Raw genomic sequence first — 53,119 nt, 5'->3', positions numbered from 1 at the left:
CAATACTATCCAGGATCTCCAGGTACAGAAGGAGTAGGCTATTTATTCATTTATTCACTCAGTGAATGAGGTACTAAGGGTTCGATCTGGTGGGAAGATAAAAAAGTAATTTCAAAGTGTAATAAATACTATACTATAATAAAAATAAAACATGGTGGTATAGAGTAAGGTGAGGAGAACTAATTTAGGACAGATATCTGAGATAAGGAGCCAGACATGCAACAAACTGGAGAAAAACCTTCCATACAGAGGAAACAGCAAATGCAAAGATCTTAAGGTGAAAAGGGGCTTGGCTCATTTCTTGGAACAGAAAGAAGGCCAATGAGCCCGGAAGGGGGCGGGTTGTAGAGACAAGGGGCACAAGATAAAGATGCCTTCTTTCTGTGCTTTTGGACAAATTAATCTCTCAAAATCTCTGTAGAATGAGCATAATATTTGTACCTATCTCATAGAGATGTCATGAGTATTAACATAGTGTGCCTGTAAGCTATCAACACAACATCTGGCACATAGTAAGCATTCAGTAGTGTTATTTTAAATTATTTATTTTAAGGGTAGTAATGACCTCAGTTTTTGCGGGACAGGTCCACATTGCTGTACCTCTTCCCAGCACTACTCCTAGGGAGAATTTATTGCTGTTCCAAAAGAATCAGTCACATTCCCCAGACTCCATTTGATCTCATCTTATCCAGTGGCCCTGGATGTTTGAGTTTAAATAGGTATATCTTATATATACATATAAATTGCAAATTTAAGTGAATTAAATTACAAAAAAAATTATTAGGAAATTAAAAGATGCCTTCAAATTTATTAGGAAAAAATCTTATGGATATTGTGTGAATATTCTATTGTTTTTTCTAAATATAACTGGTAATTGCAGTTAGACAATAAACAAGGAAGGTGGATTGAGCAGGGTTAGTCCTTTCTCCCACTCAGCTGCAACTATTCTGGTCAAACTATACCAAGAGTATATCACCTCTGACATCAAGAAGTAAAGAAGAGAGGATGGGGCAAAGAAAAAAATATATATATATATAGCTCAGTTTGATTCAATTCAATAAATATTTGTAAGCACATACTAGTGTGTTATTTCAACATAACACACCAATATTTTAAACTCCCTTGACTCTTATTTGTCTTCTCTCACCCATCTGGCAAAATTCCAACTTCAGTTGACCCTCCTGTCTGTCTTCAGTATGCCTGCAACAGAACAGTTCTGTTCCTTTTTATATGCACCTCTAAGACTGTATCCCTGTCCATCAGAAAATGTAGCTTTTTTATTTTTATTTTTATTTATGGCTGTGTTTGGGTCTTCGTTTCTGTGCGAGGGCTTTCTCCAGTTGTGGCAAGTGGGGGCCACTCTTCATCGCAGTGGGCGGGCCTCTCAGTATCGTGGCCTCTCTTGTTGCGGAGCACAGGCTCCAGACGCGCAGGCTCAGTAATTGTGGCTCACGGGCCCAGCTGCTCCGCGGCATGTGGGATCTTCCGGGACCAGGGCTTGAACCCGTGTCCCCTGTATTGGCAGGCGGATTCTTAACCACTGCGCCACCAGGGAAGCCCAGAAAATGTAGCTTAATTTGTAATTATACATTCATAAGTGTTCTTAAATGTTTAAATGCAATTAAATGTGTCTTTTCCCCCAGTAGACTCTAAGCTCCAGGAAAACAAGGACTATGACTATTTCTTTCTCATTATTGTATCCCTAGAACATGGATATATATATATACTATTGGATGAATTTGTGAATATGTTAGACCCTATGATAGGTAAGCAGAGATACAAAAAGACTAAGAAATGTCATCAGTTCTCAAGGAACTTAAAATATTGTAGAATAGAGAAGAAGTGAGGTGACAAGCTAGGGTATATCTTAGTTTTGGAAGGAGGGGTCATTAAAAGTGATGTCATAACAAACAGTGATGAGATGTATTTAGATCTTCAAAAAATCATTTTTAAGTATAGTCTCCTAACCTACTAACGTATAATGTAGCATTGATGGGTGTTGTGGTTTTAAAATATGTACACAAATTCTTTGATACTTCCCATTTCAAGAAGTGGAGCCTAATTTCCCTCCCCTGGATCTAGCAACTTGTTCTAGACAAATAGAATAAAGTGGAAGTGACAGTAGACGACCATTGAGCCTAGGTCGTGAAAGGCATTGGGGTTTCCTCCTTACTCTCCCTTGGATCACTCCCTCTGGGGGAAGCCAGTTGTCATGCCAAGAGGACACATCGACAGATCTGTGGAGAGACCCACACGGAAAGGAACAGCCAGCAAGGAACTGAGGCCTCCTGCCAACAGCCACGTGAGTGAGCCATTTTCGAAGCAGAGCCTCCAACCCTAGGCAAGCCTTCAGATGACTGAAGCTCTAGTCTTAATTGCAACATCATGAGAGACTGAGTCACGCAACCCAGTTCAGCTGTTCCTGAACTGCTGGCCCACAAAAACTTGAGATAATAAATGTTTGTTGGGCTTCCCTGGTGGCACAGTGGTTGAGAATCTGCCTGCCAATGCAGGGGACACGGGTTCGAGCCCTGCTCTGGGAAGATCCCACATGCGGCGGAGCAGCTAGGCCCGTGAGCCACAACTACTGAGCCTGTGCGTCTGGAGCCTGTGCTCCGCAACAAGAGAGGCCGCGACAGTGAGAGGCCCACGCACCGCAATGAAGAGTGGCCCCCACTCGCCACTAGAGAAAGCCCTCACACAGAAACGAAGACCCAACACAGCCAAAAATAAATAAAATAAATAAATTAAAAAAAAAAGCATATTGAACAAGTTTAAGAAAAGGAGATAGATTTAAAAAAAAAAATGTTTGTTGTTTTAAGCCACTAAGTTTGTGGTCATTTGTTACATGGTGATGGATAACTAATACAACAGGAACTGATATTTTTCTAGAGAGAATTGGGAAACAGTACCAGATAGGCAAGTAGCAACTACTTTTGCTTACACATCAGCTATAACACTCGACTTTTTAGAAATTTGTCATTCCAGATATCTACCCCCAAATACTTATCAGAATGCACTTAATTGAATGTGTCTATGGCTGAGCAGCAAGATGTTGATGTAGGAATAGAAGTTAGAATTCCTAGCTTCTGGGAAATACTCTTCTTTAATCAAAGTAATACATAAAGTTTTTTTTTTAGTACTACAAGGCTTAGATTGAAAAAGAGGAGTCTACTGCCCCACCCTATTCTATCCCTGAGACCCACTATCCAATTTTTTTTTTTATTAATTTTTTTTTTAAATTTTAATGTTTGGCTGCGTTGGGTCTTCGTTGCTGTGCACGGGCTTTCTCTAGTTGTGGTGAGTGGGGGCTACTCTTTGTTGCGGTGAGTGGGGGCTACTCTTTGTTGCGGTGCGCGGGCCTCTCATTGCGGTGGCTTCTCTTGTTGCGGTGCACGGGTTCTAGGTGCGTGGGCTTCAGTAATTGTGGCACACGGGCTCAGTAGTTGTGGCTCGCGGGCTCTAGAGCACAGGCTCAGTAGTTGTGGTGCACGGGCTTAGTTGCTCTGCAGCATGTGGGATCATCCCTGGCCAGGGTTCGAACCTGTGTCCCCTGCATTGGCAGGTGGATTCTTAACCACTGTGCCACCAGGGAAGCCCCTCCAATTCTTTAACTCATTTTTTTTTTTTATTTACCTCCACATTTCTAACTAACATGCTTATGCTGCTATTTCTTGTTAGATCAATTTTAGGCTTTATCTTTTGACTTCCTAATAAGAAAGATAAAGATTCAGCACCTTTATATTATTCCAGATTCCCACTTTCCCTACCTCCACCACCCCATATACAATATATACAAGTTTTGGTTAAATCACTTTCCAGCATTTGTCTTATTGTGCGGCTATGCAAGTCAAGCAATATACTATAGTTACATTTGCTTTATTGTAAAGCTGTTTTGAACTTCCTATAATTAAAAGCTGCCTCATTTTAAAAATATGCTTAGCTATTTTTTAAAATCACTTTTTCTTCCCAAATTTACAACACAATTGTAAAATTCCTCTGAATAGTGTTTTTCAGAAAGTCACATCAGGTATCCCTCCAGTCCCAATTTTAACTAGAGACACCCCTACTGGAGGCCTCCATCTTCTTCCTCTAATCTGGGTTCTGTAGGGATGCTGCGTAACTCCCTTCTAGAACTTCCCTAGCTCCTCTCTTGTGTACTATCTTCTCTTTCCTGATACCCAGGTCTCCTCTTTTTTGTTTTACTCCTTTGTTTGGTTGGATCATATCCTTTCAGTGACTTTTCCTAGAAAGGATTTAAAGATGTGCATTATTCTTTGTATCTAACAATATCTTAATTCTACTGTCATACTTGATTAATAGTTTGGCTGGCTATAGAATTCTCAGAATTTTGAAGGCCTTGCTCCATTGTCCTGTAGCTTCCAGTGCTTCTGTAGTGCCCTTCTGATTCTCAATTCTTTGTCAGCAGCCAAGATTTCTTTCTTCTTTTTGAAATTTTTATCTCTGTTAGGGGCATTTTCCATCCACTGACGGGGCATTTAGTATGCCCAGTGAATCTGGATAGCCATCCCTCCATTTTGGCTATTTTCTTGAATTACTTCTAAGATTATTTCCTATGTTTGCATGTCCTCTCTAAGTGGTACTCTTATTAGTCAGACTGTTCTCCTTGAATTAATCCTCTATTTTTTTTTCTATCTCTTCTCATCTGTTTCTGCCTTTTTTTTTTTTTTCACTATCTAGAAGATTTCATCAGTACTTCTAACAGTGGAAGCTGGAAACAAGGTCTCTATGGAGGAATAGTTAGCAGTTCACTAACTATAAGGAAGAGAGGTGTTGGAAGTGAAGTTGGAGAAATAGATGGGGACCTTGAATGTCGTGCTGAGAATCTTGAATTTAATTATTCAGAAGCATCAGATCAGGAGCATCACAGATTTTAGACAGAAGTGTGATTTACATTTTTGAGAAACCAGGCTAGCAGGGAAGACTGTTTTTTGAGGGGTACAAGCCTAGAAGTTGGGTAATCAGTTAAGGAAATATGGTAATAAATCAGGTGAGCAACAATCAGGGCTGAAACTAGTCCTTGGTCATAAAGATGGAGAGGAGGAAATAAATTGATGACAGAACTGGCAGGACAGAATAGGTTATGGAAGGTGAAAGAGAGGGGGAAACTGAGGATGGTTTTCTGATTTCTAGCTGTCTAGATATGTATGGTAATGTGATCAAACATTTCTGAGACAACCAGATGGCTGTGTCCAATAGGCAGTTGGATTTTGAAGCTCAAGGGAGAGATCTGAACTGGAAAAATAGATTTGGGAGTCATTAGCATAAAGGAAATATTTTAAATCATGAGATTGGGCACGTTTCTCCAGGGGAGAGTATAGATGGATGAGGAAAAGCACTGAAGAAAGGATAGAATACTGGGGAACACTCACATCTTAGAGGAGGGCTCAGGGAAAGCCCATGAAGGAGACAGTTAAATAATATCAGAGAACTATGAGGAGGATCTGGAATGTTCAGTGCATAAGAAATTGAATCAAAGAAAGAAGGAATCTGCTTTGTCAAAATGCAGCAGAGATGTTATGATTTCAATGAAAAATGGCAATTAGATTTGGCAATAAGAAGGTCAGGTAAAGAAGAGTAAGAGAGTGGAGTTGGCAACCAGATTGCACATTGGGCTAAGGTATGAACCCAAAGTTAGGAAGTGAAGTCAGTTACTATTTATAGTTCATTCTTTCAGGAACCTGAGGTAAAGAAGGTGATGACAGAACTTAGGTGGCAGGTCTCCCCAACTCAGATGATCTCAAGCAGCTCAACAGAAAAGTCTAGCAATACAGCATGTGCACACTTACATTCAGTAAATATTACATAGATCTAATCAAATATCAGAACCAGACCTTTAGGTTTTTACTTAGCCTTTCTTCCTCTTGTGTGTCATAATAATCCTTTTCCTTGATCACATTTTTTCCTTAATCATTTCCTTCTAGTCAATTCAACGTCAGAAAATGTTCATGTACTGAGAAGTTTCCCACAGAAATCCCATTTTGAGAAATTGGACTCAAGCCATTTCCTGCTTTGGTCATTAAAAAAATAATAATAGCTGTTATTTGCAGAGTAAACAGAATTCCATCAAGAAATGCTGTGTACATTAAATCTAAGTCATGTTATTGTTATGATCACTAGTATTAGAATAACAAGACGGTGGCCTTGTTCATCTCTAAAAAATTTACTATTGTTTAGCAAAGTTACAATATATGGGAGGCTGTAGTTTCAGAAATCCAAGGTTGAACTATGTACCCTGTGGATGCTCCTTAAATAGTTATTTGATAACTAATCAGTTACTTCATGGCCTTAACATAGGCAAGATGGTGCCAGAGGAGGCAGAGTTGAAGAAATGAACTCACACAAAGGACCAACTCAAAGGGTTCTCAGGGAAATGTCAGTAATATTTATACAATATGTATAAAACTGTATTTTACACATTCTAAAATCACTTACAAATCTAATAGGAAAAATTATAATTTTCAAGACAATAAAGTAAGATCCAGCAATCTCACTTCTGGGTATATACCCGGATATCTGTACTTCCACATCCATCCAGCATTATTCGCAATTGCCAAAGCATAGAAACAACTTAAGTGTCTGTCAGCAGATAAATGGATAATGAAGATGTCGTATACATATACAATAGACTATTATTCAGCATGAGAAAGGAAATCCTGCCATTTGCTACAACATGGATGGGGCTTGAGGGCACTATGCTAAGTGAACGTAAGTCAGACAAGACAAATACTGCATGGCATCACTTATATGTGGAATAATAATTAAAAAAATCAAACTCATAGAAACAGAGAGTAGATAAATGGTTGCCAGGGGCAAGGGGGTCGGGAAAGCAGGGAGAGGTTGGTAAAAGGGTACAGACTTTCAGCTATAAGATGAATAAGTTCTGAGAATCTAGTGAGTAACATGGTGACCATAGTTGATAACACTGTATTGTATCATTGATATTTTCTGAGAGAGTTGAACTTAAATGTTCTCACCAAGGGAGGGGAAAAGGGTAAATATGTAAGATGATAGATGGGTTAACTTGATGGGGAGAATCCTTTCACAATGTATACGTCTGTCAAATCAGTTAGATATACACTTTAAATATCTGACAATTTTATTTCTCAGTTATACTTCAATAAGGCTGGGGAAAAAAAGACAATAAATTTTAAAAAAATTGTCTTATATGTTGATTGTTTCTGATTTTAAGTTTGCTAGAAATTTGTTCTGGGCAAGAATTTGAATCTTATAGACTAGAGCCTTCATCCTGGGAATACTGATGTTTTTAAATTCTCCCAAATTACGGGCTATTGCATCAGAGTGAAATCCAGAGCTGATGATGTTCAGATTGCTTCTTTCTGCAATTTTAGGCTTTATTCATTTAGTTTCCCCCTTTTCATACTGTGTTTCTCATTTTTGATAGCTTAATCTTCAGATATCAATACTGTGGCCATATGGAATATATTCATTCATTTTACAAACGTGTGCAAAGATTTCTGGGAGTCACAGGCATGTTTGAGACATAATTCCTGCTTAAGAAGTTAAAAGAGATTACAATTCAGTGGTAGAAACATAAAGTAGAACTGTCATAAAAGATTACATACTAAATTCCATGGGGTGTCCATCCACATGCAGGGACTGGGTTTTATACGTCTTTATATCTCTAATGTCAAGCTCAATCTGGCAGAGTGTAAGTTCCACCCAGTGGAACTGGGTGAAGAGGAAACCAGGAAGACTCATGATGAGGGACTGAGTGAGCTGGGTCTGGCCCTAGAAGGATAAGTAGAACCCATACACAGTATAGTGAAAAAGTAATTTTCGGGGTAAAGCGAGAGATTGTATTAATATGCATACATTGCATTTTGTAGATATTAAGATCAGAGCTTCCCCGGCCCACCAGGATGTCAGATGATTGGTGACTTTTTAATTACATGTCAATTCACTTGGCAGTGATGGACAGAGCATAGGGTTTGAGTCTCGCCCCTACCATACCAAGTGATTTTAAATAACGTATATAAATTCTATGCCTATTCTTCTCAGCTAGAAAATAGGAGTATAATATCTATTTGAGGCCTACCATATCCTAGAGTTACGTCAATAAGTGATGGCTTTTTAAGAAAAAACAAAAGCAGAAACAAACAGGAAGAGATTTACCAAAAGAATAAATAGAAATATTTTAACTTTTAATGTAATGTGTAAGATGTTGGAATGTTTTCCAGTTTCACCTTGAAAATTTATCCTTTAAAAAAAAAAAAAAAAAGCTGATGGACCAGTCCCACAGCTGGGATCAGAGGACCTGGCTCTCTCACTGCCCAGCTCCCATTCCTAGCTCACATCGCCTCACCTCTCTGGGCCTGTTTCCTCCTATAAAATAAACAGTAATCTCCGCCTCTGTCCACACAGTAGCCACTGGCCACATTTGACTATGAAATGTGGCTAGTTCATAAAAAATACACATCAGATTTCAAAGCTAAAAATAAAAAATGTAAAATATTTTATGAATCATCTACTGAGTATCATAGATGAGAATCATCTATTGAGTATATTTTGAAATATTTTGCACATAATGGTTTCAATAAAATCTACTAGTAAAATTAACTTCACCTGTTTCTTTTTGCTCTTTTGATGTGACTACTAGAAAATCTAGATTAGATATGCAGCCCTGGTCTAGATGATCACGAATATCCTTTTCAGCCTTAGCACTCAGCCAGGGCCACTGGGGACACGTAATTCACAGTTTTGATTTCCTCACACTGAGATACGGAAGGATTGGCTGGGAGTGAGCAGGCTGGGGCGGGGCTCTGCCGGAAGACACAGACCACTCCAGCTTTCGCTCCGGCTCGGCTCTCGGAGCGGGAAGGACCCCGACTCCCACGCGGGGCTGGGGGCAGACAGCCCGCTCCAGTCTCCGGGCCCCGGGCGTTAAAGGGGCCGGAGCCGGGGGCGGGCGCGGCGCACCGGGAGGGGCCGAGCCGGGAAGCGGTTTGGTGCGTCAGCCTCACGCGTGGGGAAGGAAGCGGGCCTCAGACCCCGGCCTGCCAGCGCGGGGTCCCCGGCACGTCCGCAGGCTGCACCGGGAGGTGGCGGCTTCTGAGAGGCGGGAGAGCCGAGGGCGGGCCTGGGAGGCGGCCGGGAGGTGGGGCGCGGCCGGGGGCAGGCCCGCGCGGGCTTTATCTGCGGACTCACGGCCTGCTCCCGATCGCTGGGGATTCCGAGGCGCGGCGCGACGAGCGGCCGGAGCGGCTATGGACCGCCGCTGGGGCTTCCTGATCGGCTTCCTGGGCGCCGTGGGGCTGCTGGGCTCGGGCCACAGCGGGCAGCAGCCCCCGGAGACGGCGGCGCAGAGGTGCTTCTGCCAGGTGAGGGGTGTGCGTGGCGGCGCTGCGGGTCCCGGGACCCCTGCCTCCGCCGTGCGCTCTGTCCCGTGCGCCCGGGCAGGTGGGGCGCTGGGGGTGCGTCTCTGCATCTCCACCCTTCCGGAAGGAGCCCTCTGTGCTTCTGCTCCCTGGCAGTGGCTGAATCCTCTGCAGCTCGCCTGGGTTGGTGTGGACCGGTCCCCCCCCCCCCCCAAACAGCCTGAACCGACGTCGGCTCGCCCTCCCGCGCTTCCGATCAGGCGTGGGACGAGAGGTGTGGGTGCACCGCTGTTTCTACCTAGTTGGTTTGTGCATCTTTTTTGGTCTTTCCTGCCCGGGGAAGGTGCGCGCGGGTGCACACACACACACACACACACACAGTATTTTTATTTTCGCAGAACCTGGGTCTTCCTGACTTCTAATTTGACTTGGAACAGTGTGGACTGTGCCTGTGCTGGATGTCTTCTCCAGCCTTTCTGGCCAGGACAGGCTTTTGCAGGGGGGCTGCCCTCAGATCTCCCTGTCAGGCAGGAGAATGGCTTCGTGTGGCTTTTCTGTGTCTAAGCCTAACTGCCTGGTGTCTTGGGGGCCGCGGTTGCCCTGTGACTACTCGCCCTATGTGTCCTTTGTTTTTCTTGAATGTAGTGAGACTCTTTTACCGTGACATCCATATTGCTGGTCTGAATTGGGAGAACGGTCCTCAGTGCACAAGTTTAATTACAAGCTTATTATGGTTATTTCCTTCTGTTAGTAAGAGATGTGGGTTCCTTGAGAAAAAAATTCAAAGAAAGTTACAGGTTTTTGGTGCCCACAATATCTGATATTTTAATATCATTATTCTTAAAGTCACCTTTTGGTTGGCTTCTGTTGATAAAAATTACATTTATACAAAATTGAGATATGGGTATCCAAATTGTTCCTTTTAAGTAGATGTTACTATTAACTTATCAGAAATAACATTTTATGTGTGTAGGGGGGGTAATACTATTTCACAGAGGAAAGAAGAATTTAAATATTATGAGAAGAGGTGTCATCTCTTTCACTGATTTAAATTCTTGGATTTTATTTTTTGCTGAGTGATTTGGAAGTTGGGGTGAGTGATAGCTGGGAAGGTGTAAGAGAAGTTGAAAGAAAATTGCTGCTTTATAACTAAGAGATTGAAAAGCTCCTTTACCTTCAGTGATTACAAACAGTACACAATCAAGTACTTAAAAGGAAAAAGGGTAATTTTTCTTCTGCTTACAAATACAACATATCACAAAGTTTAAACATTTAAAAATAAGTAAATTAGAAATAAGTGGACTTAAAAATAAGGTATTCAGTGCAGAAAGATGTCCATTGTAACATTTTCAACTACATTCTAGATATTTGGATAATGGAATAAAAGTACATGTTGAACTTTTAAACGTTCACTCCCCTCCCCCATAACCATTTTAGATATCTGATTAAAATTGGGGAGCTTTTAGTTTTTTATATTCATTTACTTTTTCTTCTGATTAGTGTTAGGCTTTTTTTACTCTTTCACAATATTTTCAAGATTAAAAAACACAAAAATCTGTTAGACCTCTTTCTTTTCCTTTTAGAACAAGAGTGACTGTTTTTCTTTCCAGAGCCAAATTAAAAAGTAATAAAATGAGTAAAATACAAATTTAAGGGACATTTAAAATGGGTTAGTTAAATAAACTTAAAAACAGAGACCATCAATTCCAATTCAATAAAGGAAACAAGTATACCTTAGTTCTATTATGTTCAGTAATGGAAGGGATGGGGGAAAGGGGAGGAGAGGAGGGAGGGGACTGTGACCAATAGACATGAAGAGAAAAATGGAGACAAACATTGGCATGCACACCAAAACAGAGGGAGAGACAGATAAAAGAAAAAAATGGAGACAGAAAAGATAAGGGGAGGAACAAATTATTCATTCAAAAAACATTTATAAACACTATGTACATTGATCTGAGAGTTTGGAATACAGAAATAACTATGGCATAATCCCTGCCCTGAAGAGCTTACAGTTCAGCAAATCATGTTCTTTGGGGCTTGGGAAGAGGTATTTTAGGTATTTTTAAAAAATTTAAAAAGTTAGTAAATATTGCTAGAAACTAAATTTTCACCTGAGATTTGGAAATACAAGTTCAAATCTTGTCTGGTTCTATTTGCAGTTTCCAACTGGCCACAAAGTCCTGTTGACTCTTTTTTTTGTTTATAGTCATATCCCTTTCTTCCTTCCTGTTGCCTGTGCCTTTTACCACTTCTGCCTTGAGTTACCACACCATCACCCCTCACCACACTGTTGCATGGGTGCCTGGCTTGTTTGTAGGAGTTCTGATTTGAGCCAGAGCAGCATGTGGTTAGTTATTCGACCTTAGAAAGTCACTGAAGTAAAATGTACAAAGCTCTACAAATAATCAGACTAAATTCAATAAGCATTTATTGAGGCCTACTATGAACAAGTTTTGAGAGATCAAAAAATAAATTAAAAAATTAGTTTAGTCCCAATTCTTGACACTCCAGAGTACGGAGACTGGTAAATAATTGGTGCTCAGCAACTGTTAGGGAAATTATAATACAAGATGTGAACACTACAGGAGCTGAAGTATATTCTTAATTAAAGATGGGTTGACAGCTTCCAATGAATATTTAAACTTAGTCAGTTACTGCAGCCGTCCCCAACCTTTTTGGACCCAGGGACTGGTTTCGTGGAAGACAGTTTTTCCACGGACCGGGACGGGGTGCGGGGGTGGGAGGATGGCTCAGGCGGTAATGCAGAGCGATGGGGGGCAGCAGATGAAGCTTCGCTGGCTGACCCTCCTCTCACCTCCTGCTGTGCGGCCCGGTTCCTAACAGGCCACGGACCGGTAGAGGTCCTCGGCCCCGGGGTTGGGGACCCCTGAGTTATTGCATATGTCTGTTATTGACACCACATCCTATTTAAACCATTTTCACTGTATGTTGTAAGTTCTTTTGAGAACAGTGCTTCAACTTAGTTGCTCAAAATAAGTGATCAATTGTCTGGAACTTATAAATCTTCCTTATATACATTCCCTCCCCCCAATCCCTGTATCATTCTGTTAAACAATGTTAAAAAAATTTTTTTACACAGAAAATTGGCTTTCTTCCCCCTGTTGGTATACAAGTTTATGAAGTCTAACACATGTACAGTTTTGTGTAAAAACCCCATAAATCAGGACTCACCCTTTCTTTAAATCAAAATAGTATTGTAGTAGGTATGGGCTTGAAGTAAATGAAGATTTTTCAGAGTTTATTCCTTTGTGACAATTATTTCCTCGTTATGCACCATTAGAACGAATGTAACAGAACTTTAGTCCCAATTCATGGAATCCCAGGATGCATTTTAAATAAATCAACTCAGAAGAGATATTGAAGCCTGGATACGGAGGCAGTATGGACATCTTTTTCATCTTTTTAAAATTAATTAGAAATGAGTTTGTAAACTTCCATACTCAGAATGTTTTATCTCTCTTAATATAGCTAATGCTGGTAACCCTCAGATCCACTTGCTTGAATGCAGTAAATCTCCCTCAGGTTAATGAAAGGGGAGTAGTTCAGGTAATCCATAATAGCTGCTTCAAAGGTGGATTATTTTTCCTTTGGAGTGCATTGTAGATACACTCTGCATTGATGTATTTTAGCAGACTTACTTGTCTGGGTGTCTTGTTTAGGTCAATTTAAAAAAAAGAGTTTTTGTTAGTCAGAGTGGCTGGGCCATGGAAGAGACACTTGATAATATGCTAAGTGGTGGGTGGAAATAAGTCCAGGATTAATACTTAGTCAGAGGGATCTTTGAAACAGGTTATACTGGAGAGGTGTCCATTGACTGTGAATGCTTACAACATTCCAGGCTTTTCTGAACAAAGCACGTGGACCAAAATGTATTTAACGTTGGTTGCCATACTTTGGGTCATTTAGCAACAATTTAAAGTTCTAGCAAGACCAAGACTTTAAAGAAGAAATAGCTCATAGCATTCCATGTTCTTAGAATGGTGCCTACTAGCCAGGATAGAATCTTTTGGTGTTTCTATTCTTTCTTTAACAGTTGTCCCAGTCTGCTCTGTCAGTGAATGAATGTTTTTCATGTTCTTTTTTTTTTTTAATGGTCATAAAACTCAATAAAATTTAGCACAACTGCAGTTCTTTGCCAAATAAAGCGCATTTTGAGCACTTTTGAAAGGTATTTCATACAAGTATGAGGAATATATTCTTACAGTACTTTGGAAAAAAAAAAATCTATGGTAGGACTGGAAGTTGTTGGGACACAGGAAGACTATTTAGAAAGTGTTTTTTGTTTTGTCTTTCATTGCAAAGTAAAGGATACCTCTATCCAAAAACTAGAGAACAAGCAGGCCAGTGTATTTTCTTTTCCCTTGCCTTGTGTATTTTGGTATTTGGTCCAAACCAATGAGAGTCAATGGAGAAATAATGGGGCTAACATTTGGTTATCTAGTTGTGTGTTGCACTGGAGCTTCAGATGTAAAGTTTTTGGAGAATTTTAACTGCAAACCTGGCCTTTTGCTTTGGGGAATAGCAAGATCCCTGTCACTGGAAGCATTTAAGCAGTGGTAGGGTAATAGTAATGATCAACATTTACTGGGCATTTACTCTGGGTCGTTTTATCTTGATATCAACTCTTTGAGATGGGAACTACTGTTACTTCTATTTTTGTACTCAGATAGGAAATTGAGGCCTAGAGAAGTTAAAAAGCAGGGGCAATGTCAACAACTAATAAGCAGCCGAGATGGGATTCAACCCTAGAAGGCCTGACTCCAGAGCCTGCCTGCTAGCCATTGTTAATACACTGCCTCCCCTTGAGGGTGTGTGAGGGAGGGGATTGCTGGGTTGCTTGGAAGATAGCAAAAGAAGGCCTTCAAAGGCTTTCCAGCTCTTAAGAGACCAGGACTTTAAACTGGGTGATATTGTGTGTTAGGCCTACTTTGGTCCTTATATCTACCACCCTCAACAAGGGCCTTTCCGTTGCTTCCTATTAGTTTGGCCCTCCACAAAACCAAAGCTGATTATCACCTGAAGCCTAGAGCAGCGAGCTTCAAATTTTAGCATTCATCAAGCACTTTGTGTGTATGTTGCAGGGGCGGGGAAGCGGGTGCATTTTTAAAAGATTTGGATTCCTATGGTAGGGCCAGAGTTCTTATTTATTTATTTATCTATTTATTTATTTATCTATTTATCTATTTATGCATGCATGCATGCCGCGTTGGGTCTTCGTTGCTGCACGCGGGCCTTCTCTAGCTGCGGCGAGCGGGGACCACTCCTCGTTCCGGTGCGTGGGCTTCTCATCGCGGTGGCCTCTCCCGTTGTGGAGCGTGGGCTCTAAGCGCACGGGCTTCAGCAGTTGTGGCACGCGGGCTTCAGTAGCTGTCGCGCACGGGCCTAGCTGCTCCGTGGCACGTGGGATCCTCCCTGACCAGGGCTCGAACCCGTGTCCCCTGCACTGGAAGGCGGATTCCCAACCACTGCGCCACCAGGGAAGCCCCAGGGCCAGAGTTCTATTTCACTTTGGGAGATAGTGTAGTGGTTACTTATGCAGCCATAGCATATTTTGAAGTACAACATCAAGCCATTTTTCTTATAGATCAGCACCTGTATTTTGGTCTTAGTTTAGGCAATAGGACTTTGCTTTGTTTCCAAGGTTCTGCCCTGGGTCCATTAACTGGAGTTCTGCCTTACACTTTTCCTGAGACTCTATTCTGGTAACATGCCTGGTTCTCTAATTTCTATAACTGGGCCTGGTATCATACCTGCCGGACTTCCTTCCAGGGATCAGGTTCTGCTGCCTGTTGGCAAGCTTATCTGAACAGTCAGATGGCTTGGATTTCCAGGTATCTTCCTGCCTCTTCTTTGCTGGACTCTTTCCATCCAGTGAAACTCCTTTCACCCCCCCCCCCCGCCCCCGCCACGCTGTACCTCCTTAGCTGCCCTGTGGCCTGTCATTGTAGTTGGTAATACCTCCTACTCAATTTCTAAGGTAAGGGGCAGAAGATTTTTAAACCTACCATTGTCCTGCCTTCTCTTCCTCTGGGGCCTCTAGGTTATAAGCCACCTGTGCTCTGGAGGCATCTTGCATTTCTTTCTGATTTGGGGCTTCTTCTCATTCCCTTTGTAATTAGGATATAGATCAGTAGAATGTTGGACACAAAAGGTTGTTTGCCTTTGCTGCTTGCTTTCCTTGCTCTGTGAGTGGGTTCCTGCCCCTTGAGTTGGCATGGTCTGGCACTGAGCACCACCATAGGTGACATGGAAGTACATAGTTATAATTAGGCAGTGCGGTGCTGGGCTCCAGTGAATGAGAGTGACAATGGACAGCATTCATTAATTCATTCACCAACCCATTCCACAAATAATTATTGAGCATCTACTGTGTGCTTTCTAGAAGTACAGTGCTCAGTACCGGGAATACAAAAATGAACAAACATGAGTTTGCTCTCAAGGGTCTTAAGTCTAGTGGGTGGGAGTGAAATAGATACGTTCAATACAGTGAGGTAATTCTTGTGTAAGAGTATGTGGAGTGTCATGGGAACACATAGGAGAGACAGTTAACTGAGCAGGGGGTGAGTGGTACCTGAGGGGCAGCTTTCCAAAAGAGGGGAGGATAGATTTTTACCTTAAAAATGAATTCCTCGGGGGGGGGGGGAGAAATGGATTGCCTCAAACCCTTCCTCTTAAGATTTTTGTGTTTTTTTCTTTTGTGATTTAATATCTCTATCTGGCATGTATCTCTTTGGCCTTTGCAGTCTTTGTGCCTATTGTTCTTTGTATAATAATTTGTATCCAAGGGGAGAAACAGTAGCTTATTTTATGTTCTTAGAAGTTTTGCTTTGAAGGCTCAAAAGAAAGAGGTGTGAAAAATCAAATCATCTGGGTTAGAAGCACTTTTGTTTTGTTGGTACCCAAAATTAGGACTCTAAGATTCTTGTGTACTCAGATAATTTTTACAGGAAACAAGGGCACATTTGCACATGAAATGAAAATAGTTATTACAGTGACAAAATATGTAGATCAGATTTCTAGAAACTGAATTCTTTAGTCCAAAACAAATAAGACTAGGCAAATTGGCTAAACAAACAAACAAACAAAAAACTTAGCTCTTGAATATTGCCGTCATCATCCTAAGTATTCTTCTCTCTTAGGTGAAAAATTTCCATTACTGTTTTGTGATGTTCTAAAATTAAAAGATAGTGTAGGATTTTACATATTCCAAAAGGAAAACACCTAAATTCAGTATTTCAATGAAGTATTCTTAATTTGCTTCCTTACCAACAGATTTTTAAATTATTTTTTTATTGTCAATAACTCTCCCTAAAATATAATCCAAAGTGGTTTATAATGTAAATATTCAGACCAAAGTATAAGGATCTCTTTTCTGCAGCATGCTGTATATTACAAAAATAAAAATTTTAGTTTAAAAAAATCATAATATATTTTTTACTTACTTAAAGCACTGCTTAATTAATTCTGTTAGGTGTTTGCCTAGTCCCAAATAAACATCTCAGAATTTTAGCTTCACAACTGTTAACAATGTCTGATTATAATATGATTTCCCATTGCTTCTAATTATAACATGATTTAATAGTTTGATTTAGTAAATACAGTTAAGACATTGGCTTTAAGCATTTGAAGATCAGGATTGGCTTTGTGGTTAATTTGCTATCTCAGTGTTGCTAAGGATAAGTAATTTCTAAGTACCATTTCAAATCTATAAAAACTGTCATGGCCAATATTTGAGGGTTGTTAGATCCTTATAATGAATTATTGTTTCTCTTATAAATTCAATATCACTTCTTTTTATACATTCACCAAGCTTGTCTGTGACCTACACATCCTGTGGGAAACTAAAATAAAGGAAAGACAGAGACAACTGAATTATAAGAATATAGAGTCTCAGAAAAACCAAGGATGGGAATGCCACTGGGCTTCAGGAAAGATGGTGGAAGTGGGAGCAGGCAAACCCTAGGGAATCCAGCTAGCATATGTTCTCCATCTCCTATCTCTGCTTCTCTGTGTCTTTAAAAATCTTTCCTCTCTCTGCCAACTGGCTCACGTGCTCCTCAGTTCATGTGATGGAATATGGTCTGAGTTTACTTGTTTAGTGACAGAGGGAGACATTGCTCCTTCTTAGCCTCAATTCCTGATTCCTGGAGAGGGGACCATGACTTGTTTTGGCTTAGATGCCCACCCCCGGTCAGTCTTGGGGAGCAGGGTTATAGAGTGGCTGCAGGGGACCAACTCTTTGGGGGTATGTGTGTCATTATGAGCTCAGTACACCCACCCTACAAAAGGTATCCACTGCGTTCCTATAGGTATATAGTAAGAACCATAGCATCACTAGATTATGGTCATGTCCCATCTCAGAAAATTATGGGGAGGAGGGAAGCTAGGGGTTGGTTGAGTAAAGGGCTCTTTTATCATAACCATGTGAGGAAAAAACCCTGTTGCGTCTATGACATTTTGATATAATATTCCATTTTCTTTGTAACAGGTTAGTGGTTACTTGGATGATTGTACCTGTGATGTTGAAACCATTGATAAATTTAATAACTACAGGCTTTTCCCAAGACTTCAAAAACTCCTGGAAAGCGACTACTTTAGATATTACAAGGTATTTAAAACAATTCTTTTTTGGTATAGGAACACTTAACATTTAAATGGGTAATTACATTTTCTTAGGAATCACTAAGCTTCAAAATTGTGCTTATTATTTAAGATTGAGCAAGGCTATATTAGGAAAATGCAGTTCACAAGAATGAACCATATGGTTCTAAAACGACCCATTGGATACTTTTAATTTCAGTAACTGAGTTTTGAACACTAGAGTTAGAACCTAGTTGGTTAAATTGAAGTCAGAACAGAAACTATTATATCGTTATCAAAGTCATGAGTTGTTCATAACATTCTAAAACATCAGATTTACTCCAATTAGTTTAAAAAGAGAAATATTTTTGAGAAGAAGCATGACTTTGTTCTGACTTGTATTGTTTTAACAAGTCACTTGTGACATTTTGTCTTGAGATATCTACTGAAAGTGTTTAGAAAACCTCATCATTGGAGTATGTAGTTACAATCTGAGTTCACAATTGTCTGTTAGCTGTTACTTTCATTAAAAGACTGTGAGTTGGGGGAAAAAAAAAAAAAAAGAAGACTGTGAGTTGAGCAGTGATGACATGAGCTACTTTGGCTCCCGGTTGCCATCTGTTCAGAGTCTGTTTAGTAGCAGAGTTTGTCTTTTTAACCAAGTCTACCAATTTATTTATAACAGCTACACACTTATACCACCACTGAAACTTGACAGCTGGTTAGTGGAAGAAATAGAATGATTGTAGCCGATAACATGACCAGGTTATAGTATCATAGTTCCACATCTGTCCGTTATAATCTCAAAATTCTTACTTTTATAACTTTTTTCTAATATTATTTTACAGGTAAACCTGAAAAGGCCGTGTCCTTTCTGGAATGAGATCAGCCAGTGTGGAAGAAGGGATTGTGCTGTCAAGCTTTGTCAATCGGTAAGAACAGTGTATACACTTAAGAACTGTCACATGTTTTTTTTGAATAGTTGTGACTTTTGAAAGGGGCCAATATAACTGAAATAATATTTCTATCCTTAGGTTAAATATAATGTTGTTTAAAATTAACATATTAAAAACCTAAACTTACAAATATAAAACCTATTTTGAATTATTCTGTCTTCATAATAATAGAATTTAAATTTTGTGGTTAATATAATCCTTTGATTTATTACTGAGATTAATAGTTCTTTTGGCTTGATATTTGTTTTTCTTCTTATGTCTTACCCGAAGTTATGTTTGTAGTATTAAAAAAAAAATGAAATTAATTGAGGTACAAATACAATCCCTCCCTTTTTTTGTGGATGTATTAATTTTCTTCCTTGGGGAGGGTCTGGACAAAACCACTGGCTTTACTTAGGAATTCTCAGATTGTCTGCCCATAGAGGCTGGACTCTCTGTCAGTCGAAAGGCCAGTTATTTATTCCCTTTATAATGAATCAGAACAATGTTCTTTCACTTCCATTATTAATTGGCCAATGTGAAAAAGAAAAACAATATCCAGTGTTAGTCTGGGAATAAGAAATGAGCACTCTGGTGGCTAAGTCTTTTTGGAGATCAATTCAGCAAATGTATCCAAACAATAAAAAAGGTACATATCCTTTGACCTAGCAATTCTGCTAAGAATTTCACTTACTAAAATAATTAGATAGATGTCCAAAGATGGCCATAAAGCAATACTGAATATTGTAAAGATGTCAGTTCGGCTGAAATCAGTCTATAAATTTGGCATAGTTTATTATATGAAAAAATTAGAAACCGTCTAAATATCTGGTCATAGGAAAAGACTATACATTGACCTAGTTCAGAGCGTAGAAGAGTACACAATAAAGTGATAGTCTCTGTGTAGGTCCTTCCCTTTGGGCAGATGTAATCTATTTCAGGAATGTACTGAATATGCTTAGCATTAGAATAGGACCCTGCAATTTACAGAGCTCTCCCACATACATCATTATCTCTACTCACAACATCACTTTGAGGATAGGCAGATAGGTCCTGTGTTATTAAGTGGCCAACACACAACTAAAAACTAGTACCATTTTCCTCTGAAAGTGGAAAGCGCCTTAAAAAATGGTTGATTCCAAGACTGGAACAAGAAATATATAAGATGAACCTGGAGTATCTTGTCATAACAGAAAACAAAAAGTGCTGTTAAAGATTACTGGGGTAATATAAATAAGACACAGGTGCAGATAAAGACACAGGTCAGATAAAAAAGACACAGGTCAGCACTTAGTGGGTCTTCTAGTGGCCAAAGGTGGGACAATTTGAGCATTAAAAGGAATAATGGCTAAGTGACTATTTTTACATTTCCGTGCTGTAATATAATATGTGTATAATCCATAGCATAACTTGTTGGATTTTTTGTTTGCTTTTAAGAAATAACATAAAGACTGCCTAACTATTCTCAGTTAAAAAATAACCTGTTAACTTCAGTAATTTGTTCTGTGAATTTTTCTTATAAATCGTAGAGCTTTAAAATATTTTTTCAGAAGATAGAATAAATGTCATCTAAAAACATTTAAAAATTTTTTTCAGGATGAAGTTCCTGATGGAATTAAATCTGCAAGCTACAAGGTATGTACGTATACTTATTAATGTGTCTAGTATTGAGCAAAAACTAAAAAAATTAACTTCCCCTGCCAGCTACTACCCCACTTCTCTGCTCCCCTTTGCAGTGAAACCCCTTGAAAGTTATTTGTACTCAGTGGCTGTAATTCTTTTGTTTCTTTTCTTTAACTCTTTATTAAAGAAAACTTGAAAGGTAAAAGTAGAGGGGAAAAAACAAAATAAAACATGTGTACCCATCACGCAGCTTTAGCAATTACCAATATGTGGTCAATCTTGTTTCATCTGTACCTCACATTCCATTCTCCCAGTTATTTCAAAGCCAATCTGAGATAACTCATTTTGTTTACAAATACTTCATATACATCTCTAAGACAAAAAACACTAAAAAAGCCCCACATCACCAAAGTCAGGGTTCCAATTTCTCTAGTTGTTTCATATGTGCCTTAATAGTTGATTTGAAACAGGATTCAAACATATTCCACACATTGCACTTAGTTGATGTCTCTATGTCTCTCTCTCTCTCTTTTTAAATAAATTAAAAAATTTATAATAGTTTTAGGTTTACAGAAAAATTGTAGAGATAGTACAGATTTTCCGTATACTCCATACCCAGTTTCCTCTATAATTAACATCTTACATTAGTATGGTACATTTGTTACAATTAATGAACCAATTTTGATATGTTATCACTAACTAAAGTCCATAGTTCATTCAGATTTCCTTAGTTTTCTACCTAATGTCCTTTTTCTGTTCCAGGATCCCATCCTGGAAACCACATTATATTTAGTTGTCATGTCTCCTTAGGCTCCTCTTGGCTGTGACAGTTTCTCAGACTTTCCTTGTTTTCGATAAGGTGTTTCAGAGGAGTACTGGTCAGGTATTTTGTGGAGTGTCCCTCAATTGGGATTTGTCGGATATTTTTCTCATGATTAGACTGGGGTTATGTATTTTTGGAAAGAAGACCAGAGAGGTTAAAAGAAAAAAAGTGCCATTTCATCACATCCTATATCAAGGGTACATACTATCAACATGACTTATCACTGTTAATATTAACCTTGATCACCTGGCTGAGGTATTTTTTGTCAGGTTTCTCCACTGCAGGTTTATTCTTTTTTTGCCCTTTCCATACTGTATTCTTTGGAAGGAAGTTACTAGGCCCCGCCCACATTTTAGGAGTGCTTCATCTCCTTGAGGATATAAATTGTTTGGAATTCTTCAATGTGAGAGATTTGTTATCTTTTCCCTCCATTTCCTTATTTGTTCAATCATTTCTTTGTCTTGTGGGTATTTATTTTCTATCGTGGATGATAACCTAGTACTCCTTTATTTTGTTGTTCATATCGTTTCAGTTTTCGCAGTTGGGAGCTGTTTCACTTGGCTCCTGTGTCCCTTTGACATACCCCCATCACTGGTTTTTTTCCCTTTTGTTAGCACTTCTTTATTTTCTGGTTCTACTTGAACATTTCCTGCTCTTAAGTCTCTTTTAATCTATATTCATTCCCCACCCCACCGCCCTTTTTTCTTTCTTTGCCACTTATGTGTTGAGGGAAATGAATCAATATCCTATAGAATTTCCCACATTATGTATTTAGTGATTGTATCCCTGTCATGTCATTCAACATATCACTCTCTTCATTTTCTGTAAACTGGTAGTTAAGAATTATAGCTTATCAGAGTCAGATTCCCCTTTAAAATTACTTATTTTCTGCTTTATTGAGGTACAGTTGACTAATAAAATTGTAAGATGTTTATAGTGTACATTGTGATGATTTGATACATGCATACATTTTGAAAGGATTCCTCTCATTTAGTTAATTAACTCATCCGTCATCTCACATATTTATCTTTTTTTTTTTTTTTTGGTGAGATCATTTAAGTTCTACTCTCAGCAAATATAAATGATGCAATACAACAACAATGATACATCAACTGTGGCCACCATGTTACACATTAGATCCTCAGACCTTATTCATCTTATAGCTGAAAGTCTGTACCCTTTTACCAACCTCTCCCTGCTTTCCCCACCTCCTTGCCCCTGGCAACCACTTTTCTACTATCTGTTTCTGTGAGTTTGACCTTTTTTTTTGTTTCTACATATAAGTGATACCATGCAGTATTTGTCTTTCTCTGTCTGGCTTATTTCATTTAGCACAGTGCCCTCAAGGCCCATCCATGTTGTAGCAAATGGCAGGATTTCCTTCCTTCTCATGGCCGAATAATATTTCATCATATATATATCTCACATCTTCTTTTTACATTCAACCATTGACAGACAGATTGTTTACATATCTTGACTATTGTGAATAATGCTGCAATGAACATGGGAGTGCAGATATCTCTTTGATATCCTGTTTTCATTTCCTTGGGATATATACCCAGAAATGGGATTGCTCGGGCATTTGGTAGTTCCATTTTCAAATTTTTGAGAAACCTCTATACTGTTTTTCATAGTGGTTGCACCAATTTACATTCCCACCAACAGTTCACAATAGTTCCCTTTTCTCTTCATCCCTGCCAGTGCTGGTTATCCCTTGTCTTTTTGGTGATGGCCGTTCTAACAGGTGTGAGGTGATGTCTCATGGTTTTGATTTGCATTTCCCTAATGATTAGTGATGCTGAGCACCTTTTCAGGTACCTCATTTGTATGTCTTCTTTGTAAAAATGTCTTTTCAGTTCCTCTGCCCGGTTTTTAATTGAATTGTTTGATTTTTTGCCATTAAGTTGTGTGAGTTCTTTAATATATTTTGGATATTAACCTCTTACCAACATAACTGATCTGCATATTTTTCTCCCATTCTGTAGGCTGCCCTTTCATTTTGTTATTGGTTTCCTTTGCCGTGCGGAAGGTTTTTAGTTTGATGTACTCCCAATTTGTTTATTTTTGCTTTTGTTGCCTTTGCTTTTGGTGTCAAATCCAAAATACCTTTGCTAAGTCTGGTACCAAGGAGTTTACCCTCTATGTTTTCTTATGGGTTCAGGTCTTAAGTTTAAGCCTTTAATCCATGTTGAGTTGATTTTTGCACATGGGGTGAAAAAGGGGTTAGTTTCATTCTTTTGCATGTGGTGCCCTGTAGTTAGATATTAAGGCTTATCAGATTCAGATTAATTTTTTGATATATATTCATTAGAGTTGCTGTGTACTTACAGTTGCATCACATAATGTCTGGTTTCCTCTTTTTTTTCACGATGTTAAGATTGATCTTTTGGGTCATTATATGTCCATTATAATGTCCCCTACTAGCTTTTTACCTGAAGGTTTTAGCAGCCTTGATGATTATTACCTAATTGCGTTATTTCATTAGGGGTTTGAAAATATTGATATTCTAATTTTATCATTTTTTCTATACTAACTATCCGTTATTATCGTATAAAGACCTTTTCTTGTCAACTCTTTGGATGCCTTGAAATACAGTTTATATAGAACACATAGAATAAATGCTTCATTCTTTTCCTTTGTTTACCAGTTTTCAGAATAATTATGAGTTGATGCCCCAGCACCCTCCAAAGTTGCCCAATAAGGTTTTTATTTTTAAGTATTAATATGAACTTAAGTTTTGACATATTTAATGTATTGGAATCTTCTCTAGTCATTTAGTCATTATTTGTTTCAATGCTTGAGTTCCATCTTTGGCCATGAGAAGCTCCTTCAAGTTAGGAATTGTTGCCTTTTGAGATGATCCTAGTAGTCTTCATAGATTTTTTGCTTTCCATTATGAAAAGATGTCCTAGGCTTAGTTTGTACCTTTCGTGCTTCAGTCTTGGAATTAACCACTTTTCTAAGGAATGCTTAGCTCTTTTAGTGAGAAATGGTGTTTAGTGATCATAACCCGAGCCATTGCGGTGCTAATTCTTACTGGGTTGTCATTGTTTCGAGGCCTTTTTGGTGAACAAATTCAATTTTTGATTACAGTGTTTTAAAATACACCCAGAATCTTACAATCTTTATTGCTACTGCTGTATTTCAAGTCATTATCACTTTTTGTCTGGATTATGGCAGTAGCCTCTTAAATGGTCTGCCTACTTCTAACCATGCTCTCTATATTAGTCTGTTCTAAAGACAGCAGCCAGAGTGATTTTTTTTTCAATAAATTTATTTATTTATTTATTTTTGGCTGTGTTGGTTCTTCGTTGCCACCCTTGGGCTTTCTCTAATTGCAGCGAGCGGGGGCTACTCTTCGTTGTGGTGCACGGGCTTCTCATTGCGGCGGCTTCTCTTGTTGAGGAGCACGGGCTCTAGGGTGCGCGGGCTTCAGTAGTTGTGGCTCGTGGGCTCTAGAGCGCAGGCTCAGTAGTTGTGGCACACGGGCTTAGCTGCTCTGCAGCATGTGGGATCTTCCCAGACCAGGGCTCGTACCCTTGTCCCCTGCATTGGCAGGTGGATTCTTAACCACTGTGCCACCAGGGAAGCCCCAGAGTGATTTTTTTTTTTTTAAACAAAGAAATCAGATTGTATCTCTCCTCTGTTTAAAGTGTCCCGTCTCCCTTGCAGTAAAATCCAAAGCCCTTATTTAGTAACAAGAGCAAATAAAGTGACCATATGCCAAGGTTTGCCTGGGACAGAACCAGTTTATGCTTGTTGTTCTGGCATCCTGTCTGATTTATTATTTGTCTTGAGTTTTAAATTTTTTAAATAAAATATTAACAGTTGCATTAAAATAAGTTAGGATAGATTTGGTTGACCAAATGCTTTGTATTTCTAGCTTCCTCTGTTGTCTTCTCTCTTATATAATCTTTCAGATGTATGTACACTAAAGACTTCTTACTTCAACACAAAGATAACCAATAATAACTTGTCCTTCTTCTCCTGACCTTTTCTAGATGTAAAGAAACTAAACCTTTCTTTCAAAGACAACATCCTAGGTGACTACTGATAAAATAATTTCAGTCAGTCACAAATGGCTGGGGACAGCTAACTCCTTACAGTCTTTTTTTTTTTTTTTAACATCTTTATTGGAGTATAATTGCTTTACAATGGTGTGTTTCTGCTGTATAACAAAGTGAGTCAGCTATATGTATACATATACCTCCATGTGCCCTCCCTCTTGCGTCTCCCTCCCACCCTCCCTATCCCACCCCTCTAGGTGGTCACAAACCACTGAGCTGATCTCCCTGTGCTATGCACCTGCTTCCCACTAGCTATCTGTTTTACATTTGGTAGTGTATCTCTGTCCATGCCACTCTCTCACTTCATCCCAGCTTACCCTTCCCCCTCCCTGTGTCCTTACAGTCTTGGCAAGTGGGGGGAGAAGCATTGGCCACTGCTGTGCTGCTGGTCTTTTGGAGTTAGCAGCCATTTGTACTGTGGTATGTGTCATACCTGTGATATATCTTAAGCTGCCAAGCTGCCATTTGACTGGTCAGTGAAAAACCTGGGAAATTATAGGTTAGGCTTATGAGAAATATGTATGGGAAACAGAGGATGAGCAATCCTGCATACAGAGAGTAGTCCTTTATAGTGGCTTTATCCTTTATTGCATAGTGCAAATCAACCACTTATTACTATTTAGTACTTTTAAAATTTTACAATGAATCCTTTTGCCTGAAATAACTAAAAGAGGAAAAAGGAAGTACATGTTTAATGAAAAATGAAGTACTGAATTTCCATTTCTTAGAACAGTTGATGATGACATATAACTTGCACAAAGGTCATCGTTTACTATCCATAAGGGCCATGGAAGTATCACTGATCATATGAAAATCCAAACACACAGATCTGCTGGCACAACCTTAGCATCTACTTTGTAAGTTAGTGTTTGTTTTAAGAAGACTGTGTTTAAGACAACAATTTGACACGTGTAGCTGGAGACAGAGCATTTACATATCATTCTGGGATATGTGATTTTTCATTTAGACTAAATAACTGTTCTAAATTAAATTTTTCTGATATTTTATTATGAAAATTTTCATGCATACAGCAAAGTTGAAGGAATTTTCCTGAGAATACTCTTATACTAATCACCTAGATTCTTCCATTAACATTTTCATAAACTCACTTTACCACATATCTGTCCATCTGTCAATCCTTCTAGCCATCCATTAAACCATCTTATTTTTTTGATTCATTTCAAATAAATTGTGAGCATCAGTACACATTACCCTCACTACATGTCATTAACTAGATATATACATAACTGGAAGTATATCATTAAGTAGAGTCCAATATTGCTTACGTGTATGTTTCATAAAATTAATATACAATGAAGTGCACAAGTCTTAAGTGTGCATTTGTTAAATGCATACACCTGTGTAACTTAGGCTTCTGTTTCAATATAGAACGTTACTGTTACCCTAGAAAGTTGCTTCATACTCTGTCCCAGTCAATCCATACTCCTTCCCTAGAGGAAACCACTGTTCTGTACTTTTTCCACCTTAGATCTAAACTAATTTTGCTCATGTTTGATTCTGCATTTTCTTATTCATACACAGAGTGAAATCATAGCTATTAATGTTTTGGCTCCAGTGCAGAGCTTTGCACATTATTAGATGATGCCATTATCAGCTGTTTCCATAGAAAATCATTTAATTCCAAAAATTGTTTGATTTTTCCATTCAGTTGATGGACTCAAAGTAAAACTTCTGGAAGTTCATTCTGTTGAAGGAAAACATTTGTCACTGAATGTTAGTATAAATTCATTTAAAGTTCAAAATTGAAGACAAAGGGTTTGTTTTGTGGTGATAATACACATACAGATTTTGGTAAAAACAATGTCCTGGTAAAAACAATGTCCTTACTAAATCAGGAAATCTGTGGAGCAGAAATGAATTTATAATTGGTTGAGGTACATACATAATTCATAACTGCATCCAAACATGCTGTGATATCTTACCACTTAAGATAGAAGTGGTAATTGTCAAAATATGTAGGTTTTTGTTTTTATGTTATATACTAAGTAATGACTATAAAGTTTTGAAATGAAGATGATGCTGAAGAAAATATTACTTTAGCATGGCAGTAGGACTTTCTTTGCTGTCCATCATCAATCCAATTTTATAAATGTTTGAGCCTTTGAAGAACTATTTTGTAAAACAACCCAAGAGTCCTTCATTGGTGTTGATTGATTTTTAATAAATGAGCCCTCTAAATGTTGGTTGCATTTTCAAAATCAGTAGAAAATCATTATTCAAAGTATGAATTAGTGGAATGCTTAAAGAAAAGAACAAAACAAATTTCAGCTTTTGAAGGTTTAGCAAGTTGCACTTATTATAACAAAGCTTGTAAACAAAGACCTTAAATATTTATTACTATGAAAACTAGGGAGGAATTGTACACATTAAGTGAGGAAAGCTCAAATGGTGTACTAGATTAAATTCTGAAATTTTGTAATTGTATTTTGGAGACTCTCCCCTTGTGGGAAGAGTCTCCTCTTGGTGAACTCCTGCTTTTAGCTGGATAAATTTATATTCTGACCTGAAATGGAATGAAATTAAGAAGGCTTACAATTTCATAGAATCTCTATTTGGCAAAACATTTAAAATAATTTAAAAAATAAAGACAACTTATTTGATGAGTTTTATCTTAGAATATTTACTGAAGAAATTTACTTTAGAGGCAAAGAATAAAACTGCGAAAATATGTGGGCTAAAATATTTTCATATATTTACCTGCGGAGATAATATTTTCTCAATTAAAAATTATATCTGCAGGGAAGAGTCAGTTGAAGGTATGGATGATTTCAAATTAACCTTAAAATTAACTTTGAAGACGATTGTGGGCAATTTTATGAAACATTGAAAATAATAAGCGTATTGGAAAAATTATTTTTCTTCAGAAAAAATGCCAATGACATAGTTTTGAGACAGATGTGACTTATAAAGCTGATTAAATTATTAAGTAGGAACTAAGAAAAGTTATTTTGTTTAACTTATGTTTTAATATTCAGGTAATTATAATAATAAAGTTAAAAATTTTTATTTTAAATATACATAGGTATATTAAAATACATAGGTATATGTTATCTTTTGAACAATTTTGTTTACTTTTTGATAAGTATTTTTAACTTTTTATTTTGAAATAATGTCTAACTTATAGAAAAGTAGCAATATTAATATAAAGGCATTTTGTACACTTTTTATAAACATTCACTAATTTTTAATATTTTGCCTCATTTGTTTTAGCATGCTTTTTCTCTATACATATTCTTATTGTTTTCTGAACCATTTGAGAGTAGGCTGAATACAGCATATCCCTTTACGCATTAATACTTAATTATGTATAAAAGAATTTCATTTTTGAAAGTAGTTTTTGAATTGAACTGTCTTTAGGTCGACCAACGTAATGAAACAACGTTGTAATTCAGTACATAAGTGTTTCAAAAAATTGTATCATTTCAGTTATTTTAGTGTTCCCTTTTATCCTCAAAAGAGTCCTAGTCTGGACAGTCATTTGTGTGGTCATCCTAACAAGAAGGACATAATAGGCACTCAGTTAATATTTGTTGAGTGATTGAATTTGTGGCCTCCTGCTTCCAATGTTGTCTTTTAGCTGTACGGTGGTGATGACTGGTGTGTTGTGAAATCTCATGATCCACACTCACTTCCCCTGTGCCATGTACACAGCTAGCAGAATATATATAGTGACTTAGACATTGAGACGCAACATGGTTGTTAAAGAATATATTTTAAGCACCTAAAGATATTGGAATACTTTTTATAAGATTTGGTAGACTCCAGGGCATTTTTAGAATCATGGCATTTAGAGCTGAAATGGATCGTAGACACACAAGATCTAGCCCAACCACTTATTTAATGGAAGAGAAAACTGATGCTCACAGTTAGGTCATTAGGAAAGTGGGACATTGCTCCATGACTCCTTGCCAAGTGATTTCTTTAACCTCAAAGATTTTCTTAATGGACATTTTGATAATGAGTTATCAGACTATAAACTATTCTTTATTTTGTCAACATAATAGTAAATCGTGTTCGTCAACAAAACAAAGGGCAAAGACTTATTTTTTAGCTTCAGGAGGAATGTGGGGCTAATTTTTTTTTTTTTTTGAAGTTTTGAAGCCAGGGGGATGGTGCTATGTATAAAAGAACCCCAAATTCCTTTGAAATTCTTTTTTAAGAGTTTTAAAAATGCAATCAGTTGAATTCTATTTATTTCCCTTTTGTTTTAGTATTCTGAAGAAGCCAATAATCTCATTGAAGAATGTGAGCAAGCCGAACGACTTGGAGCTGTGGATGAATCTCTAAGGTTTGGGGTTTTTTTGCAGTAGTATTTTACGCTTTTTCATGTGAAATGTTAACTTAAGAAAAAGAATAACTCTATTTCTTTTCTTTGTTTAAAGTGAAGAAACACAGAAGGCTGTTCTTCAGTGGACCAAGCATGATGATTCCTCAGACAACTTCTGTGAAGCTGATGGTATAACATTTTTTTTATGCATATTAAGATTGTGCCTAAGGAAAAGAAATTCTTTTAAAATAATTTAAAAAATTATTTCTAACAGTTTGGCAGTTCCTCAAAAAGCTAAACACAGAATTACCACATGACTTAACAGTTCAACTCCTCAGCATATACCCAAAAATATTGAAGACAGGGAAGCAAATACTTGTACACCCATGTTCACAGCAGCATTATTCACAACAGCCAAAAGGTGGAAACAACCCAAGTATCCATCAGCAGATGAATGTATAAACAAAGTGTGGTATACACGTACAATGGAATACTATTCAGCCGTAAAAAGAAATGAAGTTCTGATACATGCTGCAATATGGATAAACATTGAAAACATTAAGATAAATGAAATAGGCCAGACACAAAAGGACAAATATTGTATGATTCCACTTATATGATATATATAGAGTAGGCAAATTGATAGAGGCAGTAAGTAGATTTGAGGTGACCAGGAGTTAGGGGGAGGGGAGAATGGGGAGTTATTGCTTAATGGTTACAGAGTTTCTGTTTGAGGTCATAGAAAAGTTTGGAAACAGCGATGATGGTTGCATAACATTGTGAATGTATGAAATTAATGCCATTGAATTGTGCTCTTAAACATGGTTAAAATGGCAAATTTCATGTTATATATATTTTACCACAAGAAAACAATTTAAAAAGAAAACCCAGTTTCTGGAAAAGAAAAATTTACTTCCTGAGTTTTGCAGTTCTGTGTACTTAGTAATATATATAATTTTTGTGATATATACAGGTATTTTGCATAAATAGATAAAAGGTAGAGATTGCAAAAACCTGCTTTTGATATATTGGCCTTGGATTGTTAAATATTTTCCTTAATGATCGTCTGTGTTATTTTCGGAAAAGAGAAAAACGAACCATGAGTTATGTCTGTGACATCTAAAACTAAGCCAGAGCTCTGATATGATTAAAATCTAGGAGCCCTAGAACCCATTAGAACCATTTGATTTATGGATTTGTTTATTTAGATTTATAGATTCTCCTAGTCTTCCTTTTTTTTAGTATCTCCTTTTTTGTAAGTTTGTTAGCCTTTTAATTGGCTAAACAAAATTAAACCAAATTGAGTTTTTGCATCCTTCTTTGGTTCTTTTGGAACAGATTAATGATCTTCTAAAAAATCAGTGAAAAGAATGATATAGATCATTTCAATTATAAGCGAAAGATGAATCTTGCAACACCCCTTCCCCCCAAAAAAAAGAGGGAAGAAAAAAGGGAAAGTACTTATTTTTAATTTGTGGCTTCATTTTGGAAAAAAATGATACATATGCTTTCCTTAATAAAAACTATGACCATATTTTGGCAGATACATATCTATAATCCTTTATTCCTAATTCCCAAATCTGAAAACTTTGAAAAATGAACATTTTTCTCCTTAAATTTAGTACAGATTCATTCAGTGTGAATATTCATGTTTTTACTGCATGTTTATATTTATGTTTTTATGTGTTTGATTAAAGGTTGCTGTCCCAGTCCCTGCTAGAATAATATTGAACATATGTTGCATGTACTGTATTACCTTTCTAAAATCTGAAAAGTTCTGATTTCCAAAATACATTTGGCCCCAAGGGTGTTGGGTAAAGAACTGTAGACTTATATCTAGCTTTAGGCCAGTAAAGAAAGGGGGATAAAATGCTCTCCCAACCCTAACTTTGGCGTCTTTTCTGCAAGAATTCTTCGGCTTAAACATTGCTATGTGAGATAAAATTCAACTTATAACATGCAGCATAATTTTTTTAGGCCTGCAGTGTTAGAGAAAGAATAGTAATACTTTAACCAAAGTATCCTTTGAAGACTACATGCTTACATTTGTGTCACAGATCAATGTCACTCCTTATATGGTGGAGTTCTGTTATCTTAGGTGAATAACTTGTCCATTTGTATTTGTTTCTTCTGTTAAAAGAGGGTAAATATTAAAAAAAAAAAAAAGGACAGCTTTATAAGGAATAAATAATGTATGTAAATGGTATGTAGAGGATAGAAGGTATTTTGTAAATCCTAATTAGAAATTTGAGCTTTTGTTATCTGGCAAAATAAGGTTATAGTAACCTTTTTTTTTTAGTAAAGTTGGGAGAGAGGAAGTATTTGTTGTAAGTAAAATTATGTCAACTAATGTTTATCTCTAACGAGGCAAGATATTAAAAATTTAATCATTCCTTGGTGATTAGTTTTCTGTCTTAAAGTTCTAGATGCTGAGTGTTATTTATATATATATTTTAAGAGTTAGAGTTATTTTTTATGAATTTATTATAATTTGCTATACTGAGGTAATACCTATAGTATTAATTGAGATGAACAGAGATATCTGTTCCTGAACTAGGTGATTCCATGCAGATTTGTTTTTTAAATTTTTATTTTTACTTCTTCTAGTTATTTTAATTGCTACTTCTGCTTTGGACTCTCAGTTATTTCTAGGTGCTGTCACTGGGCTGTTTCTAGAAGCAAATCTGCCCCTAATTTATGACTCTAATCAACTGTGAATTGGGATAAAAATAACCAAGCATAATTTTATCTTTGTTTTTTAAATGAGAAGTAGGTACTCTAGAGAGCTTGATGGAGTCTCGTGTAAGCATCTTTCTGCTCAGATTTTTGTCATCTACTTTGGTTGCTTTGAGGCCATTTTCACTCACTTCCTCATTCTTTGTTGGTTCATACTGTTAAGCTTTATCGATGAGTCTGGTATTACTGTGTTATTAACTAATTCCCCAGAGCCACTGAGGACCAGGGGCCATATTTTTTTGGTTTTATTTTGAAGTTGTAACACATTATACAAATTTATAGAACGTATGAGAAACCAATATCCCACCAACTTTGGTATGTTTTCCATATATCTCTGTAATTAACTTTTCTATAATGCTTATCTTTTCATTTTATTAGACAGCCTTTGTACTTAACAGTTCTGTTGACTGTAAAATGGTCTATTAAGATATTGCATAATACCAGTGCCATAGCTAATATTTATTATACTCCTACTGTTGTTCTAAGCACTCTGCACATATAAACTTCTTTATGTCTCACAGTAATGCTGTGAGTATTATCTCCATTTTACAAATGAGGGCACCAAGGCATAGAGAATTTACATAACTTGACCAGGGTTCCGAAGTGAATAAGTAGTGGGGCCTGGATTCTAACCCAGGCACTCGTGCTCCAGAGACCGTGCTCTGCTCTCTTGGACATTTAGGTTGCTTCTGATTTTCCCTTTTATAAATAATGCTGATACAAATATCATCCTGCTTATAACTTTTTGAATATTTAGGATTATACCTTTGGGACAGCTTTGTAGTGGATCCTGATGGTGGTCATGTAAGAAGGAAGTATTTGGTAACAAACTGTATGGTACTAATATGTCTTCATTTACCTTAGTTACTGATGAACTGCTTGTGGTTAATGTGATGAGGAATGTATGGTATATTCTTTGCCTGGATAGCTTATAAGAATTGAATTACTATGTTCCTTCAATTCTAAAATTCACATGTTCCTATTTTTTTTTTTACCATTTCTAAAACCAAGATGCTTTTGTAAACAGTGTGTAATTTAATGTGGCTGTGTTTGTTCCTTCTTTTCCCTTCTTTTTAGGATTTCTTCTAAAAAGGTGTTTTTAAATCCTAGATGCATTGTTACATTTGTGGTGCCTTAGAATCGATGGAATACAGTCTGTCTTATTAGCTTTTTAAGGTTACTGAAAAGAAGAAAGATTATTAAAACATTTTGTTTTACAGACATACAGTCTCCTGATGCTGAATATGTCGATTTGCTCCTTAATCCTGAGCGCTACACGGGTTACAAGGGACCAGATGCTTGGAAGATATGGAATGTCATCTATGAAGAAAACTGTTTTAAGTACGTGTCATTTTCATTTCAAAATTCCTGAAAGATGTGTTCATTTCTCTTTATAAACAAATAAACAAAATCACAATGATTTAAAAGAACAAATCAAATTCACCTTATTAAAGGATGTATTTGGACATGGAAACGTACTTGTTCATTAATCCAGTTCCCCTCTCGGGAAACATGTGGACATGCGTTTCAACAAATAATTCTTTGTTCTTTAAAAGACTTAGAACAGTGTTAGACTTTTATGGGAGTACTGTAGGCATTTCACAAATGTTCCTTAAGTGAATTATAGAATCTAATTTTTTAAATTAATTTTTATTGGAGTATAGTTGCTTTACAATGTTCTGTTAGTTTCTGCTGTACTAGAATCTCATTTTATAGATGAGGTAACCTAGAGCCAGAGAGATCATATAGTTAGTGGCAGGGAATAGATTAGGATGTATAATTCCTAATTCTCTTTCTGGTGCTCTATACTCCTCTTTTTGTGGCTATAGTTATTTTACCTGCTTTAAAGTTAAATTCTTTTCGGAGAATAATTATAATTAGTAACATTTGAGCGCTCACGGTGTGCCAGGTATTGTGCTAAGTATGTTACATACATTTTCTCCTTTAGTCCTTGTAATAACCCTGTGTTGTAGTCATCACTGTTTATAGATGGAGAAACTGAGAGTTGGAAAGGTTAAATGATTTGCCTAGTGTCAAAGATCTAGTAAGTGGAAGAACCCCATTTGTACTGTTACCCACTACAATGGAAGCTGTCAATTTGATCATTGAGAGACTGAGACATGCTTCAAGTTTGCCCACTTGTAAGCCTCTAGGCTGTAAACAATGTACGTATTGGTTTTTGGAAGGGATGCATGTGTTTGTGCGTGCCTGTGTGCACACAAGCGTTATGCTATCTCAGAGATGGGGATAGTTCTGGGAAGATTTCTGGAGTTCCCAAATGTGGCAAAAATACATTTCACTTTTTATGTCAAATATAAGCATAAGAGATCAGCAATTTCTTTTTTTGACTTGCAGAATTTCTACAGTTTGGGAAGTGGAGAGTTTTCATTATTTACTCATTTCTGCCATGTGTTTCATTTAAATTCTCTTGACTATTATTAGGAATGTTTGGTTTACTGCGTTTATTGACTTACTTTAAAGGTTTTTTTCCTTAATATTTTTTTGATGTGAACTAAAAGTCCAACTAAAGCATTTGTTAGATTTTGTATAAGTTTTGTAGTTATTTCCTAACTAGTTTATATCATGGTCCCCATAATATTTCTAAAATATAAACAATGTATGAGGCACTAAACTGAGGATGTTAAAATACAGCTTACATGTTCTGTTCCCAAAATGTCTCAAGCTGTGCAAATTTGTAAAATAGATAAAAGGACATTAAAACAATCCCTGCACTCTACTAAAGATACTAATGAATATTTATTTTGAGATTTAAAAACACTTTAGTGACATACTAACTCTCTCTTTTTTTTCTTGTTAAAAACTACCTATTATTGAAATCATAACAAACTTGATGGCCTCAGGGCAAACTGATGTACTTAAAATTACCAAAGTGGAAAATAATCTACCCACACTGTTTTTTCCCTTTTTTATTTTAGTGCTTGTGTTGGGTATTTACATTTTTTGCTTGTCTTTCAAGTAGGAGTGTACTTTGTGACACACACACACATATATGATATATATAAAAACATATTAGTAACTAGGAGAAGAGCTTGACTGGTATTTTTTTCTTCGTTTGAAAAAGTGATTAGGAAATGACTTTCTGGCTGCTACAATGGGAAAAGATCAGAAACTATTATCACTAAAACAAATAACCACCCTCCCTTAAAGCATTTAGAGAAAATAAATATTTTATAAGGTCAGTAAAACAATTTTATTTTGGATATAGTCATTAAAAAACTTTCTGAGATAATTTCACTTTTACTTATATAATTATAACATGATGGGTAACATATTTATATTTTATACTTTATACTTTAATTCTTTTGTTTGTAGGCCACAGACAATTAAAAGACCTTTAAATCCTTTGGCTTCTGGTCACGGTGAGTTATTTATTTGCACTGTTATTTTTCAGCCAGTGAACTTTGGTTAGAAGGAAGGAGAAGGCAAGATAAGGGTTGGCAAGAGCAGTTGAGATCATATATTCTTGTTTTCACTGAAGTTATGTCTCACTCTTGCAGAGAAATTGGTGTTGAAAATATTTACACTTCAGTAAGGAGTATTTTTGTAATGAAGTTCATTGTGTTAGACTATCATAGGATTAAGTTTAAGTTATACATTTATTCTTTTATGCATTTTTGCAGAATGTGTGTGTTCAGGCTTTCTACTATTTGTACTCATCTTTTAGTTGAATGAATATCCAAAAAACTTCTGCCTCACATCTTTCCTAAAACTTGAAATTGTTGTATATATTGGGAGTCTGATTTCAAATTCACATGACTTTATATCTCATTAACATTTTTCATTTTCTACTTAAACTCAGGGTTTGGCTTAAATGCTGCCTTCCCTGCCCAAATTTCTCTGATCCTCTTAACTGGAAGTAATCTCTCTCTCCTCATAAAGTGATCTTATGTATTGTTTTTTTCCTCTTACAGCTCTTTCCACTTGCTAGCATTATTTTACTATTATTTATGTATCTATTGATCTACCCTGATACTTTGGACATATGGGCAGCATTTATTGATTTCATCCCTTAATACAGAGTCTGGAACGTAATAGATGGAATAGTTTGTTAGATAAATGATCAATGAAATTCACCCTCCTCATTTAATGGTCTTGTCTACAGTAGTGAAAATCACTTGTTCCTCCAACAAATGATTATCCACCATTTACTATGTGCTAGGCACTGTATAGGTGCAGAGGGGATGTAAAATTGAAACTTACAAACCCTGCCCAGTCTGTAATAGACAGAACAGTTTGTCGAATAAACCATTTCAAGTGTATGATTTCAGGCTTTTTCCTTAGGAAATATATATCCCTGTTCTCTGAATATGCACTTACTGATGAAATCTTTGATGTACTTTTAGCAAATATGGAATGGTTTTCATTTTTTTAATTTATTTGGAAAGCTGCTGATCTCATAGAGTCAATAAACATGAATTTCCTCCTGGAAGGCAGTGAGATTGCAACATTCCCTAAATGTTGGCAGACAAGCCATTCTTAGAAATAAAAGAGCATCTTTAAACAAGGCTTTTGGATTTATATGGAGTCACATATGGTACTCAGTGGAAACTATTGATTTACTATCAGATGAAATGCAAATTCCCAGGCAAGAGATGATCTTCACTATGAACTCACATTATGATCTGATAAGTTAATTAACCACCCTCACTTATTTTAAAGATAAATGGGAACAATTTCAATGTTTATCGTTAGGGAACTGGTTAAATGAATTATGGTATATTCATATAGTAGAATATAGCCATTCTAAATGTTGCTGAAAATTTATATTCATTTATATCAGTGGTGATCAATAGCACATTTAGGAGAAGAAGCAGGTATCAAACAGTATGTATAATATGTTTTTTATAAAAACATAATTGATATAATATCTAAATGTCCTGTACACAAAGAAAAAAGACATTTACCAAAATGTAAATGGTATTTATCTTTGGGCAGAGGGAGTTATGGATGATATTTTTTATTTTATCTGTCTTCTTTTTTTTTTTTTGTCTTTTTTTTTTTTTTTTTGTCTTCTTTTTTTTAACATATATTTGCAATGAGCGTATGGTACTTTAATAAACAATGGCATTAAATAAAAGTGGCAAAATGAAGACATTTTTCAATAGTTAATGAGCAGCTGCATACAAACTGCTGGACTGTGCATAATTTGAATCTTACAAATAGTCTTTAAAAATATTCCTGAATAAGGTAAAATTTTATAATGTCAGTCCCGGGAGTTTCGAAGCAATAACACACATCTTTAGCAGAAACTGTGTTATAGCTGTAGAACAAATAAATAAGTAAAAAGACTCTGACGGCCAAATAACTGTGAGCCCTTAAGATATTTAAGAGTACTCTCAGATGATAGATTAGATTTTACTTTCCTGTCAGCCCATATTAAATCTTGGACAAAAATACTCTTTATCCAGGCTCTTGGAGATGAAACCGTTTAGTCAAATCGGGCATAATTCCTTTCATCACCAGAAAGAGTTGCAGTCACAGGCACATCTCACTCTCAGATTTTATTTATGTGGGTGAACTGATGAACTAAAAGTAACCTCTACTAAGTTTTATTTTGTGGAAGTGTAGCAGTTTAAAAGGAGCATCTGGAAGGAGTTTTTAATAATAAGCATTTTGTTTTCTTTTTTCAGGGAAAAGTGAAGGTAAGTATAATGTCTTTATCATACATCACATATATGAATTTGCTTATACATTCAGATGTTTGTTGGGCAAACTTGTTTTTTTCTTCCCGCACGTGAGACGAAGAAAAAGTTAATTTTTATTTCTTTACCTGATATTCTAGAGGTGACAGCATAGGTTAAGGGAAATGTGACTCTTTGTGCCTGGGATCAGGCAGTAGAGACAGCCTGCCTCAGCCTCTGATAATTCACTGGTACATTTTACCTATTGCATGTGAAAGCTAGGCATTTCCCCAGCCTGTGTCAGGGAAAACTTCTCCTTTACTGGTTGAACTCTAGTATCTGCTAGGTCTCATATAGGAAGGTTCTAGACATGATCAGAGTGTTGAGCTACTGGCTTCCAAGCTTGTGGTGACTCTTGGGTGTAAGTATCATTGCCAGCTCTTTAAGTTACTTGTAAAGCTAAAAGTTTCAACATATTTTAGGTTTACTCTGTCTTTTTGAGAATTTTTTGCTTTATGAGGGAGATTGAAATGATTTTTGTTACTATTTGAAGATCTCAACCTGTCTCTCATTATCAGAGAAAAGATTGTTAACCTGTAGAGGCTGTCCTTAGAGAAAATATCTTATTTATGAGTATATTTATAAGTATTCATTTTAGTCAAATATGAAAGCTGATATATTAGGTGATTATCTAACTGGATCACATTCAGAGAATATCTACTTCAGGATTATAAAACTGAACTGAAAACTTCTTTAGAAGGCTAGGTCCCAAGCAATGTCACACTCCTGCTCTCCCCAATTCATGGTCCAAAACTTGAAAAAAAAAAAAAAAACCCAAAACCTAGAGGTTCCTAATAAGGAAACAAATCACTTGTAATCCCACAACCCCAAAATAATTGATAATGATAATGGCTAAGAAGACATGCTAGTACTTTTCAAAGCAATTTACAAATATGAGTTTATTTAATCCTTCCAACAATCCTAGGAGGTATTATTTTTATCTCTATTTTATAGAGGCAGAAAATGAGTCCCAGAAAGGTTTAGCAACTCAGCTAAAATCTTATGATTTGTAAGTAGCAGAGTCAGGATTCAAATCAGGCAGTTTGGCTGCAGGGTCTGTGCTTTAGTTACTTTCTCATACTGCTTCTCTGCTAACATTTTGATAATTATTATTATTTACATGTTTATATTTTTATAATAGATATATTTATAGTTTTATATATTATCATTACCATGTCTACTTGCTTCCTTAGCCTATGTCCTCATCAGCTCAGGGTGCTCTAACAAAATACCATAGACTAGATGGCTAAAACAAAAGACTTTTATTTTCTCATAGTTCTGGAAGCTGGGAAGTCCATGATCAAGGTGCCAGCAGATCTGTTTCATGGTGAGGGCCCTCTTCCTGGCTTACAGACAGCTGGCCTTCTTACTGTATCCTCACATGATAGAGAAAGAAAGAGCTCTGGTCTCTTCTTCTGCTTATAAAGACACTAATTCCATCATGGTGGCCCCACCCTCATGACCTTACTTTGGTCTAATTACCTCCCAAAGACCCCACCTCCAAATACCATCACATGGGGAGCAGTGGGGGTTAGGGGGAGGGTTTAGGGCTTCAACATATGGATTTTAGGGGGGACACAAACATTCACCCATAACAACCTAGATTTCTAGAAATGGATCTACTGGATCAAAGGATAAGGACGTTTTAGGCTCTTGATACATATGACCAGATTGCTTTTTGTCATTGGAAGGGTGTGCTAATTTACACCCCTTCCAGTCATTGTGCCTGCTAGTTTTACCTGACCCTCGTCTGCATTAAGCATTATATTTTAACCTTTACTCTTTAAAGTTGTATTTTTATAGTTTTAATTTGAATTTTTATTTATTTATTTATTTATTTAAAGTGTAGTGTCCTAGAGGCTGGGAGGAGAGTATTTTTTTTTAAATTAATTAATTTATTTATTTATGGCTGTGTTGGGTCTTCGTTTCTGTGCGAAGGCTTTCTCTAGTTGTGGCAAGCGGGGGCCACTCTTCATCGTGGTACGCGGGCCTCTCACTATCGTGGCCTCTCTTGTTGCGGAGCACAGGCTCCAGACGTGCAGGCTCAGTAATTGTGGCTCACAGGCCCAGTTGCTCCGCGGCATGTGGGATCTTCCCAGACCAGGGCTCAAACCCGTGTCCCCTGCATTGGCAGGCAGACTCTCAACCACTGAGCCACCAGGGAAGCCCCTTATTTATTTTTTTATTGAGGTATAGTTGATGTACAATATTATATAGGTTTCAGGTGTACAACATAGTGATTCACAATTTTTAAAGGTTATATTCCATTTATAGTTATTTTAAAATATTGGCTACATTCCCTGTGTTGTACAATATATGCTTAATTTGCATTTTATTGTTAGTGAGGCTAAACAATTTTTATCTGTTACTACCATTTATATTTTCCCTTTATGAATTCTCTATTCATATTTTTTGCCCATTTTTAATGGGCACTTTAGCATTTTTATTCAGTTTGTGAGCTTTTTATATACTTAGGATATTATCCTTTGTTGTAAATACAACAGTTTTACCCAGTTTGTTGTTTGCATTTTGCTTTTGTTTATAAAGTTTTCTGACACACAGATGTTTTACGTTTTTATGTAGTCTATAAATATATAAATTTATTGTTTATTCCCTTTGTCATTTCTTCCATTACTTTTATGCTTGTTTGGTTCATTATTAATATTACTATAAACAACTTTGTAAAAAGAACTATATAGTACAATGTTTGTCATTGCTGGTAAATGTATACATAGAATGTTCACACAGTTATAATAATTATTTCTTATGCCTTTTTATATATTATTTCAAATAAACATTTTCATGCATTGTCGTGTTCCACATTCTTCTCATTTTAATAGTTTTATATTATTCAACCATGTTAACTAGTATATATTATTCTATCATGTCAGCTTAGGCCTTGTATATTTTGATTATTTCAGGTTTTAAAAATTATATATAACATAATCATCTTTCTGCAGATTATCCACCCCCCCACCTCCATTTTGAGTTATTTCTTAAGACCATAATTCTAAAAGCAGAACTGTCAAGTCTAAGTATATGAACAGTGATCTTATTATGTTATAAAATATAAATATTTGGTTTTTGTAACATTTCCTTGAATTGCTCTTTTGAAATATTGAATGGCATATAATACTACCAGCTATAGACAAATAATATATCTCCAATACTATTTTATAATTTTTATTTAACTTTTCTCATTTTAAAAAGTGTATAATGAGTTCTTAATTTTTATAGCATGAATTGTTACTAAGGCTAAGTATTTTTCCATGTATTGATTTACTATTTAAATTCTGTGTTTTGACCTCATATAAAACATTTTATCCAGAAAGTTATGAGGCTGGGGCCGCCTAAGGCAATGCTAAAGCCTTCTAAAGATTGAGCAGCCAAGTGGAACTTAAAGTGAATCCATACCAAGAACCTCTCTCTTTCCTTTACAAACAAAATTTGGACCTTTGAATCACTGTTTGTCAAAAATTTGCTATAGTATTTTAAAACCTTTGAAAAACTTACATTTTGGCATTTTTACAATCTTGTGACTTATTTTTCTTTTTATTTCAGAGAACACTTTTTACAGTTGGCTAGAAGGTAATTGAACATTTTTAAGCAAATTTAAATAACATTTTTTTCATTTTTAAATGCACATAAAATTAATTTTCTCTTACAAATTTCACATATGAAATTTCTATTTCCACATTACTTTTTGTAGGCCTCTGTGTAGAAAAAAGAGCATTCTACAGACTTATTTCTGGCCTCCATGCAAGCATTAATGTGCATTTGAGTGCACAGTATCTTCTACAAGGTATGTGACATTTCACTTTTATTCACTTTACCACACTTATTTTCAGGTATTCTTAAAATTTTCTTGGTATTTACCTGGATGAGAAAGGATTGACCCTATTGAATATTAGGCAGTAAAAGATTTATTCTTAAATGGTAGTAATCAGGAATGTGGGAACCATGGACCTTATAAGGAAAAGTTCAGCCTGTTCTTAGCTCTCTTCACCTTCTTTTAAGAAGCTGCTCAAAATCATACATGTCCCTTTGGAAATGTTCTTTTGTTGTGGGAATTAAAAAAGCTCTCAAGAGCATAGTTTGTTTTTCTTTAGATATTACTGTATCAGAATCCTTATATTTGTGTGCCAGCTTCAGGCCTGGAGTTTAACAGGTAAAAGCATTTTTTCTGCTGCTCTTCATGCTTTACAAAGGCTGTTGAAAAATTAGACCATGTTGGAGTTTCGTCAATAACATATTTCTTCTAGAATTAAAGTATCTTTTACTTCTTAGAAACAAAATCATAGTAACTTTAATTAGGGCTTCAAACTTATTAGTAATGTCAGATAGTCATTTTTGACTTCTGTATCTTGGTTTTATGAATATGTTTATATTCAGAAATTTGATTTTATTAGTCCTGGTTTCTCAGTAAAATATTGAGTTTATTTTCCTTTTAAGGATGGCTTCTAGGAGATAAAATATTAATATGGAACTATTAAAGGCTAAATTATGTAAAACAGTTTTTATGGTTGTATTGATTATATATTTTAAAATATAAAATCAAATTAGCTTCTGCAGGCATCAATAACCTAATATAAGTAAAATGAAACTTACTTAATTTTAAAATGCAGTTTTTAATATTTAATTCTTCTTTCTTCTCAGATACCTGGTTGGAAAAAAAATGGGGACATAACATTACAGAATTTCAGCAGCGATTTGATGGAATTTTAACTGAAGGAGAAGGTCCACGAAGGCTTAAGAACTTGTATTTTCTCTACTTAATAGAATTAAGGGCTTTATCTAAAGTGGTACCATTCTTTGAGCGCCAGGATTTTCAACTCTTCACTGGAAATAAAGTTCAGGATGCAGAAAACAAAATGTTACTTCTGGAAATACTTCATGAAATCAAGTAAATTGTGTATTACAACTTATACAACTTATACATTAATAGAAGAGTGACAAGTGGTATCCAAAATTAAATTCTTAAATATTCAACTTAGAGAAAGGAAAACTATCTAAAAAATAATTAAAAGCTAATTTTGCTCATAAATCTTTTAGAATTGAGTTTTGGTTTTGTTTTCATTTTGACTTATGTACTAAAAGGCACATATTTTTAGTTTTAAGAGCCATTCTTTTGGTATTTGATACTTGCATTATTTTCATATTTAGTTGAAGAGGTTGGGTTTGGGGCATAACTTCTACTATATTATACAGTTAGCTTTTATATTTGAGGATAAGAATTTGTTTGGGGGCATCAGAATTTTGATTTTACTATCTATTCTACTCTATTTTACTTATATTATTAATCACTGACCAGCAAAATATGGTATCAGCAGGACTTTTAATGTTTTATAATACATGAAAATATTTTCTGTTCTATGCAGAGAATATATTTTATTTATGTTTTATTTAATGTAGGTCATTTCCTTTGCATTTTGATGAGAATTCATTTTTTGCTGGGGACAAAAAAGAAGCAAACAAACTAAAGGTAATAATTTTATACTCTAACTTAATTTGTAAATACAAACTCATGCAGGTATGAATAAAGGCCATGTTTTTATTCTTAACAATAAATCTTGATACACATCCTGAAATTAAAAGAAAAGTCAGAGTCATAATCTTTCTTTTCCTCAAGAAAAAAGGAAGTCCAAAAGCAGGTCCACCTTAAGATCTAGTTTGTGTTGTTTTCAAAATAACAACAGAAATGTGTACTCTTTACAGAGGCTTTCATTTCACATTGATGCTCTCATGTAGTAAATAGAACTTATGAATGAAAGGAAAGGGATCTAGAGCACAAGGGGCAGAATTAGTCTGTCTTTTGCTGGAGAGAATTCTGAAAATAGTTTTGGCTAAATTACAGGATGCTCTGTAGGGGGAGAGGTTACAGTATTGTTTTGTCAATTCATCTCATTCACTGGGAATTAAAGAAATTTAGTTACACCAGGATGCAGTTCTCGGAGGAACAGAAGACCTGAGATCACACAAAATGGGCTCTGGTCTTTGCCTTACCTCTTAATAGAGGTATGACCCCAGGCAAGACCATCTTTGTGCATATTTGCCTCAAAATACTACAAATAAAAAATCTCACTGGGAAAATTTATTAAACGCTCACTGGGTGTAGAGCATGATTTTTGTCACTAAAGGGAGAGATGCTTCTACCCTCAGGGGATTTCTAAGTCTTTTTGAGGACTTAAGTAAAATTATATTACTGTTCTCAGTTATAAAGCTATAGGTAAGTAAAGCAGGTGGCCCTCAGTAGGACTGGGCTGGATCTGATTTCATCAGAATATTTATAACAAACAATCTTCCTTTGTTTCTAATTCTTTGTTTCTTTCGATAATGAAAGAACCTGATTTTTTTGCAGCTTGCAAACAAAATACTTTTTGCACTCCATTTTTTTGCTGTTAGATAATAGTTATTTTTGACCTCCCATCTACCTCCTACTTAAAGCATTCTTGCTAGAAATATATATCTCAGTGCTTATATAACCTCCCAAACAGTTTCCAGGAACTTAGAAGTGAGGGGGAAGATGCTGTAATAAGACTTTTTTCCCTACTATTTTCGATATCTTTCTTATTTTTAATACACTTGCTGGTTTATGGAGAGTGTTTTGGCATCTACTCATTTTATACTGTGCAGATTAGAAATATTTCTCACATCGTTTTAATTTTATCGAAACTCTGAAACACTCAGCTTTCATATCCTGTGAAATTTAACAGATAATTTTTCTGAGTCCTTTTACAAGAAAGGAGTAAAACACCAAGGAAACTTGTTGATATCAGATATTTTTTTTAAAAATAGCAGTTTATGGTGAATATCATGGATTTGAACAGTCACATAAGTTCATTTGAAAATCTCATCTTGTCTCCTTTATACTGTATCAGTGTATGGTTAGAAAGAGAGGACTTGTATGAAAGAGAATTGTTTAGTGTTCAATTCACAATAGAATAGGATCTCACCTGAAGGCTTATAAAACATCTGAGAATTGGGTGAGAATTGTTTTTTGGTCAGTTGGTTTCATTGAATATAGATCACAATGTTTAACCACAGAATTTGATTATTCTACCCACTGACTATAATTTTAAGTATTGACCCCAAAACTGTGTAAATTAACAAGGAGAATTTGTAAATGATTTAGGTTCTGGTTATTTTAGGGATCATACATTGTTCTAATCTGGGTTAACTTTAGAATATACTCAGGTTATTGGACATTGATTGTCATTTGTGGAAGTCACAAGGATTTTCTCCTTGTTCTGATCTAGTAAATTTCTAGCTTATTAGTTTGGTTCTAGCATATTAAGTACATTTAAGCATTTGTGCTTGGTTTTAATTTTGCGATGTTATTTTGGCTCTTGTAAGCAACCACGTTTATTCTCTGTACATGCCACATAGGGATTTACTCAAGAGCTGCCATATTCAAGTGTTTGAATTAGTGAACATAGATTCAAATACCAAGGTTAGACAACCTTGTACAAAAGGAAGCACAATCATTTCGAATAGAGGCTTCCAACCTTTACGAGTCTAAGTCAAGAACTTTCAAGGCCTCTCCCCATGACAGTAGTGTTTTTAGCATCTATTGATTGTGAAAATATAACTGCCAAAAATCCACTATGCATTTAGTAACACTTTTAAAGTAAAAGTTATTATTAATCATAAAATTTATATCCATTTGGAAATTTATAGTGCATACATGTGAGCTATTTGTTCTGTCTATAAACAAATGCTTGTCTACACAGGGATTTTGTAGACTCTTATACCAACTATTAAATCCTCCAGAGGTCAGCCCCTCATTGGATGAGAACATCTACTTTAATTTTAGCTCTCTGTTATTAATGTTAAAAGTGTGAATTTCCTTTAATTCAAGGTTGAAACACAAGTTTAAAGGAAACCTCAAATCACCAAAAATCTACTTAGGGAAATATTGCTGGGTAAATATTTTTTCTAAGTAAGTTTAAAATTAGAATGACCTCTTACTGAACTCAGTCCAAATGGTACAGAAACACAAGACATAGAATATTGCTAACATATGGTGACATTTAATATTAATTATTTGGGCTTTGTATTAAATCAATAAGATTTAAGATCTGGGATCCTATTGTAAATCTTTTATTAATACATGTAATGGCTGTTTCAAAGTCTCAGGCTGAATGAAGCATCTGGGGAAAGACTGTCCCCAGAGTATGAATTGAGGTCTGGTTTGAATAGTAGGTTCCAATCTTTACTGATTTATTCCCATTTTTAGATCTTTGGTCTTGTTCTGTTTTGATTGAGCCCAGTGTGTGGTTTATCACATAAGAAAAACAAACAAAACATTATATGCTTCCAAAGTTATAGGCCATTTGGTATAATGAATGTTCCATCTGAACTGTATGTCAAATTTCCTGTTTCAAGTACCATAAGCTTGGGATTCCACTATAAATTCAGGACAGAGGGAGTCACTTGGAGGATTAATTAATAATTTCCACTGTAGTAAAAGAAGGATATGTTCTTGGCTTCCCTTCTTTCTTCTTTATTCCCTAAAGACATATACTACTTTTGGATGAGTTTAATGCATGTTGCCCTTTTATAAATAATATAATACCCTAGTGTTCATGGATATATATATATATCTATTAAAAGTATAAAGATAAAAAAGGAATGATAAACACCAAATTCAGAATAGTTATAGAAGGTGGGATATGGGACTTTGAAGGGATACATAGGAGGCTTCACTGTAATGGTTTCTTTCTGAAACTTGGTGGAGGGTACATGGATTTCACTATATTCTATATATTTTTGTGCAATAATGTCAATAATAATCAAAGGTCTGGTTGATTTACCTAATTAATACCAGAGAGAAGGGTTTTAATTTAACTATTATGAAACCAAAGGTTTTTATTCCTCCCTCCCTCCTTTGTTTTTTTCCTCCTTCTTTTTTTGGTAAATGATGTCATACGACCCCCGCCCCCCTCCCCTGATATTGGCATATGGTTAATAATCACATACAACAGAACACCTCAACTCAGTTACCTTTGTATATATTTATAAATAGTCTAGTTTTGGAGGCAGGCAGGCTGGGGTCTAGATTTGCTGTTTACTAGATATGAGAATTTAGGCAAGTTACGTAACCTCTCTGAACCTTGTTTTTTTAATTCATTAGGTGTAGACTGTAATGATATCTACTTTTGGATTTGTGGTGAAGATGAAATGAAATTGTATATGTAAAGATTCTGGTGTGTAGGAGGTACTCCGTGGATGTTGACTTCAGTTCTGTTCCCCACTTTGGTGCCCTCCAGTGCCTTGCATACTGTGAGGCACATAGAAGGCACTCAGAAATACTTAGTATTTGACTATATACTACATTTTAATAAAATTTTAAATTATTTTTAGGAGGACTTTAGACTGCATTTTAGAAATATTTCAAGAATCATGGATTGTGTTGGTTGTTTGAAATGTCGACTGTGGGGAAAGCTTCAGGTAAGCATATCAAGCTCAATCCTGTTTTCATTCTTTGCACAAAGAATTTTCTGATTTTTCTTTTTTTCTTGTTTTTATTATAGACTCAGGGTTTGGGCACTGCTCTGAAGATCTTGTTTTCTGAGAAACTTATTGCAAATATGCCAGAAAGTGGGCCCAGTTATGAATTCCATCTAACCAGACAAGAAATAGTATCATTATTTAATGCATTTGGAAGGTTAGTTTCTACCAAAATTGTTTCTGCTGGCCAAGTAAGTCTAATGCAATATGTATACTTTCAGATAAAACTGGGTAAGAAATACCCTTTTTAGTGAAATTATCTCACTACAGAATTCTGTGATCTTATGAAATAACTTTGTAGATACACACAGTCATTAGATAATATTCTTTATTTTCATCTGTTGACTTTTATAATCATGATTAATTCACTGAGTGGACTTCAATATTCATCTTGCTGAAATTGTATATTTTTTCTAATTATTTAAAAGTATTTGTGCTGCCCAAATGTTTTTTGAAGGTCCTGGAAAAATCATGTTGTGTAATGTAGGTGTACACATAAAATTTCCATTTGAATTCACCATTGTGTAAAAAGTTTAATAGTTCTTTTAAAAATAATTTGCATCAAAATGATTAGAAAATAAGCTTGAAATAAGGAACTTACATTATAAAATTTAAGTATAGATACATTTCTTCTAGCCTATTATAAAGAATGCAGAGATTTATTAAAAAAACATTTTCTAAGGACTACATTACTTCACTTTAAAAAAATTATGACTAATATTTTGGGTTTGATTTAATTGACCTTCAAAATTATTCTCTAGTATACAGAAGCTTGACAGTTATATTTGAGTACTTTGCAACTTTTTTCATGGTGGAGAACAGAGCTAACGTACACTTAAAATAACAAACTTTACTTTTTTATAAAAGTTAGTGAAAACAATTTGATCACACAATTACTGTTCTCACTCTTTATAGTCCAAAGGCTTTGATTCTTTGTATATTTACTAAATATGGTATATTGATTAGTTTAAGTGTTCATATACTTATGCATATTTAAAATACATATTTTAGTGCTTATATACTTTGTACCTATGTACTTTAAATACTAAGCATATGAATATACTTCTGAATTCTTAAAATATCCTAATATTTTAATACTTACATAATTTATAATTTTGCATTTTGAAACTTTAATACTAAGTTATGAATAATTAAAAATAACTAATTTCTGGGCAATATTATCTTAGTTTTGACATGTCAAATTAAGAACTGAAGTGCATCACCAAATGTAAAATAGATAGCTAGTGGGAAGCAGCCACATAGCACAGGGAGATCAGCTCGGTGCTTTGTGACCACCTAGAGGGGTGGGATAGGGAGAGTGGGAAGGAGATGCAAGAGGGAGAAGATATGGGCATATATGTATATATATAGCTGATTCACTTTGTTATAAAACAGAAACTAACACACCATTGTAAAGCAATTATACTCCAATAAAGATGTTTAAAAAAAAAAAGAACTGAAGTGCATCAAAATAGATTAAATGGTTTATGCACCTTTACATTTGCTGAAATAAATTACTTAAATTTTTTTCTGTGTTCTGAAAATGCAAAGTGAATAACTTATAGAGAAAAGTTATCTAAAATAGTTTCTAAGTGAAATTGTTTTTGGTTACAGAATTTCAACAAGTGTGAAAGAATTAGAAAACTTCAGGAACTTGTTACAAAATATTCATTAAAGAAAACAAGTTGAAATGTGCCTGTTTTTGGACAACGGAGGCCAAAGAATGGAATTTCGTTCAAAGGCATTAATAGCAATGACAGTCTTAAGCCAAACATTTTACATAAAGCTGCTTTTGTAAAAGGGAATTATATTGTTTTAAGTAAACAATTTTTAAAATTGTGTTAAGTCTATGTATAATATTATTGTGAGTAAAAGTAAAACTTTGATAATGTGGTACAACTTTTAAAGTTTAATATTAAGTAAAATCAGGATTATCAAATTCATATATGGTAACCCTAAGTAAATGATGTTTTAATAATTTTGTGTAGGAAGATGTAATATAAATAAAACTATGGCCAATGTGACAAGCATTTATAGGAAAATGCTAAGCAGGCTCATGATGACCCATTATTAACAGCCTAAAATTTTTCAACATTTAGGGTGACCAGATTTAGTAAATAAAAATACAGAATGCCTAGTAAAATTTGAATTTCAGATAAACAACAAATAGTTTTTTAATACAAGTATGTTCCATGCAATGTTTGGGACAAACTTACACCAAAAAATTATTCCTCCTTTAAAATTCAAATTTAACTGTGTTTTATCTGGCAACCCTACAATACATTGGTATGAAACCAGTTTTAGAATTATATTGCTAGTTTGATTGATTGGCTTATTTTGGTGTGTAGAAAGATACAATGATAACTCAAAGGCATAGGGGATTTCTAAACAGTGTGAAAAGTTGAATAGATTTATATATTTATTCTCATAATACTTTCCCTAATTCTGAATAAAATTTTGGGGAAACTTTTTATTTTTATATAATTTCAAATTATATAAATGTTTCCAGGATAGTACAAAGAACTCTTTTACCAGATTCCTTAATTGTTCATATTTGCTTTATCTCTTATGCTTTCTCTGTATACATACACACGTATACTATTTTTCCTCAATCATTTGAAAGTCAGTTACAGGCATTGTGCCCTTTGAACCATGAACACTTCAGTGTGAATAATTTTTTAATGATTTTTTTTCAGGAAAAAAAATCTGGAACTATATAATACTATAAGCCTTAGAATCAGGAATCATTTTGAGTTCCAATCTAAAATTCTTTTTGAGTTTTGTTACCCTTTTAATGCTCGATCTGTATAGTCATAAGGCATATAATTTTTGGTTTTTGTACATGGTGTTCATTTCTTTTTTCTCCTGAAAACTAAACTGTAATTTTTAGTGGTTTTCATTAAGGAAAGACCTTCAGTGATAAAAATATATGAAGGGGTTTAGGAATTTATATCACATGGTAATTGTAGGGAAAAAAGAAACTGTATACCTCAAAGTCATGGGCCCTCTCTGTATGTCTTAGCAGGTATATCATGTTGAGATGTAACATTGTTAATAAAGCAGGGTTTATTTATATAATGGCTTAGAAATGCCACTTTATACTACTGTATACTTTTTCTTCTCTATGTCCGTAAGGCCTGGTACAGTGTCAAACACATAGTAGGTGTCCAGTAAATATTCATTGAATGAATGTATGAAAATGTAGTCAGTATATTTAAATTAACAATCACAGAACTAAGTTTCACAATATATGTCCTATTTTCCTTTTCCCCCTCATTTGAATAGGGCAGGAGAAGAAAGATACTAACCTACTATTAAGTCATTATTCTTGGAGACTCAAAGGACTGTGAAGTGAGTGCCAAATATAAAAGTATAAGGACATTTGTAGTACTCTGAAAATATGGTAGATGGGTTTAAATGGTTATTTCACCTGTATACCTCTCTAACTCTCATCTTATGCCCCTGCCCTTTTTTTTTTTTCTTAAACAGCTAATCTTTTTGAAAGAATATTCCTATCTTCACTTTGTCACCCTCCACTTGCTCCTTAACTGAAATTTGGCTTTTGGCTCAGTCGTTCTTAACAATATTGTCCTTTGAAGTCTAAAATCCCAATTCTAAATCCATGGTTTCATTCACAAGCCAGTTCTTACTTGACCTTTTTTTCTGCATTAGACACTGTTGATAGCCCCTTCTTTAAAAAGCTTTTTTCCCCTGGGTTCCTTATATTTCACTCACTCCTGGGTGCCTCTTTCATTTATTCTTTAAAAGTTATTCCTCAGGCTTTCATTCCTGCTCTCTTCACCACCACCACTTCTCACTCTTGAGTCCTTCCAATTCAATGACCTCTAAATCCTTATCTTTACCCCAGACTTCTCAGTCCATCTGCCTTCTACACATCTTCAATTGGTCATCCCATAGACACCTGTGTGTGTCTTAAAAAGTCATTCTCCCCCAAACCTACTCTTATGCCTGTGTTTCTTCCTTTGGTTAATTTTAGAACCATCATCATTTAAATTCTCTAGGCTCACTTCTCTCCTCCACTTCTCCCCTGTCCAGTGGATGTCTAATCTCTAAGGATTTTATCTCCATGTTTCTGATATATCGCTGTGTTTCCATTTTCACTGCTCTTCCCTAAATATGAACCTTTCTCCTTGTCCCAAGCCTGTTTCCTTTCTCCTTTCTTTCGCCCCACAATGCTACCAAAGTGGGCTTTCTAGAAGCACTCTAACAACATTATTCCCTGCTTAACACACCTCAGAGATTTCATGAGGCTTTAGGAGGAAGCCAAACCCCTTTCCTTGGTGTACAAGCTTCTCTGATATGGGTCTTTCTGCTCCCCCGACCCCATGTTCTGCTAAAAACACACAGTTCTTCAGATGCAGCATAGGCAGGCCTCCACACCTTGGTACCTGCTATTCTCTTTCTATCAAGTGCCCTAGCCGTCCTTCCCCGCCTGGAAAATGTCTGTGTATCCTTGCAGGCCCAGCATCAAGCAACACCTCTGTGAAACTGCCCTTGCTCCCTCCAAGGAGGGTCATCTAACTTCCTCTTTTGTGTCATCACTGTAATTACAACCTACCTCTATTGTGTCACTTATTGTACTGTATTGTTTTTGTTTTTTAAAGTCTCCTTTACTAGAATGTGAGCTCCTTAAGGGCAGGAAAAGGAACTTTATCCATTTCTGCATCTCCACAGCATAGTTTTTGGCATATGAACACGTAATAAATGTTTGTTGAATAAATTGCTTTTAAAGTGACAACTTCATTATGTTAATGGTCATACCTTCACTCCACATATTCTTTACAGTAAAAGTCAGTAGACGCCCAAGGATTTGTGGATTTTAGGAGGGGTCAATAAAACTCAAACTGTACTCAAAATTTTGTGTGGTTTTGGCAAGTTATGTAAGGGGCCTATTATGGGAAAATGGTAAGAATTCTTCTTTCAGGGGAAAACATCACTGAAGAATTTCTTGAATAATCAAAGAAGAGCTGCCCAGAATTTTGGGCTAGATAAATTTATACCTGTTTAAGAATCTAAGGGGGAGAGAGACCTTCAAGATGGCAGAGGAGTAAGACGCGGAGATCACCTTCCTCCCCACAAATACATCAGAAATACATCTACATGTGGAACAGCTCCTACAGAACACCTACTGAATGCTGGCAGAAGACCTCAGACCTCCCAAAAGGCAAGAAACTCCCCAAGTACCTGGGTAGGGCAAAAGAAAAAAGGAAAAACAGAGACAAAACAATAGGGACGGGACCTGCACCTCTGGGAGGGAGCTGTGAAGGAGGGAAGGTTTCCACACACTAGGAAGCCCCTTTGCAGGCGGAGACGGCAGGTGGCGGAGGGGGGAAGCTTCGGAGCCACGGAGGAGAGCGCAGCCACAGGGGTGCGGAGGGCAAAGCAGAGAGATTCCCGCACAGAGGATAGGTGCCGACCAGCACTCACCAGCTCGAGAGGCTTGTCTGCTCA

The 53,119-nt window shown here is 35.9% G+C and overlaps 1 protein-coding gene across 1 annotated transcript; it reads left to right on the top strand.

The window, feature by feature from the left end:
- The first annotated feature begins 8,801 nt into the window (after positions 1–8,801).
- ERO1A (endoplasmic reticulum oxidoreductase 1 alpha) lies at positions 8,802–52,524 on the top strand. The gene is made up of 16 exons (XM_059914237.1): positions 8,802–9,362; positions 17,872–17,991; positions 18,812–18,895; positions 20,495–20,533; positions 29,644–29,720; positions 29,815–29,888; positions 33,656–33,776; positions 35,769–35,815; positions 38,087–38,098; positions 41,699–41,725; positions 41,847–41,939; positions 42,794–43,040; positions 43,550–43,619; positions 47,501–47,587; positions 47,671–47,804; positions 49,262–52,524. Exons 1-16 carry the CDS (start codon positions 9,249–9,251, stop codon positions 49,320–49,322), a joined length of 1,407 nt encoding a protein of 468 aa, XP_059770220.1. The 5' UTR covers positions 8,802–9,248; the 3' UTR covers positions 49,323–52,524.
- Positions 52,525–53,119: the final 595 nt, after the last annotated feature.

The sequence above is a fragment of the Balaenoptera ricei genome, chromosome 2 (assembly GCF_028023285.1).
Source record: "Balaenoptera ricei isolate mBalRic1 chromosome 2, mBalRic1.hap2, whole genome shotgun sequence".
In the NCBI taxonomy this organism is placed as follows: Eukaryota; Metazoa; Chordata; class Mammalia; order Artiodactyla; family Balaenopteridae; genus Balaenoptera; species Balaenoptera ricei.
This window is presented reverse-complemented; position numbering and strand designations above follow the sequence as displayed.

Excerpts from the sequence above, each read along its gene's own strand:
- ERO1A (XM_059914237.1), top strand. The coding sequence starts at position 9,249 with ATGGACCGCCGCTGGGGCTTCCTGATCGGCTTCCTGGGCGCCGTGGGG. Across the intron at positions 41,940-42,793 it reads TGCACAGTATCTTCTACAAG|ATACCTGGTTGGAAAAAAAA; the intron begins GTATGTGACATT and ends CTTTCTTCTCAG. Across the intron at positions 43,620-47,500 it reads AAGAAGCAAACAAACTAAAG|GAGGACTTTAGACTGCATTT; the intron begins GTAATAATTTTA and ends AATTATTTTTAG.